Source organism: Brachycentrus maculatus, unplaced genomic scaffold, assembly GCF_059751285.1.
Source record: "Brachycentrus maculatus isolate JH-2025_06_01 unplaced genomic scaffold, ASM5975128v1 h1tg001096l, whole genome shotgun sequence".
NCBI lineage: Eukaryota > Metazoa > Arthropoda > Insecta > Trichoptera > Brachycentridae > Brachycentrus > Brachycentrus maculatus.
Genome location: NW_028281801.1, coordinates 5,834 through 77,545, shown reverse-complemented (window position 1 = coordinate 77,545; position 71,712 = coordinate 5,834). Strand labels below are relative to the sequence as shown.

Sequence of the window (71,712 nt, the reverse complement as noted above, 5' to 3'; positions counted from 1 at the left end):
TCCCAACCCCAACCCCAACCCCAACCCCAACCCCAACCCCAACCCCAACCCCAACCCCAACCCCAACCCCTCGAGAATTTTTACTATCGTAAATTCCATGATTAGAAAATATATACTATGCTATTTTATGCGGATATATCTCTTTATTCTCCCAATTAGTATCATTGTATATTTATTAATCTATTAATCAATACATTTCTACATCTTTATATTCACGAATATGCGCATGATAGATTGGCCTTTGAATCAACGGTTTCCCTTTGCTACTTTTTCGATTTCTTCTTTCTTTCTCAGGGCAAAGCAAACTTGTGCGTTTCCTTTTTCGCAGTTGATGATCTCGTCGGCTAAACATTCAGCGATGGTCTTCTGTGTCCTGAATGATTTGTCACGGGTTCCGCAGGCGAGCAAATAAATGGCTTGGTTGACTCTCCTGAGTGGCGAGACATCGACGGCTTGCTTTCGGACAGCTCCTCCTCCTCCGATCCTGGTCGAATCTTCTCTGGGCCCAGCAATTTGAAGCGCGTTGATTAGGACTTCGAGTGGGTTTCTCCCTGTGAGCAGGTTGATAATTTCGAAGGCATGCCTGACAATTCGGATAGCTTTAACTTTCTTGCCTGTGTTTCTGCCGTGGAATTGCATGGAGCCTACAAGTCTTTCAACAATGGGACATAGGGCTTTCCTGAATTTCTTGACTTGGTATCGGCCGCCAGTATGGGGGACATAGACTTGAGAGCGAGATGATTTGCAGGCAATGTAATCAATGAAGCACGGGTCTTCAATTTTAATATCATCATAGGACCATTTCGAGAACAATTTTGGGGCATTCTATAATGCAATTTGTGTTGCGCCATCCTCGATCAGCTAGACTTTCTTCGACATGATTCGATGGTATATAATATTTGATTATTTCAGATTATTATTAAATGCGATTGTACTCCCTCAATTCCCATTTCATTCTACTCTCCTCTACTTTATTGGGTTTTGCATTGTAAGTCTGTTCCAATCTAGTTGGCATTAGTTTAATAGGCACTGATAGAGATGGCATTGATAGTCATTGATAGGTAAAGATTTGATAGAGATTGATTAGAGACAGACCATCGCAGTTTCTCTTCGCAATACATACATTTATGCAGGAATCTACCATAATTTCGCAATATCCAACCACTTTCTTTACAGAATGAATAACACAATAAATAAATGCGAAGGCAATGAATACAAAAAAATATTACAATTCTTAATCTCATTAATTATATTATTATTAATGTCTGTGGCGCGATGATTACATAAGTAATAATTGCCCTATAATCTTCAGAATTATTCAAGATTATTCACGTAATCTCAGAATTAAAAGACCATAAATACAAATTCCATGAAAATCTGAGAGGGCAGCATTCCACCCAAAGCCTATATTATAGGTTGAATACTGCAAGTAAGTTGGTTGGGAGAACTGGAGAAGAGTTTTGTTTGAGTTAAATTTAATTTTGATAATTAATTTCTGCTAGCTTATTAAGATGGTAATAAATAATGATTGATCGAATAGTGCTATAATGTAATCAATAAGTCAGCAATGAATTACTGCTACCAGCTTCATGAGGGTACGTACAGGATGCAGGCCGGCTTCAGAAGTTCGACTGCCCTTATCAACTGCCCCTACATTTCACATAAAATTGAAGTAAATGATGCTCATAATCTGAAAGTGCTGGACGGAGCACAAGTTTATTGGAATGAAGTGCGGCGATTCAATGTGAATCGGAAGTCTTCTCAGAAGCAGGAGACTATTATCCAGGCTGTTGTTATTGGAATCAAATATTGCCCATATATCTGCTCCGGCATTAATGTTTTATGCTCAATATTTCATGAGGAGGGGGAGGGTTCTAACCCCAGATTATATGCTAAGCCCATCGACCCCAAGCTCCCCCTCCTTTAAATCAAGGCAAAAGCATCTTCTACAACCGAGGTTGAACTCACCAGTTTCTATGACACATCATTTTATTATTGGGCACAGATTATTAATTGGAATTTGGAAGAAAAATATCCTACAGCAGCTTTAATTGGCTTATTTAAAAAAGCCAAAACCGGGGAATCAGAGGCTGAGGCTATTCTTTACTCGCTTGAACTCAACCAAAATAAAAGTTACATGAAAGTCAACTCAATTCAAGCTTTACCCTTCAATGGCCATATTCCTTTCAATGAGACGATTTTCTCGATCGACCCCAAATAATGCGATGACATGGAAGATGCGTTGTCTGTGAAAGTGATTTCTAAAGAAAAGAGCCTCTACGAGATCGGCGTGCATATTGCGGATGTGAGCTCATACATGCAATACATTGACAGGCAAGAAATCTGTAAAAGGGGATGCACTTTTTATCTCCCTCATAAAAAAATAGGACTATTTCCTGACAAAATTTCTGAAATGTGCAGTTTCCAGGCCAAAACTTAGAGGCTTGCTTTCAGTGTCTTCATGCAAATGAATGGCAAAGGAGAAATTCTCAAAACTCGGTTCCAGAAAAGTGTTGTAAAGAATGCGGCTACTCTCAACTATCAATAGGCTCAAGATATCCTCAACAAAGAAGAGTCCTCTTGTTCGTTACTCATGGCAGACCACGGTTTAAGTAAGGAAGAGGCTGAGAAAATCATCGGCAATTTAGCAATTTTGCAAGAAATAGCTCAAAGTCGAAGGATGATTCGCAAAAAAGAGCAAATCCTAGATCGAAATTAAATAACCTTTTAATTGAATTAGAATAAAATGCCCATCGAAATCGGGATCCGCAAACGTTTCGAAAGCGAAAGAATTGTTGAAGAATTCATGATTGCATGCAATGGGTAAGTTGCTCGAAAACTAGTCCGAGATTATGGTCAGAATGCATTGGTCATATCGCATCCAAGGCCTTCTCAATACAGCATAGACAATTTTAATTCTTTTCTTTCTGATCTAGGCATTAAATTCGACTCCCAAAGTATCGGGAGCCTTGAGAGTGAAATGAAAAAGCTATTTGAAAAGTAAGGGATAAAGGATGAGTTTAAATAGGTACTACTGATGAGAGCAATTCAAATCCAATAGCTTGCAACCTACACGAAGCACATGAATTCCTAGAAAGGCCATTATGGTTTGAACATGGACTACTATACTCATTTCACATCGCCATTAAGAAGATTCGCGGATGTGATTGTTCATGAGCAGTTAAGCCAATGTCTTGGCCTAGAGACTCCTTAGAAATCGATAAGCTTTCGCACATTGAGCGAGTAAATTGAAACCTTGAACAAAATCCGTAAAAAAAGTAAAAAGCTAAAGCATTGTATCGTTGAGTGCTTTCTCAACTTGTTCCTCTATGAGAGAAAGTAGAATATTTGTGGTAAGGCTCTTATTATGTCGCTGGGCCAAAAATCCGCGACTGTGTATGTTCCACTTTATAACATAATTAAGGAGGTGGCGTGGAATACGACAGTTCAAGCTGATAGCCGTGAGTCTATAAATGTATTATACGAATAGAGCGATGGAAAATGCAAATGGAAGACCCTTCATAAGAATGACTCGCTAGATATAGAGATCGAGGCTGCTGCCCACCAGGAAGTGAGTATCAAGATGTTCATTCGGAATGAGAAATTAGACCTTTTTCGGGTTTGAGCCAGCCTCCTTCATAATTTATTTTTTGTGTTTTTACTATAATAAATAATGTCATCTGCACTTAGTAACCATACACATAAATACATGTATATGTATCAAGGCTTATAATAGGGTGATCATTGGTAGTTGTTCCAATCCATCAATGTCAAATATCACGCAGTTAACCGTATCTTCATTCATCTTACAAATATACAGAAACATCTCCCAGAAATGCCAATCAGAACTTCAGAGCAGTCTGATTATCATGAATAAAATGCGAAACTATCTCAAATATATCAAAAATCTCTCAGTTTATGGGGCACACTCAACAAAAATGCGAGCATTAGTCATCGTGCTTTTATTGACACTCTGGTACAAATACGCTTATATTTCTGCAAATAACAAAAGCAAAGGAGACAAGAATACAAAAAGTATCCACAGTCACAATAAAAGTGTACAGTAATTCAGTAAAAAGAAGAATAGTTTTACTCTCAAGAATAGTGCGAACAAAAATAAAAATACAAGTTTCAGTAAAGCAAGTTTGAAGAGCTATAAATCACATTCTGATTCGTAGGAGTCACAGTAGGAGTTCATGGGCAACAGGATGCCCGTTCATATCAAGAAAGTATAGGCAGAATACTTTACTGACATCTAAGACGAGGGAAGGTTGAATCTTAACAGCCACAGCGATGATTAAAATGAGGTCATCGAACAGAAAAGAGATCGATTCTTCTTCAACACCTTAACATACTTCAAAAAGAATAAAAGGGATATGAACAAATTATAGCATTACCCCAATAAACAGAAATAGAGCACACCCTTATAATCATAACCCGATTTCTCCTCAGGAAACTAACAAACCAAAATAAGAACATCATGCAAAATAATCACACTCGAAAACTCCAGAAAGAAAAACCTAAGTCTAAATGCAATTAACTCGTCCAGACACAACGCCAAATAATGAGTATTCTCGACCAGTCTAACAATACAAATCGAACATTGATTATAGTTATCCATTTACATCTTATTTACATCTTATTTACATCTTATTCTAACAGATACAATTATTATAATGATGCAATCGTCACAAATGCAATCGATCGAGATTACAATTATAAATGGTGACTAATAAAATTAAGCGTGAACAGTTCAAGACAGAACCCAATGTTTCCGATCATTTCTTTGATTATTATCCATCTGAGCAATCGAAGAAAATGAGTAGTCTTGTGGATACAATCGGCCGCTTAAGGACTCAATACAAATAATAAAAGACTAGGTAAATATATTCCACGCGAAGAGTCATGAAGCTGCTCAACATTAAACACAATTTCAAAGATATTCAGCTCAAGGATGCAATTCCTACAGACGGAGTGCCAAGGACATTTTCAACTGCGAAACCAATTGCTGCAAATTAGCCATTTCTGCATGAAAAGGAAAGAGCGAAGGCGATCTACTCCAATCGAGTCTTTCTCAGGAAGCCAAATAGTAAATAGTTATTAAGTTCAGTTGTGACAGGAATTTATAAAAAGAATTCTCCAATGGAATCATTTGAGCATTCAAAGCAGCAGATTTGTAATAAATTTGAACATTATGACAGTGTGCTGAGCCAGCAAATTGGCTCTATGAGAGTGCTGCTCCATCAGAAGGAGTTGTTAGAGAGTAATCTGACAACAAAAAGGTCAATTTGCACGGATCGCAAAGGTAGTTTGTTTTCAGTCTATGAAGCAAACAGGAACGATTTCTATGAAAAGAGTCCCGATCCGTCTAAGATTCTCAACTTACTATAAAGATCAAGGAGAATGACAATGAGCGAACAGTCACTTTAACAATCAGGGCAGTTTAGACATCCGAAGCCAGCCCAAAGCCACAAACAAAAGAGACTGCAAATAGCGATACGAGTACCATCGAATCAGTCATTATTAAAAGCTATGCCGCCAAAACTGCAATAGAAAACCCATCCAATAAAGTGAAATTAAATTACCTCTTAAACTTGGTATTCATGATCAATATGCTGATTATGATTGTTTACTGTAAATTAGTTATTGGTTATGGGCAATAGTTAGATGATACTAAATTATATATAACATCTATTGCTTGTTAAGGAGATATCAAATATTATTTACGATAGGCCTCTTTCCAAGAGTATCCTAATTTGGGTGATCGCTCAGATTAGGCTTCCTTTGCAGCCGAATAGTGCACTCGCACTTTTCATCAGTTTTCGTGTTCACACGGACAACGTACGCCTTGCATTTATCCAGCACTTTCCTCGATATCACTCTTCGTACATATTCCTCAAGCAATTCATACTTACACTCAACCTCATATAAAGTGATAACAAACAAAGTTTCATCTTCGTGTTTTTAGCTTGGTACTTAGAGACACTAATCTGGTATTTCAATGCAATGCTTCTCGAGTCGTAGCTGCCCTGATACTCGATTGTAGAAAATGCTTGTGATCGATAAGGGGTGCAGCCATTCGATAGATGCATGCTCTGAGTGGATGCATAAACCTGTGAATGTCTTAATAAGTTTGGTATAAACTAAAGAGTTTTCTGAGGAGTTGATCCGATACGCAGATTGTTGTGGATTGAAAGGCCATAGAGTGACTTATAAGAATGCATCCAGTTAATAATGTGACATATGTTTATGCCTGTTGCGGATGTATTTAGCATGAACTATCGGATTCCAGTCAGCTTTATATTTATATTTCTGAGCATCGAATAAGATGTTTTCATATTTGAGCAAGGCGATGAGCTTAGTTTACGCGAATTGCTTTAGGAGTATCGACTATGATTATAGGCTATGTGGATGTTAAGGTGGGCATGATTATGAGTGATTGGCGATGTAATTTGCTAGTTCGCTGCATGTAATTGGGATATAGCCAAACTATTTGAGGAGTGTCTAAGAGTTCTATTTGAATGCGATGGTGGCTGAGAAGTGTATCATGTGCGATTATGAGGATGATTAGCATGTTGGCTCACTATCATGTTACTCTTACTCGCATGTATGTTTATATGCATCGTGCTGATTGTTGGTGAATGTATTCAGATAGAAAGCACCACTATAATGGTTGTTACTACTATTGCTTTACTTGAATCTTGATCGATACATCTGATAGTTCATGGATCCAATCATCCACTCACTACTTTATTTATTAGGTATGATGCTGGTATGTTGCCGAAGAGAGAGGAGTCTGTGGAATTATTGTGTTACACTTAACACAACTGTTTAATATGCATGTGCCAATGTGGTCATCATAGATTTGAGGTGGCTTATTTCAGGTGAGACAGTAAATGTTCGGGGATCTGATATGAATAATGGGCTTGAAGAAGAAGACTATAATGCATCTGCCTTTAGGAATTCCATCTTCTGTGAATGTTGTTGTTGCTGTATTTGTTGTAGTTGTAGTTGTTGCTGTTGTTGCTGTATTCGTAGTAGTTGTTGTTGCTGTATTTGTAGTTGTTGCTGTTATAACTCTGCTTTCCTGAACAATTCTTATTTTTTTAAAGCTTATAAAGGATAATGGTGTTGCTAATACAGCTGCTTTTGTAAGTACTACTGTGGCGACTGCTGTAGGGGATACTGTTTCTGTGGTGAATGTTGTTGTGGTAGTTGTCGTGGTGGTTGTTGTGGATATTGCAATGAGTATTTTTGCGGTGACTGTTGTTGTGAGTACTGCTGTTGTTGTGAGTACTGCTGTTGTTGTGAGTACTGTTGCTGCTTCTGGAATTGAAGTGGTGGTGGTGAATACTTCCGCTATAATTAAATGTGTGTGTGTCCATGATGCACAGACTGATACTGATGTTAATTTTGATTGAATGTTTGTGCCAAAAGGACATTCCTCGCCTTCTCATTTTCGGCATTAAAAATAGGGTTTTTCATAGCAACGCTATTAATTTATTGGCCAATGCTTGATGCACCTCCCATTTGCATACTGGTATTAATCTGATATGTGGCTTTGGGTTCAGGCGAAGATGCTATATTTATCACAAAATGAGAAGGCGATAGTGCAGATTGGCGTGGCGAACGAGACACAACAGACGAACTGATACCTGAAGATAGATGAGCATTAGTATTTGAGAGTTATGGCTTAGGCTGACTATGGATGAAGGCAGGATAATCTGTAGGCTTAGGTCGATGCGATGCATTGGCATTGAGCAATGCATTCAATACAGTCCGACTATTCTTCTTGTTATCATAGTATTACTTCTTATACCTCCTCATCTAATTATGTTGGCATGTTCCTATATAATGGTAAACTTATTTGCAACCAATAATTAGAATACCACTCTATATCTATCTAAATATATATTCATCTATTGATACTTCATTGTCATTGTCATTGTCATTGTCATTGAACGAACAAACGAACAAACTCAGCACTAATCCATAATCAATAACTCACGAAACAAAACTCTGCGCCAATTAATGGTCATTAATTTATATATGTATAATAAATCTAATCTGAACTTGAAGACATTACGGAATTTATGAATTTATAGCAACAACATGAGCGTATAATTATGTTGTATGTATGATATTATGCAGATTTGATGTATTGTAATATCTCCATTCGATAATTGTACTGTATTCAAGTTTAGTGCTTATGAATGGACTACAGATAACAGGCATGAAAATCAATTCCCCTGCTCCAGTCAAGAAGACTGCAACCGTAAATACAGCCAAGACTCAGACTCCCTTAGTCAACAAACCCAAGAAAGTAACCACTAATGTCACTTAAAAGCGAAGCCCAAAAAAAGTGGAATAAAAATAAAAAAAGTAACAGAAAACAGAAGAGCAAATAAAGGTAAAGTTAAAAGAATGTGAGCCAATGGTTTAGACAAAGACAAAGGAATAATAAAAATAGGCGATAGTAACCGAAGAAGTGCAAGAAGTAAAAAAAGAGTAAGAGATCAAGCCATTTGAAGTCATGGTAAAGTACAACCACTACAAAGATAAATTCACAACCCAAAATGGAATCCTGCATTTTTCTATCGTGAATGAAAAGTATTGTTTTCCTCTTGTTTTCAAGGGTAACTACCAACCGATTCTCAAAGTATTCAAGAGTCGGGAACAAGTTATCCCTGAAACCTCTGGCATGACCAACTAGTTCACTTGGAAGGTCACTGAGGCCGAAATCTATAGTGTTGAGATATTGGAAGATGAGTAAGAGTAAAGCAAATATGAAAGGAAAGTCTATCGAGCTCCTGAGCCTGAAAAAAAATGTCCTATGAAGAAGAATGGTCGAGTTGGCGAGTTAACTGAATAAATGAAGAAGCTTGGAATCACTGAGTTGGGTAGTTAAAAGCATAGGGAGCTGCTCTAGCAAAGAGATCTTGAAGATATTCTATTTTCATGAGACCAACATCATTATTATTTCCATTCATTTTATGCATTCACTTCATTCATATGCATATTATATACGAATTAGGATAAACACTATTAGTTATGACATTGGGGTTGGGGTTGGGGTTGGGGTTGGGGTTGGGGTTGGGGTTGGGGTTGGGGTTGGGGTTGGGAGGCTGTACTGTACTATCATCGGAACACTGACCTGCACTACGGTTACTGCCTCATACTGGCAGACCAATCGCTATCTGCAATCCAAATAAAGGTGGAGAGTAGTTGCAAGAGAGCTAAGCAACGAGGACCCATCAGATTTATCGACACTTTCCGAAAAATAGCTGCATAGCCTAAAGTATGTTAAGATCAATGGCAAACTGCAAGATAATTACTTATTAATAAACAGAACTAAGTAGAGTCAATTGGGATACCTCGTTGTAAGTCCCATTCAGTATGGGCTATAAACCACGAAGTATGTTTTAGCAGTGGTTGGATGGATCCCTGAAGGGTTCAACTATCAGAACCGCTCTCTGAATACAACAACATTCAAGGGAATTCTGCGATAGAAGTAAAAATCCGATTATTTGCATCACAAGATGAAACAGTCGGATATATAGAAGTTTAACATAAACACCTTTATTGATATGGAGAAATCAGCAGAAACCCTCAAAGTGCCAATCGAACAGTTGAATACAAACTATTATTTTTAAATACTAAAGGATCTAACCCATGATACTCTCAATACGTCATAGAATTAAAATAGCTACTATCCTTATCAGTATCGAGTTGATAACTTCCAATTGCCTTACTTGACACCTGACAAGCATCGTGCTTACGCTCTGTTTTGGGGGATGACTTCTTTTGTCGGAATTGGAGCCATATTGAAAGTGTTGAAAATGAAATGAATCTGTGATATGTGATATGATATTCTCCTCAGATAAATTAATAATTAATTAACGAACTAACACTTGTTTGCTATTTCTAAGATACTTAGTCGATTCTCAAAGGATAAACGCGAGATTTTGATATTTAATTAAAATTAATTAATTAATATAATGCATATGGAATTGAACAAAATGAGGCAAAACATTTATATCATTGTTTTTTGTGTTGATCTCCGTTTATCTTTTGGTTTGATTCCCTCAGGACTTCGCTTTTGATATTTGGGATCATGGCTAATTTGCAAAACTTCGAGATACAAGTTTCGAGGTTGACTTTTTGTGTTTTTTAGTGATCGAAAAGCATAAATATCTCTTAGATTTGCTCTTATTTTAATTTCGGGTTAATTTCTAAGATCATATTGCTGAAATGCTTAAAGTCCAAGGCCTGTTCCTTATTTACATCATTTTTTATGAACAAGGCCTTTATATCAATATTCTGCTGTTCAAGAGTAAGCGCTAACTATTAGAAGGTCGCATCAATTTAATTTTAAGCGGTCGATTTCATTTTGGTTATATTGGAGAATTTCATGCCATTTAATTTAATTCCATGTTGTTTGAAGTGATTTAGCAAATCCCTTCGTATTATTATTTGTTTGCCTTTGCTTATAGATTTAAAAATGCAGATTGCTTCCTGTTGTTGGATTGAGGGATCGAGCACTTTCAAAGCGATTTCGAAATTGGAATAGTCTATATCTTCGGGGAATTTATCAAATATGCTTCTAATGTTGAGGTTTTGAGCATGTACAGACATTCTCAGCCTGGTCAGAGCAAAGGCCTCCTCGATTGAGAGCTAGTTATCCAGCTGCTTGGGGCATTCAATTTTGTTGTTAAAAACAGGATGCAAGAATATTTGTGTCCAATCATACCTCTTCTTTTACTCGATCTGCAGGCACCCAGAGATTAAGTCTTTCAGGTGGTGGCTCACCGGGACATCTTCAGGATAAACTATGCCATTCTTAGCCATTTCTTCAACCTATTCACTGAGCTCTTTGAGGTTATTCGACTTGATCTGCCATGGAATCTCGCCGAAAATCATTTAATAGCACAAAATGCCGAATGACCATATATCGCACTTGTAGGAGTAGTTTTCGTATTTTTCTCGATTTAAAACTTGAGGAGACATATAAGCCGGACTCCCCACAATGCTATTCATGAAACTCATGTTCTCGGAGTATCTCGCGAATCCGAAATCAGCTAATTTTAAAATGCTCCCCTGAAGGAGGATATTGGCTGGCTTCACGTCTCTGCAGATAAATGCAAAACTACCGGTGGATAATTCCGTGTTTGGCGAGCTACCCAAACCCGAGAACAAGCTGAGTAATGAAATCAATAGCCTTTTGTTCGGATAAGCGGCCCTTTTCCTGGATGAGATTTTTGAGAGTGCCTGAGCCAGCCAACTCCTGGAAGATATAGATGCAGTTTTTGGTTTCGTGAACCTCCAGAAAGCTGATGATATAGGGAGATTTTAGGTTTTTCATCACTTAAATTTCCCTCAGCAGAGCGTTTTTTGTGTACTAATCTTCGTTAACTTCATAAGAATAAAGCTACTTTTTTATTTGTCAATAATTTTAACAGCGACCTTGTTCTTTGTAGCGATCTCCTCCGCCAAGTACACTTTCCCATACTGCCCCACCCCTAAAATCTCTTCTTTTTCGTATGTGTATGAGCCAACCTTCTTTCTGGGCATATATATTGAACAAATTATAATATCTAAATCATTGCTGTTATCTTTCACTACAATAGATACAAAACAAAGTGTTTAATCGGTGTTGCACTTCAATTTCCTGTATTTTATTATTTTTTAGCTCTTAGCAAGAAAGAATTAAATCTAGTTTAATTTGTATGTTTAATTTGGAAATTTCTGGCTTTGAATAAACGTCTTTTTATTGTTGCTAATTGCTCTCCAGAGTTATTATTTTATGAGAAAGGTTGTACAAATTATAAATTGTATTTGTCATTCAGTTTTTGCTCATTGTGCAAACATAAATATATACATAAACCACGCGCAATCAAATCAAATCTCAAGGATAACATATATATAATATATAATATATATATTATATATTATATATATGATATATATAATATATATCATATCAGCACATGTATTTAGTTTCAATGCTCAAACATTTCCTCTCAGATATTTGGTTTGTGATTGCAGTTCGCCTGGCAATTAGCTTCGAGTATCTCCTGCTTTTTATTTTACTCTCGAAATTTGGTTAAACTGCGAAATTTCGAAGGGACTGGTTTTGGCGAAATCAGTTGTCTTGGAAAGTAAGGCTTTCGATTTCTGGTGCGGCTACTTGCGAAAAGACTGATTTTGGGATTCAACATTTTTCACCTAAAGGCCTCGAGATCGAAATGACTCATAATGCCTTTCCATTGAGCTGGCTACTGATCTGACGTGAATCGGCCTACGAGGAGAGTTTAACTCGCATTACTATGTGGAAAGCCGAAAAATAGAATTTATTGAAATTTTTGGCCTTTCTGACATATTTACAATCTTCGGCGAACAGTAATTCAGTTTAGTGTGGTCATTACTATTTTTGAATTGCCTCACGTCCGTCAACAATTTATTTATCTTCTTGTTAGAGGCTTTTTTAGTTTATGGCGTGCACAGTTCTCTTGTTATTTCTATTTCCTGCAAGTATTGCTGTTTTTCCTGAATTTCTCGCTTGAGAAGTAAGTTCTATTAGTTAGCATTTCGAAGTTGGTCGAATAGCTTGGAACTTGATTGCATGATTGTTAACTTCTATTGGAGAAGCACCATATTGATTTTGTTCAGGTTATTGTTTTCTTTTTAGAGCGAAGAAGCCCTCGCAGTTTCTTTTTATAATTACTCTGATAATTTGCGAGCGCGCTATGATAGTGCCTGAAAAGGTCCTAGAAGTTTATAAAACTATTATTTCTGTCGCAAGATCTCAATATGAAAATTCTGATGGGATTGCAGTAATATTTTTTTAATTTCAAATAAACAATGTTGGAAATTGGTTATCTAAAATTTGAAGTTTGTAGCTAAACTTTTCATGGTCTGGAGGGAAGGGCATTGCATGGACTCTATATGCTAGTTTTATAGTGTTTGGGGATGTGTTTCAAATTATTTGAGGATTCCATAGTTTGCAGCCTAAATATCCGGTGCATCCATATAAAACTCTTTTCCCAACAAGTTTAGTTCAGTTTTGAGTGGGCATTACTCTCCGAAGCTTATGCTGGCAATCGAATCGGATCTTTGAGGCCCCTCAGGCTTATTTTCATTTTTTAAAGGGTTTATGTGCTTCAACATTTGATTTTTTTCATGATTTGGGTTAAAAGTCTTCAGTTTTTGTAATCCCCCTTTGATGTCATTTTGTTAATTTTTTGACTCTTCATGACCAATTTTTTTCCACAATCTGACCTGATTCAGCGGCTTACTCATTTATATGAATATATAATTTATAATATGATTCTAATTCGAAAAACAATCCCTAATTTCCGAATCCTCCTTTTCATCAATACGAGCCTACTAGATCAATGCTAGTCTCAGTTATGAAATAATCAAAGTTGAGATTTGCATCTATTATTAATATTTTGTGTATAAATATAGTGTCTTTATATTTAATGGGAAAAACCATTGCGACATGCTGTCATGAGGAAGTTTAAGTGGATAAACGTATAACAAGAGTATCCAAGTACATTGTTGACACTCTGCCTTCTAACGGGTTTGGCTCTAAGAATTTTACCTTCAGCAATTTCCTTGGGTACAAATATTTAGGGAAGGGCACTTACGGATGCACGATAGCTGTGCTTTCCAAAGAAAACAAATGCTAGAAACTGGTCCAGAAAATAGTAAGAACAGACAAATTAGTTGAGGAGTATGCCTTTATGCATACATAAATCATAAAAACACTGAGGCCTCCAAATTTCGTCGATATAAAAGTATGGGTCATTCGGAATGAAAAACTGTACATCTTCATGGAAAAAATGTAAATCGGAGACCTTTTCTACTTCTTGAAAAGGCATGAGAAGGCTCTAGATGAAAATAATATCCGATAAATTTGCAGATATTCTGTCCAAATGCTCGAATAACTTCACGCCAAAGGACTCATCTGCCGGAATCTACGCCCGGAGAATATCCTCATAGCAACCAAAGAGGGTTCGTTGGCATTCTCAGAGGCTCTGTTTTGTGTGCGTGGCGAGAGATTGTATAGCTACTATGGATGCACTACTTATACTCCTCCAGAAGTCTATCAGTTCCTTCACGATTCCGGCTATGATAAGTCAATTGATATTTGGATGTTTGGAGTCATGTTGTATGAAATACTTTGTAGAGTTACTCCCTTCGAAGGGGCGTCAATGGAGTAAACTCGAAAAAAAGTGTTGAGTTTTTAGCCTTAAAAACTGGAGTTTATCGGGAAGTAAGTCTCGGCAGAATTGAAAACTCTCATCAAACAAATGCTCAGCCCAGATCCCCAATAAAGGCCGAGTTTATCATAAATAAAAAACCATTAATTCATGAAAATGCAGATTAGCGAAAGAAGTGAAGTATCGCTCTTATCCTTAAAGAGCAAAATGTAGAGATAAGAATATTAGACTCCAAAAAGAACAGTTTATTATGACTTCGCAAAGAGTAGACCCCTTGATCGAGATTTCGGCTCGTATTTCTATGAAGACTATTGCTGATAGATAAGGTACTGACTTTGAGTGTTAATAGACTTAGAATGATGATGTTCATGGTTATGTTAATCATCGCCGTATAATAAATCATAATTCTGCTAATTAGTGTTTAATTTAGCTTAAATTTTTATGTCTTTTCTCGGGCTGATCGAAACACTAAGCTAATTTACACAGAATCCTTTTTCTGGCGTCGTCTTTATTTTAGTATCCTTAAAAATAGACTTGGTTCACATTTTGCTGCATGTTCGGTTTTTGTAGGGATCGTTGAGGGTTAGAGCTTATATAATTGGGGTTGATCATTTTCTGGCGCTGGTTCTCCGCAAAGGCAAGCTACCTGTCAGGAGTCACAGTTTTCACATTCTTTTTATCATTCTTCAAAAATATAAGCGGGCCTTCAACTTTTGGATAGGCCTGAGGCCTGAAAGTACTCTATTATTTCATTGGGATTGAGGTTAGCTTCCTTTCAGCCATCTCTACTCTTTCAATTCTATTTTTATGTTGGAGAGGGAACACATACTCATCGAGCATCTGCAGAAACTCGAAGACAAACTCATCGTAAGATAGCATTTTATCGATGTTAAACTTAACAACAAAAACTTTGAGCACAGACCTCAAATTGTTTTTAAAGTAATTCATTTTGTTTTCATGGGTTGAATATTCTGAACCCTAATGAAATTTGGGGTCGTTTTCCATGATCCAACAAAACCAATTAGAGTCGTCTTGCGATTATTTTTGAATCAGATCAACCAAATGAGTGACAATGTTGTTTGCTTGCTCTTCATTCATCTGTCGGTTTATCATATTCTACACAATTTAATATTATTTGGCATTTTGAGTATTATCATTTATACAATCATATTATTATACAATCATATTATTATACAATCATATTATTATACAATCACACCATTATACAATCAGATCCTTATACAATCAGATCACTCATCAGAATCATCGATTTTCATTTCCATCATCATTGCTCTTCGAGGCTTAGCTTAATCTTTAATCGGTTCCTCCTTCATTTTACTGCTTAATTGGCTTTGGTCTGCGTCGCTCCTTCCACTTCCAAGTCCTGAAATCCCTTAAAAGACCTGATTGCTAAAATCGGGATTGGATGGCAAGTTGCAGATTTTTTCAAAAATATACCTTTAACTGCTGGCTTCGAAGATTAACCTTGGATCATGCGTTTTTTATTAAATTTGAGTAATTATTTATTAGTTGTTCTCCATGAGGTTCACACTTAGTGATTTCGTTTCGCTTTGGCCTTGGATGAGGTGATCTGTTGTGATATCGGCCTTACTTTAGCCTTTGTTCTCATACACCTCCAGGTATTTCTTAAGAACTTTAGTCAACCCAAAGTACACTTTTATTTATCGTGCAATAGAATATATGAAATGTCTTTATGGCTTATTTACTTATATATGGCGGCATAGTTTCTCAAAGTAAAATATCAGCTCTGTATTTTTTGGTTGATATTTTGGGATGAGCAGATTGAGCACCTTTAAAGTCTGTATTCGATTGACATTGTAGCAATAGGCCACTTTGTTGTCACTCACTTTTTTCAAATGTGTTAAAGTGTAAAGATTCATTGTAGCAATCGATTCGTATAGGCTGATACATTTGAAGACTGGCAATTTGCTAAAGTAATGAGTCGGAATTGGGTTTAGCTTTTTAATTTCTTATTACTTCTTCGATTATTGTATGATATTTTGGAGGAGTAAGTTTGCCAAATCGATGAGCACTTATTTTTTATACTAAATTCCCAATCCGATCACATGGCCACTGATATAGAGATTCTTCTCTAAGTGCTCAGTTGCAAACAATTACTTGATTTCCTTGCGGGCGTCAATGTAAAGCCTGAGGTATATGACCATTAAGCCTTGTAGGAGGGAATGAGCAAAGATCATGGTCGCTGGGGACCGACACAGCACATTTTCTTTCATTCGAAAGGAGTAATAGAGCATATCCCTCACAATTTAAATCCAGGACTATTTATCGATGGCGCTAATACTTTAAAAGATGTTGATAATGTCGCCTTCGCTAGTTGCATAAAACTTGGCTGTTTCATTGACATCATTGCGGTCCTTGATGGAATCGCACAACAACCTCATCCTGTCATCGAGGAAGATGATGACAAAATCCGTAATTAAAGAAGTGAGCTCCCATTCAGTCCGTTGAATCAGAATCATTGCTTTTCTCGAACGCATTTCGTCCAGCTTCTTCATCAACTCGGTTAAGATGGCTGTAATTTTAGCATGGAAGTGTTTGCTATGGTAAATTTGCACGATGGATAAGCAGATGACCAACTCAGTTTTATTTTGTTCTAACTCCTTGGGGACATAGCTGTAAGGCAACTTTTCACGAACATGATTAAAGAAGATCGACACAGGTGTTCGAAGCTAATTTAATTTAGGTTATCCAGTGGAGGAGAAGAGCTCATCTATCATTTCCTTCAGGCTGGTTCCAGGGTTCACTTCATCCAAACGATTGCCCATAATCTAATCAAATTATGTTTCTGATAAAATATCGATATTTTTATACGACTAATTCCATCACCATACACCTTAGTTATACCATATTTCACATATCAAAAAAAATGAGGGAAAACAAATCACAACCTCATTGTTGTTGATATATATTTTTGAGCACTGCATCATTGTTTTCTAATTCATATGAACATCATCATAAATATCAATACAAAATCTATTTCGAATAGAGGGTGTTCCCATTGGCTTCATAAACGAAGCTTGAATATTGGGAGGCCTCGCCAATATGGAAAATAGATCTCTTATTGACCTTAGTTTTGTTATGAGCAATCTCCTTGGCGCTTGCACTCGAAGATGCAGATGAAATGTTTGTCTCTATACAATAAATATCATTGTCGTTCACCATCACGAAGATGAGATAATCTTGCGAGCATGTGCTACTTTGGAGAGCTCTTTTGAAGATAGTGCTGAGTGTAATTTATTTTTTGGGTTCGACCGAATCTAATGCGATTGTCCATATCTTATGCACCTATATCGATTTCTTATTGAGTTCAGGGTTATTTGTTGCGTCGATTGTGACGAGACAAGCTTCCATTTTATACGAAATTACTATCATAAACTATTTATGGGATTTGAAGGAGGTGCTTTGAGGGAGGAGTTGAATTTGAAGCAGAGGGTATGTGAACAGCTTCTCGCAATGCACTTACTGGAAGATTCTGCTTTGAATGTGCGGCATTCTATATGTTTAGAGAATGAGGAGATGGCCGCTAAAATTGCCTAAGTACAGATACTTGCATGCATGATCAATTTCGTATGAGCTGATTGCAGTATACTTTATACAATGGAGTTCGATCTTCGCCCTCCGGAGGGAGTACACTTGCAGGAATGAGTTGTTGCCAAAAAATATGTAATCCCCACTCCTACTAAACTTGATTGCTCGGCAGTCAGCCGAAATGCCAATAATTGTCTGTATTTTATCAACTTTGTTGTACTACACCGAGTAAGCAATGCAGTGGCTATCAGAGTAACAAACCAGCAAGTACTTTTAGTTGGGGCTCAAACTCATATTTCGAGGGGTTGCTATTCTTTTTATGTGATTCAAAAGTATACAGGTCGCAGCATCGGTCTGATACATCAGTATCTCTGAAAGAGTCATCAGAAACAGAATGCCTGTGGATGGAGATGAAATTGCCGCCCGAACATAGATTTAATTTCCAAATTCGAGAACACGCTCTTCTTTCATCTCAGAACATTGATTAATGTTCATGGGTTTGCAGAATAAAGTGGTTTATTTTAATTTGCATCAACGCAATAACAGTATGCATACACAGTGCAGTTTATACAATTCAACACAGATGAAGTATGTGGTAATCTAACCTAATAAAAATATTAATTACATTATATTATTGAAAGATAGGATGAAAATCAACTATTTTGTGTTGCTGTTGCTGCTTCTTCACGAAGCTGCATCTTGGTGCCTCAAGACTATTTTTGCAGGGACAAGCAAAATCAATTCCATCGATTTTTCCCCTCGTGGTGATTTCATTGTCACTGGTGAGCAAAATGGCAATGTGCTATTGTGGAACTCTAAGACCCTTTAGATACTCAGAACATACAAATATCCCGTGGCTGTTTATGAAGCTACGTTTTCGAAAGACCAATCAAAAATCGGTGTGTGTGGGCCGAGTAACAATGTGCACATCCTGGACGGTTCGACTTTGACGCTCTCCAAAAATCTTGATGTCGATCAAGACAATGTTGTGCATGACCTCGATTTCAGCTACAATAGCAAAGTGCTGATGACATGCGGTGATGATAAAAAAGCAAAGTTCTGGAGTACCAGCGATTGGGACCCGTATCCGCCACAGTTTTGGACTAATGGGAGTCCAGGCTTTATGACTTACGGTTCATCAACATAAAGAACCCTTCACCATGAAGTTCTTACCTGCTAGTACGGAGATAATCTAGCATATATCGGAGGTGGAAGACACTTTTCGTAAGGCCATGATTGGTGGAATACTCAAATTCATGAGATACACGATGATGGTATTTATGATTAGTTTCACTCAGCTCGAATACGACCTGGCTCTGAATATGCGGTATTGACAGACACTAACAATAAGTTTATCGAGGCCAAGATGGATGGTGGGTCCGTAGTCACTTTTACTCATGCCAGTGGTGCTCTTTACGCTTGTGGATATACAAGAGATAGCACATACTTCTTTTCAGCAGGAGCGGAGGGCAAAGTCTACATGTATAACGGCACAAATCGGGCAAACACACTAGAATCGATTTTCGAAACTGGATCCCCCTCTTCTCTTGTGAGTGGTCAGTTCTCGTACGATAGCAATTATTTTGCAGTCGGAAACTAGAATGGCACAGTCTATCTATACCAGAGATTCTGTCAAGGCTGCCCAGTTGGCAAGTATAAAGATAAAACCAAATGCACTCACTGTACTTCAGCGATGACTGGTTGTGCTGTCTGCAAAAACAGCTCATTCTGCCTTGGGTGCTATGGAGGCTATTATGTTAAATCAGATAACAAATAATGCGTATCCTGCGCCACCATGAGCGGATGCGCTGTTTGTAATAGCTCTTCGAACTGCACCCAATGCCTTCCTGGTTATTTCCATAATGGCTTAACATGCGGTTCATGCATCAATAGCCATGCTGGTTGCTTACAATGCACGAGTGCCCTCGTGTGCCTTGAGTGCAACTTCAATTATTACCTCGATGTAGACACGTGCGTCTTATGCTCTGCACCTCATTGCTACTACTGCAATTCCACCGATTACTGCTTTGAATGCATTGTCGGGTACTACGAAGTGGCTGGCATATGCACAGAATGCCCGGCGGATTGTAGAATCTGTCAGAGTGATGCAAACTGCACTGAATGTATCGGGGGACTATACTCGAATAATGGGCTATGTGTGGAATGTACTTCAAACTAATGTCTTTTCTGTAATAACACTGACTACTGCTTTGATTGTGGAGAGGGATACTATGTTGATGGCACTGGAAGTTGTGTCCCCTGTGTATTCAACTGTTCAACTTGTAATTCAAGCACATATTGCTTATCCTGCATTATAGGTTTTTATTACTCAGCTGCTGGAGTATGCACAAACTGTCCGGCTGCATGCCTCTCCTGCAATTCAACTGTATATTGTCACTCTTGTGATATTGGATATTATTTGGACACTTCTTTAAACAAATGCTTTCATTGCGAAGATCTTGATCCGAAATGTAGGGAGTGCAACTCCACATTATGCTTGGATTGTGAACCTCAATTCTATTATGACTCGGTCAATTCCATATGTGCTTAATGTTCCGTTGATATAGTGAACTGTCAACTCTGCTCAAACAATTCCGAATGCGAGTTTTGCTTGCAAGGATTCTATCTGGAGAGTGATGGAAGTTGTGCTTTATGTGAAGAAGGGTGCCAAAACTGTAAAAGTCTCACTTAATGCTCCGTGTGTTCGCCTGGTTACTACTATGACAATTAGGACTGCTTTCTATGTTAGAATTAGTGCGTGACTTGCAAAACTGCACTTCTCTGCTTGTCATGCCATGAAGGATTGTATGAATCAGGAGGATCTTGCTTGACTTGCACATCTGCTGTGCCTAATTGTTTGGTTTGTCATTCTAATTTGCTCTGTATTGAATGTCGACTTGGATACTATCTCGCCTCAGGTGCATCTTGTGCATTATGCTCTCTCCCATGCGCGACGTGTAAGACTCTGGCTACAAGTTGCTTGAGTTGTTAACTTGGCTTCTATCTTTCAGGGATTAGCTGTCTAAGGTGTTCCCCATACTGCACATAATGCACAGACTCTGCAACTAACTGTCAGTCTTGTATATCCGGATATTTCTTGGATATCCCGAATGATGCGTGTTTGACCTGCACTGTGCCAAACTGTTAAACGTGCACGGATTCGAGTGAATGTATCGTCTGCTAAAATGGTTTCTACGAAGATTCTGGTGATTGCTTAGCATGTCATGGCTTAATCACAAACTGCCTCAATTGCTAGATAGTAATCTCGGTCAATAAATGCTCAAGTTGTGAGTATGGCTATGCATTAGCATTGACAAACACTGTCTGTCAGCTTTGTTTAATTACTCTGCCCAAATGCGAACAATGCTCGACAATCAATGACTGCTAAACCTGCATTATGGGATACTTTGCTGATGCGAATGGAGACTGCCAGCCATGTCCTACTGGCTGCTCTTTGTGCTTGAGTGCTGCCATTTGCGAGAGATGTGCCGATACATATGTATCAGATGGCTCTGGTGGGTGTCTTCTTTGCGAAGGCGAAATTATGGGCTGCGGTTTATGCTCGACTCCAGCAATATGCACGAAATGCGTGAATGGATATTTCTTAGATACCCAGACTTGCTCCTTATGCCGCAGTGAGATGTAAGGTTGCGAATCATGCTCAGCAGATAATGTATGTACTCAATGTTCTCTCTTCTATGGAATACAGCCTGATTTTTCATGTTAGCTGTGTTCAGAACTGTACCCAGGCTGCCAAATATGCGATGATGGATCCGACTACAATTTAGTCGATGGATGCCAATAGTGTCAAGAGGGCTACTATCAAGATGGCAATGCAATCGGAGGTTGTATCCAATGTGTAGTCAATGATCCAGGATGCATTAAATGCACAAATGCCCTAGCTTGCAACGAATGCACAAGTGGATTTCACTTACCAGTGCAAACATGCGTTAAATGCGACGTTACATATCCGAACTGCATATACTGCAATAATGCAAACTGTATTCAATGCTAATCTGGATTTTATATATTAGGGGGAGTTTGTACGGCCTGTCCAGGTTTAAGCTCAGGATGCGAAATATGTCTCCCTGATTCGCCTTCGAATTGTCTCACATGCAATTCTCAGTACTATCTCGATGGATCTCAATGTATTTTATGTGAAACTGCAATTCCTTATTGCATGTAGTGCTCTATTGATACGATATGCACTGAATGTAGTTCAGGGTATTACATCGACTCCAATAATTAATGCACTCTTTGCTCTGACACGTTCCCTGCTTGCTCACTTTGCACAGCTTCGGGCTGCGATGATTGCATGGGCAATTTTTTCGTGAATGCCACGATGGCTATTCCATAATGTGAGCCTTGCTTTGAATATTTGGTTGGATGTTCATTTTGCGTGAGTGAAAGCGTCTGCTTATCTTGCCAGAATGGATACTACATTTCATTGCAGGTCTGCATTTCTTGCACGCAAATCAGCGGATGCCTCCATTGCGAAAATAGCACAAAATGCATTCATTGCCAATAGGGATATTTTCTATAGGATGGGAAATGCTATCTTTGTCGAGATAACATCGAAAATTGCTATGCATGCAGCAATAGGCTCAACTGCACTTCTTGTTTTGGGCATTACGAGTTGGTGGACTCCCTATGTTAGGAAATTAAGGGCGAAGTGGTGAAAAAGCATACTGAAATATAACTTATTTCTGAATACATTGACGACGATAACTTAAGACACACTCTCTTTTCCAGAAAAAATAAGTTTGAGCCCATCGAACAAGATTGGAACAACTCAGTCGAACTCACGATTATTGATAAAAAATACTAAAAGATAGTCTTGATCATTAAATCGGTGCAGTGGAGCAAAGATTTATTTTCACTCATCTTCAACACGAACAACCCTATCGGCAGTTAAATTTAGAGCACCTTCAAAGACATGCCGTTCCTAAAAACGACAATCGCCAAGAGACTCTTGACTGAGTCATCCATGGGGGGTGATTTCTCATACCAGTTCAAACTGTACATGGAAGAGTCAGTCATTCACGATATCCTACCAACTCTGGACCAACTGGGTGATCTCTATGCTGAACGCCCGCTTTCTAATCCCGACTTCTACAAGACTTACATCGAATCCAAAACCTATTATTACTATATCTTCGGATTAGTTATTACTTGCATTCTGGCGTTGGCCTACATCGTCAAGATTATATTTTTGGTACCAAACACTGTCAATCGAGGCGAGATTATCCCACATGTAATGGCAATGAAAATAGGGGCATTGGCCTTGTATCCCACTTTCCCTGAGTATGTCAACTTTTGTTATGGCTTTATGACAGCAGACTTCCCTTGGCTGAACAATATCTTCGCTGGCTTATTATCAAAGCATTCGGATGTGTCTCCTGAACCCTTCAAAATGTATTACATCAGTCTGTCATTGTCTTCTACATACCTGCTCGCGCTTATCGTGCTGATTACTCTGTGGTTAATTGTCTCTGCTTTTGGCTATGCATTTGAAAATCGCTCGCAAACTACCAAAAAAATAATTTCAGGCTTGAAATCATTCCTGTACAACTTCTTTATATTTGGAGCAACAGTTGCAGGATGCCTTTCGTTGCAAGGCGCAATTCTGAACCCTATCAGTATATTTTCGATTTAAAGCCTCTTTTATATCTTCGGCATTATTCTGTATATCGGCATCCTTGTTGAGATCCTGTATTCAATATTCTCAGGCGAGAGCAAATTAGTGAAACAAGGAAAGGATGAACCAGATCAGACCTTGCATTTCTTTTATGAGGAAACAGATAACTAAATAAAGCCAATAGGATAATTAGGCGAATAGAAAGCGAAAAAATCAGAATGGGGGCCATCCATTGCAAAAGTATACAAGCTAAGAATATTCGTAAAAGCCACCCTCCTCAGTTTGCTCCATTTGAATCCCATTTACTTCTTCTTTGCTGTGTTTTGCGCATAGATAAGTGGCATCATACTAGAATATTCTTTGAGAAAGATTTACCGAACCTCTCCAAAATTAGAAAGTCTTTCCCATGTGATGATCGATCTTGCTCTTGCAGGCACCATTTTTGTACCAGATGCTTTGATTGGGTTGCTCATTAGTGGAGTGTTAGCAATATCCGCAATTTCCATTGATCTATTCTGCATGTACAAATAATACTCGGAGTATTAGTCGATGAATATCGTAAAAGATTAAGATGAATCGATGAAATTGTCGGCTGCCCCAAAAAGCCAGAGCAAACCTAGAAATAGCTCGGATAAGCTCGCATCGAGTGCCGTGTCCCCAGATATGCAAAAGGGCACATTGCGAAAGCATCAAAGTAAATAAAAAAGCAAGAAGATTAGAAATTTACTCAACATCGAAAAAACTGTGCGTACAGAGTAATAACGTAATCAGCTCGATACTTTTGTGTTTGCGGAACTTTGATCAAATTATCTCTCTCAACAATCATTGCATAAAATTATAGCATTGTTCCTGTTTTAGTTTATTTTGCAGGTTCCTTCGAAGTAACTGCTTAATTATCAATAATAATAATGCCTTCTTCCTTCTCTAAAGCCCTTCTGCGAATATTATGCCAAGCATTAATTAGATATTGCACTTTAAAACTATTATGATTTCTTATTGCATCTCGGCAAATACTTGTGTTATGTCTGATATTCACAATATTAGAATAATAAAGCAAGAAATTGAAACTCGTGTTTAAGTATTGTGAAACGAATATAAATTAATCGAATTTCATTTTCGAAATATGAACGATACGAATCATCTCTTAGCTTCAGTTATGGCATTGTTCTTCATTGTCTTTCATGTCAACAGTAACTATATTATAAACGGTAGCTTTTCATCTCCATCTGTTAGTACATGCGCTTTTTCTATTTGTTATTATGGAAATAACTGGACTCATCAATGGATCAACCTCATCGGAGTAAACGCTGGACACGGGAATTTAGGGTTTGGGCAGTTTATAGATCTTACACATCTGTGGAATCAAAATGGCTTTATTTCGCAGGTTGTCAATTTGCCGAGTACTGGAACATATGAGTTTACATATTACTGCAAAGCCCCTAATACAAACTACGCAAGTTTTGTAGTACAAATTTGGTGGAACAACGAACTAATTGCAACTAAGAAACCCAATACCACGGTTCGTGTGTTTGAAATGTTATACTTTAATGGCATCGCAGGTAATAACACTCTTAAAATAAAATAAGTTGGATTGGATTCTGATTATTATGGACTATTTCTTGATGCACTTAGTCTCAAACATTATGTAAACTTAACAATATCAACAAACACCACAAACACTACAAACACTACAAACACTACAAACACAACAAACTCAATAAACACGACAAACTCAACTGATTCAATAAATTAAACAGACTCAATAAATTAAACAGACTCAATAAATTAAACAGACTCAATAAACTAAACAGACTTAACAAACTCAACAAACGTGACAGACACAACAAACGCGACAGACACAACAAATTTAACAAACTCAACAAACACAACAAATACAACAAACACCACAAACACCACAAACACCACAAACACCACAAACACCACAAACACCACAAACACCACAAACACCACAAACACCACAAACACCACAAACACCACAAACACCACAAACACCACAAACACCACAAACACCACAAACACCACAAACACCACAAACACCACAAACACCACAAACGCCACAAACACCACAAACACCACAAACACCACAAACACCACAAACACCACAAACACCACAAACACCACAAACACCACAAATGCAACAAATACAACAATTGCCGCAGAATTCCCGAACATCACCGATTGGACGATTTTGATGACACCCTCTGCCGAAGAGTTAAAAGGGTTCATACTTTTAGAAAGCGACGCGTAGTACTCTGAGGAATTGAAAATGTATTTATCAGAGCATCTGACAGTGCATTTGGAGCAATAATCCCAAAACAATTTTCATTTTATAAACACTGAAGGCAATCGTTTAGCGATTGAGATTTACACCTAAAAAACCCATCGCTTAAGCGGAATTCATTTGGCTCTGAAATAAAATGCCTCCTTTTACATGGAAAACACGACGATTGTGTTTGAAGTAAAACCAAGCGATTTAAACTTCATCGGTCTAAACGAGAACGAAAAATACACGCTTGACAATATTGAATGGATCGGTATATAATTAGCAGGCGCCACTTCCACACTGAAGACGTACATTGGATCTTCAATTGGCTCATTTTTTATTCTGAGTTTGCTCAGCTTTTGGAACTTAAGTTTGATGTACTATTTTCTGTCCATGACTTTGATGCCATCCTTCTCGAGAAACATTTACAAAATTCTGATGGTAATCATTTATTAGGAAGCCAGCATTATTCCGTGGATTGAAAGGTGGTTTGACTTTACTTTCGAAGTCGACGCCGAGAGCAGAGTTCCGGAGACAATGCTTTCATCAAAGTAAGGCCATTAATGGTTTGGCGAATTCAGCATGTCAGCCAAGCCGATTCTGAACAACTACGAAAGCGCGATGCTGATTGGGCTGTTAGTGGTCAAACTGCTGCTGGTGAAAGGGTTCATCGCTCTGAACCCGCTCCGCATTGTCCAAATACTGCGGATCAGAGTAAACTTCATCCTCGTCTTTTTGGCCGAAATCATCGCGTGCAGCCCATTCATCATAATCTCTGCTGTCACTGCCATTCTGCAAAGCTGCGTTGACGGCCTGCAAAAGCAATTGGCCCAAATTCAGGTTATTCTCCTCTTCCTATCGATTGTCATAATTCCCATATATTTTTTGTTCATTCCGAAGAAGAAACTGAGACAGGCGAAAATTGACTCAATCAACGAGGACCCTGTTTTGATACGTCGAACCCGAAATTACAAAATTGAAAAAAATGAGCATTAATGCTCTCTCAACGAAGTGCTTCTGAACATTTCCATCCCTCTTTTGGTGGTCCTCGAGCAACCGTATATCTTTTTGGTCTGCAACTCAGTGGTCATTGGCTTCCGATTCGGGTTCGTCGTTTCCAGGCGAAGTTCAATGAGTAAATTCGACTTCATTTTGAGGACCATTATGAACTTAGTTTGGATAGCGCACCATTGCATATTTTGCCTGATGGCTGTATACGAATACTTAGTAAGCGTTGATTCTGTGTAAATGGAAACCGCCCTTATTGTATCAAAATACTGCGGAATGGCTGCATTGATGACAGTGTTGGTCGGAGCCATATTCGAGCTCATTAAGTTCGGCTTCGATGTACTCGCTTTCTGCGCTCTGATATTTAAAAACGCTAGAGCTTTCGGCCAGCGTAATGCTGTTGCACCTTAGACAGAAAATATAAAAAATGGAAAATAAAAATAAAAATAAAAATAAAAATAAAAGTCAGATAATGCAGTTGAAAAATAAAACAAGATGAACAAATTAAGGCATACAAACAACTAAGTTAGACAAAATGTTATTCCATAAAACCCCGCAAAAGCAATCGAAATCCAATAAATATGGTAAGTATATTAAGACAAATCTTGCGATGAATTCCATTTTTACATTAAACCAGTTCCATTGTTCACGAATTAACCAAAGCAGGGAAATAATTTAAAAAATAAGATACAATGATTATAAAAAGTATTTGATAGATCTTGAATTGTTTCTCTTCTTGATTATTAATATTGAAGTGCTCATTCTTTTTTTCATGTGAAAATTTGTTAATAGGTTATCTCTGCAAAACTGCGCATACAAGAATCATAATTCATCACTTTCATTTTATGTAACTATGAAATTCGAAAATGATGGAGATAGTGGTCTTTACCTTTGACTCTCGCTTTAGGAGCTCTTTTTATAATTGTTTATTTTTAATTTAATATGCTAAACTCTATTTAATATGCTAAACTCTATCTAATATGCATGTGTTTGATATGCATGTGTTTGATCTGCATTGATATTATTTAAAAATAATTTAAATGAGTGAGCCAGCATCATTGAAAATATTTTACCTGAGCCAGATCCAGAAAAAGGAAGCCGAGATCAACGAAAAAATCCAAAACATCAAGAGGCTAGAGGCTCAAAGATTTGAGCTGAACTCCAATGGTGCTTTATTTATTAATATAGTCTCTCGTCTCAAGGAGGAACTACATGCACTTCAATAAGTTTATTCTTTTGTCGGGGAAGTGGTGAAGATCATGGGAAAGAACAGAGTGTTGGTTAAATTATCCCACGAAGGCAAGTACGTTGTTAATCTTGATAAATCGATTAAGGCATCGGAAATTAGGCCAAACTTGAGAGTTGCAGTCCGATCTGATACTTATCTGCTTCATAAAGTCTTACCCACGAAGGTTGATCCTTTAGTATCACTCATGAAGGTTGAAAAGGTTCCTGATTCAACTTATGACATGATTGGTGGTCTCGACCAGCAGGTCAAAGAAGTTAAATAAGTCATCTAACTTCCAATTAAGCACCCTGAAATATTTGAATCTCTAGGAATTGCCCAACCGAAAGGAGTGCTCATGTATGGTCCTCCAGGTACTGGCAAGACTCTTTTAGCCAGAGCTATCGCCCATCACACTGACTGCACTTTTATTAGAATTAGCGGGTCAGAATTGGTTCAGAAATATATCGGAGAAGGCGCAAGAATGGTCCGAGAACTTTTCGTGATGGCCAGACAGCATTCCCCTTGTATTATCTTCATTGATGAGGTCGACTCTATCGGCGGATCAAGAATGTAAGGACAAAGAGGAGACTCATAAGTTCAAAGAACTATGCTCTAGCTTCTGAATCAGCTAGATGGGTTTGAGAGCAGCCAGACAATCAAGATAATCATGGCTACGAATAGAATCGATATTCTTGATCCCGCCCTTTTACGTCCAGGCCGAATCGATAGAAAAATTGAATTCCCACATCCAAAGGTTTAATCTCGAGCAGAAATTCTCAAAATTCACTCCCGCAAAATGAACTTGATGAGGGGAATTAATCTCATGAAAATTGCTGAGCAAATGGTTGGCGCTTCAGGTGCCGAGACTAAAGCTGTCTGCACAGAAGCAGGAATGTTTGCTCTAAGAGAGAGAAGGATTCATGTCACCCAATAAGATTTCGAAATGGCAGTTGCAAAAGTCATGAAGAAAGATATTGAAAGCAACTTAGCCATCAGGAGAGCATGGAAATGATCACACAATAATCAATAATCCTCAAATTTATATAACATTTGAATTGCATGGAGATATTCATTTAAATCATCATTGTTAATCGCCGATATAACTGTAAAGTAAATCTAAAATGCTTTTGTCGTTTGTCTTCTTTTTCATTATTTTGTCAATATACAGCTTTGAAGAATGATTTAGCGATGGCTTGAAAGAACATTATGCTAGTTACTTCTATTACTTGCGAGCTCTTTCTTGTTCTAAACGATGTTATTTATTTTTTATTTCCTTGATTCCTCCTTCATACAAACTTTGAACACTTCTCACCCCGCTTAACTCTTTGGATTTTTTGTTGATCTTCGGTCGAAAATTCTACTCTTTTTATTTTTAGTGTTTCCATTTTTCAGAAATAAAGATGCCCTTGGTGCATGGATCTGTGTCCCCCATCAATGCTAATGCAGCTTTCTTGAACTAGTGAAAATTTAAAGTAGCACCGATTTGATCCATCTAAAGTAGGATAGGCTTTAAAAAATTGAGGGCGCCCTTTGATATATTTTAAATTCCAATTTAATCGGGGGAAATTAGTCCATCACGATTAGTATCTAATGCCTAAAAAATGCTTCTTATCCTTTAATCGACTAGATTCTCGTAAATATAGCTTGAGTTTGTGGACTACATTGACACTTTGCTGGCTCCAGTCGTACAAATATGTCCTTTGTCTTTTTTATAAGTGTGAAGTTCCTCCCAGACATTTTATTTGTCACGAGCATTACGAGGAGGTCTTCCAACTCTTGGCTGAAATGAGCATTAAGAGTCTTCCTGAAATGAATTTTTTCTATATAACATTGAATATTACTGAAATTGACTCCTTTTTTATATAGCTAATTCCAATCTTTTTTCGAATGGCAATGTAACTTTTTCTATGCTTTTAGGATTAATTTGTGGTTTAAATGAGTATCTGTCCTATTAGCATTTAATTATTTTCTTTTTCGCTTAATTTGAATGTGAAAATTGAGCATTGTGCAGGTTTCTTTCTTATTTTAAATTAGATAGATTTTGAACAATTCTTTCGCTTCTTGAATTATGATAAAAAATTACACTTTATTAATTTTAGGCTTAAATGTACATTCTTACATTGACTAAGATAAATTCTTTTGTGGAGAATGCTTCTTTTGTAGTTTGTTTGGACTTTTCGATGAGCGTAAAAAATCAATAATCTTTCCACTTACATTATTGATTTTAGGTTTAAAGGTTAATTATTCTCCTTATTTTCTTTCCATTTCAAATCTGATCTTCGCTCTTTACTATTCAAGCAGTCTGTTTTTGAGGATTCCTCGCATGTAGATATTATTATACATCTATTTATCTTTGCTTTGCATTTTCTGTTTTTTATTCGGAGTTACAGAGTTGCTTTGATTCTTTCCTCCTTTTTTCGCTTAGCTTTTGTTTTGGTTTTGATTCGAAATGCCTTGATTTTTCCGCATTTTAGTTTATTAATATTTCTTCGCTTCGATGATTTTATTCTTGACTAAATTGATTGCAAGTTTATTTAAACGATGCTTCTTGCAGAAATGCTATGCCAAAACTTATGGGTCATCTTTGTCTCTAAATCTATAATGATGTACTGAACTTAGAGAATGTGCTTTTAATTTTTGCCGAGCTCGATCTCCAAAAATGTAGTATATCTCGGCTCTGATTGGAAACTTACTTCTTAATTATAGTTCTGCTTGCTCACAATGAGGCCGATTTGCGAAAAAATATCGTTAGAGCTTATTATCATCGTATTATTATATCAGAATTATTATTATAACAATTGAACATTCAGGCCAGCTCTCATGTTAGATATGATGAGTCGTTGAAAAGTATTTGAGAATCATGTTCGATGGAGAGGCAGAGCAATATTAAATCAATTGAACTAATTTTAACTATCGAGAAGGACATTGTTTAGTCACTGATGAATTTTATAAAGTAACGAAAGTTCGCCTGATAATATTGATGCACTGTGCCAGCCATAAAATAACACAAGAAACTTCAAAAGTGAAATCTGATCCTTTATTGATGCCGATCTTCTTTAATAAGGCAGTATTATGTGATTTAATTGCTGAAAACTTTCAAAAAAGGATCAAGTGTCGTATGTAAAATATGCTAGCTTTCTCAATTATTTCTGCGCTAATTGGCTCTTTCGTATTTTGCTTGTTTCGTGTTTCTTTCTAATTTTCTCGTGGCTCAACTGTGTTTTATTATTTAGCGGTTTCAATTTTTTAATCTTTCTTTTTTTCTCGATTTTTGAATTTTGTAGGAATTTGGATAACAGTGTTTTTTAAATCTTGGATCAAAGACTCTCTGTAAGCAGATTATGTCAATTATACAGTTTCAACTGCCTCTTCCTATATGAAGATTTTAACATTTTCAGTTTTATTTGGTAGAACTAAAGAAGGTATCATGATATTGTTTCGTCCTCTTTGATGTTACTTTTCTTCAATCTTTTCATCTTACTTTAGCTGTAATTCGTTCTTGTCTTCGTTAGGCTGATTTTTTTTAGGCATAAATATCTAAAAATCAAATGTCGGAGTCTATTGGTCATAGCCAGCTAATTTAGTCAGATATTTTTCATGAATTTGTGTTAATTTTTACTCAATGTTTTAATTTGATTCTTTAATAAAGCCCTTTTTTCTCTTCTAAACTTCAAATATCAGTGCCAACAAATAGCAAATACTCGTTTCGGAATTAGTTTTTATCGAAGATTCAAAGTGAGTATTATCGCCAAAACTTCGTTTGGATAATTATGAGATAATAATCCCTTTTGCAATTTATTAGAGTTACTCTGCGTTACTTCTCTTGACAATTATGCTCAGCAGTTGATAAAAATAGTTTTTGATAATGCCTTTATTCGTTTCCGTGATGTATAAATTCTAAATTACATTTATTTTACTGAAATTTGAGAAAATAACGTTGCGTTGTTGAGATCTCCATTTTGGCTGCTTTGACTTTTTAGCAAGTTAATAAGAAAAGAAAGATAGCTCACTCTCGCTAGCGATTTCTACATTATAAAAATAATTACAAACTAAACAGATTTCTGCAATAAATTCATAAGCGATTCTTGTTCTTGAAATAAAAAGCCGTGTTCGAATTTCATAGAAGGTTCTGAGTTTTCATGGCTCCTATAGTAATCGTTATCTTCGACTTCATTATTGATTCTCCGAATGACAAGTTATAAATAAGATACTGCATTTTTAAATTAATTTTAAGACCCGTTGACAAGACAGTCATAAAACTTCCTGAGGGTAGGCTCAGACACAAGAATATTGGCACATCTTTTGAAATCTTCAAAGTATTAGTAATAAGATTGCTTTGTGGAGTGAAATATTTCCTCGCAAGCTGCAATAAACCCCGAGAATTTAGTAGAATCCGCTATATGGCACATTGCGTAGTCTAATAGTTTTTAAAACACTAATGCTTTCATTGTTTAGTATTCATAAAGCCCTGTTTTATCTTCTGAAGTTAGAACCAAAGCGATGATATTACTGATTGAAGGATAGCAAAGATTGTCAAAGAACAAATCTAAATACTCTTGATGAGAATTGAGAAACTGCATAAATTATTTTCCCTATCTTCTCAAAATCGATGAATAGATTTTATGCAGATGTCCGAAGCAAGTTTAATTTTTCTCAGTTTGCTTTAAATGTTCTAAGCTGAGCTTTATAATCTCATACTTCTAAAAAACTTCTTTCTAATTTTCCCAAACAAATCCTGCGGCCTTTGGCGAATTATCTCCAAACAGCCTTTCTGCTTAATTTTAAATATTGTTCGTTTATTCTTCCTCGATCTTTTCCGATACTTGAGATCCGTTCATTTAGGGTGTGGCCTTAACAAATAAAAAATTAATTAAAGCCTCTTCATCACTGGATAATGCCTCAATAGTAACTTGAGCCACTTTCTTGTTTTGTTCATCTGTTAACTAAGAGTATTGACAGTTGAAACATAAGTTGAGCATGCGAGTGGTAAATTCACGCTTCCTTAAGCAGAATGCAAAAAAATTTTATATGTTCTGTCGTAAATCCCCATTTATATTTTGCACATAAAAAAGTTCCTCAGGAGTGATGTCTTCTTTGTCGAGTAACTCAAATAGCTGCCCACTAATCGAATGAACTGTGCCACCAAACCTAAATTATTGAATGCTGTACATATGCTGCACTTGAATAAAGTTGAAAGAATAATATTTATAACTATCGAAAGCATTGAATAAAAAATAGCTGAGTCCTTTAAATGACGATTTATACATATTAATTAAAAAATTAATTACAAAATTCAAATAAGGAAATAATAATAGGATTATTAGACGAAGTTGACTTTATTCTATGCTCCATTAATTTTCGTATGAAATGAAAGTTGGTTACAAAATAAGCAATTTACAAACAAGCATAATGCAGGAGTTCATGAAAACTATATAAAGTCATTATATTTCGTTAAGATTATTTACTATCTATCGACTTCATGAAATAATTTAAATGCGAAACAGTTTAAACTTTAGTAAAGGCTTTAAGTAAAAGTAAATAAATCCCAATAGACTAAAATAGAGTGAACATTCAAATACTATCAGCTGCTAATGCCATCAATTTTTGCTGGTTTATTTATAATCTTTTCGTTATATTTTGCATGGAACTGATCCTATATTTACAAAGCAACTATCGAGCTATTTTATTTATGCTACTTACCATAAAGATTATATTTCGATTGCTTGTATTAGTTCTCTCAGACGAGCATTTTATCCGACTTATTTATTTTTCTGAGTCAGCTTTTTCATTTTTTGAATTGAATTATCTTTATTTATGTTTATATTGCATATTTATATTTATATTTATTTCGTATTTTTTATTTATTTTGTATTTTTTATTTATTTTGGGTTTTATTTTGGGATTTATTTTGGGATTTATTTTGGATTTTATTTTTATTGAGATTTAGTATGTTTTTATTTCCCTTTTTCTATATTTTCTATAAAAGGTGTGACAGTATTACGCTTTAAAAAAGCCTTGCTATTTTTTAATATCAGAGCGCAGAGAGCGAGTACATCGAAGCCGAACTTAATAAGCTCGAATATGGCTCCTGCCAACACTGTCATCAATGCGGCCATTCCGCAGTATTTTGATACAATAAGGGCGGTTTCCATTTACACAGAATCAACGCTTACTAAGTATTCGTAGACAGCCATCAGGCAAAATGTGCAATGGTGCGCTATCCAAACTAAGTTCATAATGGTCCTCAAAATGAAGTCGAATTTACTCATTGAACTTCGCCTGGAAACGACGAACCCGAATCGGAAGCCAATGACCACTGAGTTGCAGACCAAAAAGATATACGGTTGCTCGAGGACCACCAAAAGAGGGATGGAAATGTTCAGAAGCACTTCGTTGAGAGAGCATTAATGCTCATTTTTTTCAATTTTGTAATTTCGGGTTCGACGTATCAAAACAGGGTCCTCGTTGATTGAGTCAATTTTCGCCTGTCTCAGTTTCTTCTTCGGAATGAACAAAAAATATATGGGAATTATGACAATCGATAGGAAGAGGAGAATAACCTGAATTTGGGCCAATTGCTTTTGCAGGCCGTCAACGCAGCTTTGCAGAATGGCAGTGACAGCAGAGATTATGATGAATGGGCTGCACGCGATGATTTCGGCCAAAAAGACGAGGATGAAGTTTACTCTGATCCGCAGTATTTGGACAATGCGGAGCGGGTTCAGAGCGATGAACCCTTTCACCAGCAGCAGTTTGACCACTAACAGCCCAATCAGCATCGCGCTTTCGTAGTTGTTCAGAATCGGCTTGGCTGACATGCTGAACTCGCCAAACCATTAATGGCCTTACTTTGATGAAAGCATCGCTTCCGGAACTCTGCTCTCGGCGTCGACTTTGAAAGTAAAGTCAAACCACCTTTCAATCCACGGAATAATGCTGGCTTCCTAATAAATGATTACTATCAGAATTTTGTAAATGTTTCTCGAAAAGGACGGCATCAAAGCCATGGACAGAAAATAGTACATCAAACTTAAGTTCCAAAAGCTCAGCAAACTCAAAAGAAAAAATGAGCAGATCGAAGAGCCAATGTACATCTTCATTGTGGAAGTGGCGCCTGCTAATTATATACCGATCAACTCAATATTGTCGAGCGTTTATTTTTCGTTTTCATTTAGGCCGATAAAGTTTAAGTCGTTTGGCCTCACTATGAACGCAATTTTGGTGTTTTACCTGTAAAAGGAAGCATTTTATTTCAGAGCCAAATGAATTCCGCTTAAACGATGGGTTTTTTAGGTGTAAATCTCAATCGCTAAGCGGTTGCCTTCAGTGCTTAGATAATGAAAATTTTCCTGGGATTATTGCTCCAAATGCACTATCAGATGCTCTGCTAAATACATTGTCAGTTCCTCAGAGTACTATGCGTCGCTTTCTAAAAGTATGAAACCTTTCAACTCTTCAACAAAGGCTGTCATCAAAATTGTCCAATCAATGATATTCGATAATTCTGTTGCGTTTGTTAAATCTGTTGAGTTTGTGTTTGTTGAGTTTGTGTTATTTGAGTTTGTTGAGTTTGTAGTATTTGTGGTGCTTGTTGAGTTTGTTGTGTTTGTGTTTGTTGAGTTTGTTGAGTTTGTTGAGTTTGTTTGGTTTTCATAATTATTGAGAGTCAGTTCGTCAATAAATAAACCAAAATGATCATTATTATCTAACCCCACTTCTGAAATTTTCAAAGTATTGTTTCCTGCGATACCATTCAATTAAAGTCTTTCCTGAACAATGTTCGTGGTATTGGGTCTTTTTGTTTCAACAAGGTTACTGTTCCACCAAATTTATATGGCATAACTTGCAAAGTTTACACTTCTAAAAGCTCTACAATAATATGTAAATTCATATATTCCATTACTCGGCAAATCGACAACTTGCTAAATCCAGCCATTTTGTGAATAGTTGTCGCCTGAAAGATCCAGAAACTGTCCAGAGGGTCCGATTCCGAAGGTTTAATTTGCGCGATATACGTTGATCCGATAAAAGTTCCAGTCTGATATACTCACACAAGGAGGAGTAACGCACTGAGGCTATTCGAAATTACCGTTTCTGATATAATTGCTTTTGGATTAAAATATAATGAAGAACAAGGCCAAGACTGTGATCATGAGCTGGGTGTCGTCGTAGTTCAAAAAGAAAGATTATAATACATTTGGAAATTTGGAAAACGTTTTTCCATAGGTAATTTGTAATTTACAAATATGTTCGATTTTCATTAATCAAATATTAATTTCTATCGGCGTCAAAAGCAGAATAATAGGATTTTATTCATATTACATAGAAAATAAGACAAATAATACAAATAATATAAATAATATATACAGCATAAACATTATAATTACTTATAGCTATTCATCTCAGCAGGATGGATGAAAGATATCTTACTTTTGGAGAATAAAAGAAATACAAATTTATCTTAGTGGGAGATAGCAATGTTGGGAAAACTGCGCTCTTCTGGAGATTTATCGAAGACTAGTTTTCAGGATAAAAAAATACATTGGTTACAACTGTTGATTTCAAAATGCGGAACCTCGTTGTTCAAAACAAACCAGTCAAACTCTATATTTGGGACACCGCGGGACAGGAAAAATATCGATCTATTGTCTCAACGTACTTCAAAGGATGCCATGGGGTTTTCTTGGTCTTCGATCTCAGCAAGTAAATCTATGATAACCTAGGCCTGAAACCTTTGAACATGCGACTCAGCAATGGCACGAGATCTGCAAGACCAAAGCGGAGGGTGCTGTTATTTTCCTTGTGGGTAGTAAAATGGATATGCATCAGGAGATTTCCGAGGAAGTGATCTAAAAGTGCATAAAATAAAAGAAGATCAAATTCATGAAGACTTCCTCGAAGACTGGCCAAAATGTGGAAAATTTGTTCAAAGAAATGACGAAAGCAGTCATGGAAAAAGAGTAGCAGCCTTAAAAAACGAAAAGCTTTGCATTGGGCTCACAAATGCATAAAAAGAGTGCGCCTGATAAATAATGCTGTTGAGCCTGATATTGTATTTATTCTTAATTAACCAGCCATAACTAAAAGATTCTCAATCATTTGTTGAGCATTTGGAATATCTGTTATCGTACTTGAGGCAATGCAACGTCGAAGGCAGTCAATCCACGCTTTGCATAATACCAAAAATACTGTATTTTATGTGTTGAATTTATCTCCTTTTTTCAGCAAATATTAAATGACTCTTAAATGGCCTCGATAAGCGGCGTAATGTCCTAAAGTATCTCCAACCTACGACAATTGATGAGTCTACTTGATTTATCGGTGCATTTATTTCGAGTTTTTAACTCTAAAAGTGTTAGATTACATCTTTTTCTTTCCCGAGCAATATTTTTGTTGTCAGACTTTCGTTTCTTAGCACAGACCTATCGTCATTTTCAAACTATTTATTTCCCATTGTGCCCAACTTATATTTTAGCAAAGAAATACTTTTGCGAATCCCCAAATTATAATATTTTGTGATGATCTTCCATTATTTTTGAAATATGCTATATAATTTGAAAATGCAGAGCAGATTTAATATAAGTTATGAATAAATGATATTAGTATATTTCACGTTATATCATTTGTTTTTCGTCAGTTGCTTTTCTACGCTTTCCTCGCACAAAGATTAGCTCTGATAGTCTTGAGATTCTGCTTACTGGGCTTCTTTCAGAAAATCCTTTATATTTTTGGGGACAATGAGATTATTTTCTTAGCATTAGTATCCCTTCCTTACAGCCTTATCGATTAGCTCCTAAATATCCCCAGGCTTAAAATCTGTTATTGATGGCTCCTTGGTTTATTGTTTTCTCGACTGATTCCCATTGCTGCTTTCCTGTTTCTTTCGGTCGGTCACACTGCCACACTTTTGTTTCCGCTGAAATGTGGAGAAATCTTCCCCTGTGCCTATATAATTTGAACCATAGAGCATCATCATTGTGTTGCTGATATTCTAAACCTCCTCCCTAATCTAATTGTTTATGCTCGTCAATGTTAAATGCGATTTACTTTAGATTTCTAGTATGTTTTGTGAGATTTTTGCTATTTTTTTCTCAATACTCTCTAACTATAAGCTCCGTGCGAGACTTTTGTACTGTCGGTCATGGTCGATGCGCCGATCGTATTTGCAGTTCAGCATGCCAACATTTTATTTAGATTATCTTTGGTAACATTCAAGTTTAGCTTCGAAAAGATGCTTCTCTGCCTGAAACTATGCCAACTGCAGAGTTTGCTTTTTGATGTCAATCAATGCCTATAATATGTTAGCAATACAAACTACTTCTTCGAATGAGGCTTACAGGCGCTTTTTCTCCCTCTTGACTGTCTTGACAATCAATTAGAATTGAAGCAAATATTTGGAAACCTTGAATATGATATGAATTACATGTTTGCTAATCCCTTCCAGGATTTGTCGACTGCATAAGTATGGGTCTTCCATGGTTTTAAGTTTAAAGAGAGGAGGCAGTTCGATGAGCATGGAGTTGCAGCGATGCTCAAACTAAGAAAATGTTCGTAAAATCCTTTCGAGCCAAAGCTAGTTGGTAGAGATTTCTTGTAGGTACACAGGAACGAAGCAACTGTAAAATTAGAAATCCCATTTCTCTTAGGGGTTCGAAACGCTCATTTTATTTGATATACTTTAATATGTACTCCAATATTTAGAACTTAAATGCAACATATTAATCACTGGTATCCGCAGAGTCTTCGAGTAGCTTCATATAAAGTGTGTACATGGCTATACTTCATATCAAACCAATAGTTCATAGCCACTACATACGGACTCGACCTGCGGCACTGCGCTACTTGGTGATACCAAAGAGCAGGCAAGTACAGCATTTCCCCAGCTTCTACGATCACGTGTAAATTGTACTACTGCAGGTTTTACAAATAAGGCATTTATTGTATATCTCTTGGCAAATCAGGGTTGCAGCTAATCCAATTAGTCTGGACCCCTTAATTAACTTAGATTTAAAGTGCGCCATCCACGCACTTCCACTTTGAGCTTGTGTACGAGCATTCGGGTAAGTAGGCAATGGAAACTGGAGGCAAAAGACTGAAATGTTTCTCGCCGACCAAGACCGAGTAGAAGTTTTCGTATGGATCCTTGTGCATTGATGAGACGGACTGGTCATACCCCATCCAGAAATTCTGCGCGTCAGGCTGTTAGTTCTTAAAGAATGCCTTGGAGAGAAAATCTCTAGACTGATGATTGATGGCCTGATACAAAGGATTGAGTTCTTCGGTAAGATTGCTGTTCTGGTGCTGGATATAGGGAACCCATTATTATTTTATTTAGCTTTCCTACTTTTCGCCCCACTTCACAACATTTGCAAAGCTGGTCCTCATTTCCTCAGGCTCAACAAAATATTTGTTCTTGATCGAATCCGCATATCCATCAGGAGTCACTGAAGTTTATACCTTATCAATATTGAGTTTCGACATAGACTCAAGGAAATCCTTCGGATTCTTCCAATTTTCGATCACTTGCATTTCATTTAAAGCATCGGTAATCACGCAGGGTTTATTGGACCCAATATACTCCTGATAAAACCATAAGGGATTATCACAGATTTAATTATAGCTTATCCTGGTGATAGAGGTTGGCAGATATATTGAGCTTAATTCAAGTAATTACTCTTTTAGTTGGCGATTGGTTTAGTTGAGATGTTTTACATGAGGACATTCACGAGTTGAGCGGAGTTGCTTGTTATTGACAAGAATGAGTTATTCGTGTTCATGTTGATACAGATTTTTGGATGCGCAATAGCAATTCATTAATCCAATGTTATCTCTTTAATATAGCAGTGTGAATATAAACAATATGAGCATATAAATAAATAATATTGAAGGAGAGAACTAAAGATGCATAATAAAGGCTAAGAAAAATCAAATGCCGTCCGTGTTAAATACTCCAATCCTCCAAAAGTTATCATCAAATGTGTACAAATATTTTGATTTTACTCTCAGAGCAGTGATTTATTTGTCATGCTTCTCAAACAGGCATAATAGTTTTTCAGTCCAATCCTGCATCGCTTAGTTCTTGTTGAAATACAGAAAATTCCTTTATTAAATACTCTGACCCCTCATCTTCTCACGAAACTGTCTCTCGTAATGAGGCGAGGTCACTTCTTAGTTTGAACTTTCGTCATCTGATTCGATTTATGGGTCTTTTGTGGCATTTTGATTTGGTTCTGATTCGCTGGGTCGTATGAGTAGCTAATTTGCTGATTTGATGGAATTTTGAGTCACAACAATGGAATGAGACTAATTGCTTTCCTTGGGGCTCTTTCTTTTCCAAGCAATCTTGCTTTATTTGATCTTATCAAACTCACCATAATTCCCATAAATTTTGTGAAGTTCTTCCCTCAGACGAACCTTTTCACGAGATTGAGCCATTTGCAATGAGTAATTACCATTTTTTTTCCTTTTGCTTCGACTGTTGCCATTTATTCCCATATTCTTATTGATACTTGGCAGTTTCACAGATTGTCCGCTAGGCATAGAATATTAGATGAGGGAATTTTGATATCCTGTGTCTTTGGATATTTTGACTCTTTCAGATAAAGCTTCCTGCGCTGATGAGTTGCGAGATGACAATGAGTAGTTGATTGTTTGGCTTCTTTGTTTGAATTGTGGCTAATTCAGAAATTAATTAGATTGATATTTGCACAGCAATGCCTAAATTGAGGATTGTTGCTTCTAAAGCATCTCATAAATGCTGTGGATTTGATCTTTATTCTAAACTGGCTTTGTGTTGTTTATGGTCTGAAATTTATGTGCTTTGTTCATTAACCCGACAATAAATAAAGTTATATATATTAGTAAGAGCAGAATTATTAGCAGACTAACAAGACTTATAGCAGACTAATAATACTTATACAGACTAATAAGATTTATAGCAGACTAATACTTGATAGCAGATTGGTACACTTAAACTTCTCTATATATACTTAACGCTATCAAGATCAGTGCTACATAACAGAATTCCTGTCAGCTTTTTAGTTTTAATTTGATTATGTTTTGGTTTTGGTTGCAAATCTCCCTCGAACCCTCAATCGTTTCTGCGCTACACTCTGCCTACATGCGTAGCTTATCTTCTTTTTCCATACCCTTTTCCCTTTTTTATTGCGATATCTTGCAAGTTTGTCCTGACGCGATTAACTGCAATAGCTTTTATTAGGAGGGCATTCTATGTGGGGAGTCGTCAACTGAAGGCAATTATACATTTTATCTTCTCCATTTTAGGCGTATGCTCCTTCATAATCGATTTGGTTCAGCAATTACTTAGGAGGTTAATATTTGCGGGATGAGAACAATTCGGACGACTCTTCCGGCTGATCCACTTGGAAATATATTTGATTGCTGACGACATTCAGACTCAGGAGATGCTCTCTGTCAGGCTCCAGGAAATTACCAAATTTTAGTGACTTTATTGAGCAGATATCGAAATTGGATGGCGAATTTGACCGCATAGTTCTTTCTCTGGAAATATATTATAAATCTTACATAACCACAACACATTTATAAACACATTTATAACACATTTGCATATACCCAAATGCAGGCAGATCAACGCCCCATGCCAGCCAGACAAACTGATACCTTCGATTAAACCTTTCTTTTCACAACAAACAAAGAAGACAATTATTAAGCAAATAGACAACGTTAATTCGCAAAACTCAAACAAATCAAATTCAATCCTGACAATCAATCCAACAACATCCGAATCCTCCCCGAAAGATACAATGACGAACTCTACCCATAAATCTTCGATAAACTAATTGCATAGCTATCTATTTTTCTACCCTCTGACAGCATACTCAAATAACTCTGCATTTAGTTCACTTAATTACGTCAAAATAATAATCTCAACTTAGAGCACCAATTAAATAATTAATAGCTTCAAAAATAAATCCGCAACTCAATATAAACGATGATCAAATAAATAGATTCGTTGAATTAAAAGGCAATGAAGTTGTAGCAATAGATCAGTGCGGATTTCGGGGAGATAAGCAAAATTGACGCAGCTAATGATTATAATCATAAATAATACTTATAGTATGCAGAAATCAAACGGGAACACTCGCAAATGCTGAATTAGAGGGAAGAATGGGAGAAATCAATGAAAAAATAGGAAAAAGAAACGGCTGCTATTGTGAAGTAGAACTACTAATATTATCAAGGAGTCTATTAATAAATCCATCGTGATGCGTAAACTCTTAAAAAAAAGTAAAAAGGCATCGAAGAGTAGAAATAGAAGGAAATAACCTTAAAAGACAAGAATAATGGGCTAATTAAAAATATAACTAAACTCCAAAAATAAATCGAAAGATGTAAGCTAAAGAGCGAACGATACGATAATATCCTCAATTTCGAAATGAGTGCCATCACTACCTATTCCTCAGTTTCGGCAACTGAAGATGATAATAATATTCGAAGAAGCTCGGAAGAAACCAATTCGGAGGGCTAAAGTATCACGATGCTGCAGATTAAGGAAACAGTGGCTGAAAGTGATATTGCTTTCAATACGACTAAGCTTTATAACTACGAGCCACCCATTAAAAGCATCTACTGTGATGTGATATTCTATATTTGGGGGGGCGTGCTACTCATGAGCCTATGGATGAAGTATATACAGTGATTTCAGCAACTCAAATACATAAAATTAGTATGAATACATAAATTATTACGAACACATAAATTAGTATGAATTGCACATCAATGCACAGTATTGCTTATGATATCATACCTTCAATATAGAATAGCATAAGATAGTTTAAACAAAGTGCAAAGATTATCAGTTAAGGCGGGTATGTATCAACTGATCATCGATTCAGTGAGTTTGCGAATCCGCTAAGGAGTCAGTATCGTATGCTCGTCATATTCTTCAATTCGAATAGGAGAGGATTGTGGCTAGTTTGTTGTTCTTGACTGGTGTCTGAATTTATGTTCAGGGCTGCTATAGCTGGCTTTGGTTTTATCGGGCACACTTTAAGGGTTGCTCAAGTTTAATGTGTCGTTTGGCTGTTCGTAGATGTTATGGAACACGGGGTAGTATATTATTTATTATATTATTAGGGGTCTCTTCCTTGTGCTGTGAGAATTTGGCTGGTTATTCATCTGAGGAGTATGGAAAGTGTAGGGATTTGTGGGGGTGGGAGGAGCGCGAGAATAAGCGGGAGGAGTGTGGAGATGAGTGTGAGGAGTGGGGATAGGGCTTTTGGGGAGTGAATAAACTCTTGTATTGGTTTCAGGCAGAGGATGGAAGTTCGCATTTCCGAACATTTTGGGATTTTCACATATTTTGCACGCTGGGATAATTACTGAGTTATTGTGATGGACCGATGGATCAGCTGACCTATTGAAATGATCGCTTTTTTTGTATGGACATACGAGTCTGAGTCTTGAACAGATTTCGCATTGATGCACAGAGCCCTTTAAATTGCCACATGGACAGTTAATAGTTGAGGCATTCTTATCAATTAAGCTCGAGTAGTGCAACGAGTTCAAAGCTGTCTAATTTATGGACTATTTCGCATGTTTCAATTAGTTCTAAACATTTCTGAATGTCTGTGGGCCCTCATTCAAACTCTATTTTTGCATTGTTCCAAATTTAATTTTATTAAAACAATATTCAATCATCTACGTATGAGCAATAATTAATAGATTATTTATTCATCGAACTGATTCTGGCCATAGTACGAACAATAGTGGATATACATTTACAATCACAAGCTCTATAATTCAAGTATGTTGGTCATGGTCATGAGCACTTCCTATTATTGCTCGATAGGAACTTCTTCATCAAATGAAGTATTGACATCCATCATAGGCTTTAAATTCTGCAGAATGAATGCCTCTCCAAGCACATCTTTTTTCCCTGATTATTTCATAGGAGAAAGTGTACAATTATTGATGTTAACATTTAAGTTTTTACAGTTCTAGTCCTTTCGGACTTGCTTCTTGATTGGGGACTCGCATGCATTTTATTTGTTGATGTTTCTGGTTTTGGTGGGTGAACTCATTGACATTTTATTGCCTATTTCTGCTAATTATTATTAAATATATTTATAACGGTTAACTGATAAATTGATAGTGTAGATATAGATATTATAAACATGCTTTTGTTCTAATAATTCGAGTTAGTTTTGCATCGATCAATCATATCGCATTTATTATATATAAATCTTTCTTTTATAAACATGAACAACAACACCGGAACAATCAGACAATGCATTTTAATTGGAGAATCCCTCGAATCGGATTACAGTTCAGCCAGCGTATGCAGCTTAATTAATATGTAGAGTTTTCACAAAATTGGATTAGTTTCCGTCATCGATCATACATTTGCATGGCTCCTTGAACATAATTTCAACTAAATCTTTGTTTTCTACTCGAAGAGTAAGGAATAAATAGAAGAGTACAACAATAAGATCTGGAGTAAAATGCATATCAAGATACACTTGATCTACATGAAGCCAGAATAAATGAAAAAGTAACAAATTGTTATTATCATGTAGTATGGGCGATGTAATGCGTGAAGTTCAATTTCGCAATATTATCTCACATGATTTCCTTGTCATGCATGCGGATACTATTTCTAACTTTAATTTAACCAAGGCGATCAATGAACATTTTCGCATGAAAGCAGTATTCAGAGAAACAGGCATGAATCTCACAACAATTATGCAACAATCCCTTGTCAAAAATAAACTACACATTATTAAAGCAGATACCCGTGAATTGTTACAGATGTAGCCAGCCAAATAAGATTTTGTGCTTAATGAGGAAAAGGTCAAATTGTCGAAGGTTAATGCCGAATTCAGAAGGGATCTAACGCATTGCGATGTATACTTGTGTGCGGTGGATGTGCTCAAACGCTTTAAATAAACATTCGAATATTCTGTAAGTTTTTCATTAATTTGTAGACAATGCTCGATTATATTTCTGGAATGCTGCCATCGGAGATCTATACATAGAAGATTTTGGCCTACACTTTATAAAACCATGAGCTTTCCATCAGGATAAATTCAGCCTATCGGTACTATGAGGCCTATACACATTTTATTTCTAATCATTTCCATCCTTACACAATGATCAGTAAGTCCCATGGTCTCAACAATAAAGACAATAAGCCTTTCTGCGCCAAGAACTTCCATAAGATCATATTTAACACAGCTCAAATAGCAAAATCAGCCAAAATATCCAACATTTGTTTGGTTTAGGAAAAATCGATAATCGAGGAAGCAGCTGTGATCTTAAACTGCATCATTGGTAGCAACTGCACCATAAGCAAAGGAGTCACACTCAAGAACTGCATCATCTTAGATGGAGTAACAATTGGGAACAGCCTTGAGAATTGCCTAGTTGAGATGGTCGGGGATAGCCAACAAGTAACAAACTTCCCTAAGATTTCAAATTAAGTGGCTCTGATCGATAAGCCGTTGTTTGAGGAGACTCCAAACAATGAGCAATAGAAAGAGCAAACATTTGAGGAATAACTAAATAATTTGATCGAGGAAGATCCCGATGTGAAGATCATGACAGAGCTGGTTTCAGTGCGTAAACACTTTAATAAATCTCTGCAGTAGTTCACAAAGTAAATCATCCGAATGAAGGAGCCAAAGGGCGTGAAAGGAGTCGAATAGTTTGTGAAAAAGTGGGGAGAAGTGCTCTTGAGGCTCAATTAAACTGAAAGTAGCCTCATTGACTCAATATTTTACTCCTGCGAAACATTGCCTATTTACAACAAAGCTTTCCATGTATTTCTGCAATATTTCTACGGGCTCAAGTTTGTCAACGGTTATGCGATCCTCTGGTGGTACGAGCAAGCAACCAAAAACCACTCATAATCACAATGCTTAAGCAAAGTAATTATTTAAGATATATAGTGTTTGCCCTTTATCTAAATACTGAAAGGCGAAGAATAAAGCAATAACTCAAAGGAAAGCTCCGACAACGAAGACAAAGGCTCCAACAACTAAGAATAAGGCTCCGAAACTGAAAAGGATGATGATAAGAATTGAGTGAAGGGATTAGCATATTTATAATTATAAGTATCGGGGTATATCTTCATTTGTGTATGAGCTCTGGAATAGCTCATTATTAAAATAATATGGTAATAATGCTCTGCAAGGACTGTTATGCTTGATGCAATTGCCTGACTCATAAATATGCACTCATAATCTGATAGGACAATCAAGCCTTATCATCGTCATAGCTCCAAAGAAAAGCTTTCGGCCCTCTTCCGGCTGCTCTTTTCACGAACTCCGCATCATTAAGTGGCTTGATTTTCTTAGGAGCACTACTCAGCATCGATAACACAGATAGCACAATCGAGTTGACAGTTAGTGCAGGAGACCATTCTGAGTTAACAAATGGTTACCATCATAGAGAATCGATAAGCAAATAAACCCATTCGAGTAGATATGCTCATGCGTAGGGATATGGCCTATGAATAGCACTTATGGCGATTAGATTGGCTGGAATATTCATGAAGCAAGTACATATTCGTTACTGAATCGTAACTGCAATTTGAAATTCTATCCTTCATACAATGTTCCTTTCGCGCCTTCAAAATCGACATTCCACAGTTTGAGGTCGTTAGTTGGAAGTACTGCCTTTGCTTAGCCTTGCTTCTGAATAGATTCAAACTATTTTTGAAGTCTTTTTGTCATGCGGTTCGCCATTGCTGATGAATATTTATAAGCTATTATATTATATTCACGCTTTATTGTTAATACTTAATTATAGTATAGTTTACTATTGTCCATTATAATAGCAACAGCTGCCTCGTTGATGCGAAATTAGATTAATAAAATTGTCAATATTGAAGTCTTTATGACATTTCATGCTTATAGTTTGAATTAATAAAATGATTATTGTTCGGGATGTAAATATAATATATATATATGTTGAAGCGATGTATCAATCTATTAATCACATTACAAAATGATAAATATCTCTGAACAAACTGAAAATACGACCTACCTAGTATAATTAACAGTGACTAGTATTTTACGGCATAACCAATCAATTGTTTATTCCTCTTCTCGGACTGTTCTAGTACTATTGTAATCTAACTTGGGAACTGCTCTAATGTTATTCCATGACATGACATGATATTGCATTAGATTATATTATATTATAATACATTCCGATTCTAGCAACCCAATATCTTAACACTGCTCTATCATGGGCTAGTTTGGAAGATCAATTTGTTTGACGATATTCTAAAACTACAAGAAGATGTTTTCACACCAAATCAATATAAGCGAGAGGATGATGATAATGAATGAGAGCTGTCCGCATAATTTTCTATTTAAACGTGAAAATCAATGAACAAAAGTGATACAACTCCGCATAGTTGTTGGCTATAATTATATATATTATATATAAAAATACGGATTAAATATAAAAGCGAACTAAATAGAAGCACGCATTGATTTTAAACTGGCTGTAATGTTTGGGTTGGGGTTGGGGTTGGGGTTGGGGTTGGGGTTGGGGTTGGGAGGGTTGGGGTTGGGGTTGGGGTTGGGGTTGGGATTATGAGCACTGTATGAATTAATTAGAAAAGTCCTCAACATTTGAATCTAACAATTTCAATATCAAATTGCATTAATTCTCCCGATTAACCATTCAAATTCGTTTAACCAAATGAGCTGCCGTTTCCCCTGCCCATCATAAAAACCTTAGTTATTTCAAACAAACTACAATTTCCCATAGATCCGTGCATTGCCCATAATTAGAATTATATATATTGCAATTCAACAAGCGAAGAACATCGCCATGCAATAAGAAGTAAAGCATACTTGCATCATCGCTATTGGGATGTCAGGCACAGGCAAGACAACATTTGTTCACGTACTAAAACACTAATTCCTAGAAAATGACTCAAACATATAAAAATGTATTCACAATCAATCTCGATCCTGCTGTCAAGGTTATTCCCTACCAGCCATTCATTGACATTAGGAAGACTCATGACTATAAGAAGGTATCAGAGTTACCAATCTTTAGGTTATGAACGAGTATAAGCTTGGGCCCAATGGCGCCATTCTTACCGCATTGAATTTATACGCATCCCAGCCCGAAAATATAATTAATCAAATCTAAACCAAAATTAAATAACTGAAATAAAACTCGATATTCATTATCGATATCCCTGGGCAGATCGAGGTGTTCACTTGGTCAGCATCTTCTCTAATTCTCACATAATCTATATCTCTGTTGATGCCTGTCAAGATATTCTACATTGTTGATGGGATTCGCTGCTCCAATCCCAACACCTTTCTCAGCAACTTGCTCTTCGCTTGTACTTCCTGGCTTATACAGAATCGATCCATTACCGGCTCCAAAAGTTCAGTTTTGTTGTTCTATTGAATAAGTCGGATGGAGGGCACTCCGATAAGCTCGTCGAAATGATGAAAGACTATAATGTATTTCTGGACGAGCTGAGCTCATCGTCAAACTACTTGGCAACCCTGAGCAAATCTGTTGTCATTCACTTATCTGATCTTTTCTAAAAGATTGAGACTGTAAAAGTATCAGCAAAGACTGGACATGGGTTTCAATAAATACAGAAATATCTGAATGGCCCTGTCGAGATGCAATGAATTCATTTTTTGATATCGATATCAGCATTTCCTGTTTAGCTCGTTTATTGTAGATATGATCTAAATATGATTATATGGCCGATTTGGAAAAGTTGTAATAAAACTCTCTATAATATTTTACAAAGTATTTTTCAAAATGCGTAATTAAACTTTGTTGAACCTTTTTAGGATCTTCTGTATCTTCATAAATTGTCAATAAATCGAGCATTGTTCGATATGATGCCGTCTAACTTATTATAGGCTCTTGTTATGTTAATCAAACTGCAAAGGCCAAGCAAGTTCAATTTAAAGGTGGTCAGTGCCCAATGAAATTAGACATTACAATAAATATTGATAGCAATTTAAATGGGGCAAAATGCAACATTTTTGCATCCAGTCCTCCTCCAAGAATGGAAGCAGGACTCCCAAATGCCATAAATCTACACTAATATTAAGACTCATGACCAGGTGGAACACTACGTGACTTATCTACGAAACCAAGATGTACCGATTCTCAAAATGAGAATCCAGTAACGCCATAACTTCATCACTAAAATTGTGTACTATCACTCAGAAAAAAGCCAACTGTCGCAAGATAGTCTGTATCATCTTTATGTATAGCGCATGATGCCCATCACAAACAATAAATGGATTCCTTCCATCACTCCCCTATCCATCCTCAAGGGATTCAGACGCTTAGCTACGACATTTGGACTGATGCGAGTCACTCCCAAGATGGTCTGCATGAACTAGAAGCATCAAATAAAGGTATGGATCAATTAGAATCCAGTAATCAATCAGCCGACTTACTATGCATACACTGAGGGTGAAATGCTGTCGGATATTTTGCAAATCATTGCCAGGCATGACCCCGAAACCAGCGACACTATTTCAAATTGCCAGACTGTGAACGAAGCAATCAACAGCATTTTAGTGAAAATGGCCGAACCCAAGCATTCCGCCAACTCGAGCATCAAGACCCAAAGAAACGAAAATGTCAAAATCAGCAAGCTATTAAAAGTGGGTGAGCACTCGGGCAAGCAACTCAACCCCTTCAGATAAACCAAGGAAACATAGAATAATTTCTCAAACTCCTACGGCCGCAAAAGCAAACAGAACAATAACACTAATACACTCGCTTACAGCAACTTCATGACCAACGATGTGAACCGGGAGCACCAATATCTGCTCAATGTCCATCGGCCCAAGGTCCCGAAATATATAACGCTCACCGAATCTAACGAGAGGTAGAACAAGGCAGATAAAACCAAAAAGTAGATCAGGCCAGTACCGAAGTATGCCGACAACTGTGAGTCGGCAACCAGTTATCACTATCAGAATTCCCGCCACCGAAACACGCAGAAGTGCCCAGAGTCTACCATCAACAAAAGCTCAGAAGAGTTGAACAGGAGAAACACGGGCATGTCGATAATCCAGCGAAGCAGCAATAATCTAAACCTGAATGCAGTCAGTAAGTCGAAGTATCTGCCCAACTCTAACTGCCAGAAATTTTATTCCAACAAAAGTCTTTATCTCAACTATGTTGATTCGCATAAGACCAGCAGTGCCGAAAGCGATAAGAATGCCAACACTCATAAAAAGGACAAAAACACCAATCGGAAAGCAAAAAGCCCTTACCAAAATGCGAACAGCAATAATAACAGTTATTGCAACAATGACTCTCTCAATAACAATAACAGCAGCCATTGTGGCATTGGGGTCAGTGAAGTTCATCAGGCTAATCTAAAGAAATACGAATCGACCTCTGCCTTATACTTATAGAAAAGAAAAAGCAACCTCGACCTATAAAAACTGGCAGCATAGGATTCAATCTTATCCCACAACTTGCTAACAGTTTAAGAAGCAAATAGCATCCCGAAAATGCCACTTCTCCATCGAGATATTCCTTCCGATCGAGATATGCTATAAAATAAACCATTTTACTATCAAACATAAAAGAAACTGATAAGTAGCAAGAATAAGTTCGATATTGATGTTTCTCTCACGAAAGATTTCAGGACGCGGACTCAGTAGTTCAATTAAAATTATAATTAATAGCCCCATTCATGGAATTCTTATGGCTCGTCGCCTATCGAAAACAAATTCAAATGCAAAAGCCATCTCGAAAATAGGGAGAAAGAGAAGTAGAAAGATAAAGATAAATAAAAAGAGAAATAGATATAGAAATATCTATAGAAATAAAAATAGTTTTAGGCAGAGAAATATAAATAGAAAAATAAGAATAGATAGGAAGAGAAATTTCAATAGAAATTAAACTATATTTAAATGGAAAAACAAAGGTAAATGAAGAACAAGTATATATAAATAAATTTCAATAAAATCAAAAGCAATCAGATCACTCGAAGCATCCATGATGCAGCCAACGATAAACTCACAATTAAAGTTGTGAACGAGAACTACTAAAAAGCCAACGAGTATAAGCTAATTAGCTCAGCTAAACAGCAATCCCAAAGCAAAAGCGAAAGCAGCAAATATACTGCTTAGGAAAGACTCCGGAGAATAAAATTAACCCCAAGCACAGACCAAAAAGTACTCGAGAAGAATTCAATGTAATGCGATAATTCCTACAGCGTCTCTTTATTTAGCAATATCGAAAAAGAAGACATGAATCGCAGGATAAAAAAGAAATAACTGTCCAATCTAATTCGAGCCTAATTCACTGACTTACTCGAATTGTCAAAATCGAACAGCAAACGCAGAGATAAGAGTAGCAAAGATACCAAAATACGGGAAAAAATATAAAATAAAAAGGCTAAATATGCAGATTTAAAAACCGAAACATTGAAGATCTTGCGGGCCGACTGACATCATGAACAGCATTAATGATATATATGTAATATTTAAATATTTAGCCTTTAAGTAATGTACGATCGGAGCAATTCCAATGCTCGCTTCAAAATGACATTAATTAGAGATAAGATAGCGAACAGTATTGAGATAATTACTGGCTACTGAGCATTCTAAATATTGGTTATAGTAGATTAAAAAATGGAGGAAAGCGGAGTAATAAATCACTCAGTGACACTCGATATTAAGGTACTGTTCACTTCCTTCTTGCAAAACTTCGAAGAGGAGCAGTATGGCCAAGGCAGAGACCTCAAGTATATGAGACTCATGCACTCGATGCTTGAAAATGATCGCCATATTTTAGTGGTCGATCACCAAGATCTCATTTCATTCAATAGTGAGCTCGCTAATACAATCTTCGATGAATTCTACAAATGTTAGCCAGCCCTAAATTCGACTTTGACTCAGCTCGCCCAGGAGCATGAGAGGAACATTATTGGCCAAGGCGAACATAATCGAAGATAGGATGAGAAGGATGATTTATATCAAGTTACTTTCGATTCATCTATCAACTCAAATTAGGAATCAAGTGTCCGGGATTTACGGTGCGATAAGCTTGGTAAACTGATTTGCTTCCGAGGGACCATTACTCGCACGAGTGAAGTGAGGCCAGAGCTCGTTACGGGAATATTTAAGTGTAGAAACTGTGGATTATTGAGCAAGCCGACTCCTCAGCAATTCAAGTACACCGAGCCTAAAAAATGCTTTGGTAACAACTGCGAAAGATCGAATTGGGAGCTGAGTGTTGCTCGATCCCAATTTTCTGACTTTCAGAAATTAAGAGTCCAGTAAGATCCTACAAAAATTCCCCCTGGAGCTATGCCTCGCTCAATGGACCTTGTGATTAGAAATGAATTGACATAAAGAGCTCAGCCAGGGGACCGCTGCAAATTTATAGGCTACTTATGCGTGCTTCCAGAAATCTCAAGCATGCTGAAGCCCGGTGAAAAAACAACAATAAGCTTTCGAAATGCTGAATCTCGTGGACCTCTGATGTAGTTAGAAGGCGTGACAGGGCTCAAAGGAATCAAATAATTAAACTATAAGCTATTATTCATCGCCAATAATGTGGTCGTGTAGAATAATCAGTTCAGGGAGGAGGTGGAGTACGACGTCGATGAAACTCACATGAAAGAATCAGAGATAGAGAAGTAGTTGTTTAATGAAGAGGTTGTCATTGGAAAGATATTCAGCAAGCTCACATAAAAAGAAATCTTCATGATCAAAAACATTAAGGAGAATCCCAACATCTATGAAGATATGGCAAACTCGTTATTCCCCTCTATTTTCGGACATATAGAAATTAAGAAGGCTTTGCTTTTGCAGTTACTCGGGGGAATCCATAAAGTCACCAACAACAAAATAAACATTCGAGGCGACATTAACATCTTAATTGTAGGGGATCCATCCACTGCCAAATCCCAATTTTTGAAGGTTGTCAACAAATTTGTGCCAAGGAGTGTCTACACGAATGGTAAAACCACATCTGCCGCAGGTCTCACAGCTTCAGTTACAAGAGATGAAAGTGGAAATGTGGGAATTTAAGCAGGAGCTTTGATGTTGGCCGATAATGGAATTTGCTGCATTGACTAATTCGATAAAATGGATGTGAAAGACCAAACAGCAATACACGAGGCAATGGAACAGCAAACAATATCAATTGCAAAGGCAGGAGTCTACGCAACTCTCAATGCAAGGACTTCGATTTTAGCAGCAGCCAACCCCCAATTCGGCAGATACGATAAATCAAAGTCATTGAAGCATAATCTAAATATCTCTGCGCCCATTATGTCTCGGTTTGATTTGTTTTTCGTTGTCTGCGATGAAGCTAATGAGAATTCGGATGCTCATTTGGGCTAATTCTTAATAGAAATGCATCGAGGAAAGGATACTCTTCTCAGCCAGAAGTATGACAACAAAAGTATCAAACTGTACATCGCAACGGCTAAGAAGTTAAAGCCAATGATGACTCTAAAGGCTGCGGAATTGCTCAGGATGTATTACAAGCAGCTTCGAGCCAAAGACAAAAATACTGATAATAACTCATATCGAGTGACAGTGAGGCAGCTGGAGTCGATGATCAGAATTTCTGAAGGGTTGGCAAGATTAAACTTAAATACAGAAGTCCTGAGTTAGTACGTCAAAGAAGCTTACAGTTTGATTTCATCCTCCATAATAAAATTGGAAAAATCTCCGATCAGTCTGATGTACGATTAATTGGAAGGATAGGATGGCTTTAATTAAAATGCCCTAAAAACCTCGCTTGCAATGGTAAACTTTTATTTAATTTCAGCAAAAATAGTTAGAGCACAAAAAATAATAAAAAAAAAGCAAGCTCATATCGATATCACATGAACTCTACCAGGAAGTGCTGAAAAATGTCATTGAGCTCTTTAAACAGCAGCAGACAGTCTAACGATTGGACAAGGAAGAAAGTAAACATTCCCATATATATAGTCTTGATATCTCAAGAACAACTCGTAGTTTATTTGTTGGGTATCAATTTCGAAGCGGGAATGGTCTCATCTGAAGAAGAAAGCGTTCAGATGAAAAAGATTATCATCGCAATCATTAAGAAGCTCATCAAAGAAGAAAGAGTGCTCATGGTCGTCGAGGATAACGAGGATATTAGCAAAAGAGTGCTCAGAATACACCCGAACTATGATATTTAATGACCAATTTATTCGTCGCACTCAATCTATCATTGCTAGTTCTAACTCATAAGCGGAAAAGTTTGAAATAAAGAATAGCAGGAATAAGACGATTCAATTAATGTTTAAATTTTATGTTGTTGCAATAAGTTGGGTCATAAACTCGATCACAACGTACTATAGCGAAAGAATTATCAAAAAACAAAATCAATTTCGGCTTAGTTTGGCTTAGGAGACCAAGGCCGACAGAATTAAATCTTCTTCGGGCTCGATTTCACAGTTCTTCGATAAGCTATCTTATTTTTGGCTTTTAGGAATTATGTGTCGAGTTAGACTGCGGGCTCGGATTGTTTTTTGTTGTTTTTTTACTATCTGATCGGCTTTATGATTCTATTGGCTGTTAATATCTATCGACTGAGTTCCTTGGGCTGGGCATTGGTTGCCTTGCTTTGTTTTTTATTCTTTTGATAGTGCTACTTCCGAAACTCTAACAAATTTCGAGCCATACTTTTACGATTTTTCCTGGAATGAATTAAATTGAGACGATGGGGTTCGAAATTCGACTACAGTAAAGCAGGGTCTTTATTTAAAATCACCTCATTGAAGTCCATGCAATACACTTTTTAACTCCTGTATATTTTGTTCAAATTATCCAACAGCTATGATTTCTTGTTTGCAACTGCTTCCCTTTGGACCTTTATTTACTTATTCTAATGATTTTCGTTGAAGTTTTACGTGTACGACATTTTGCGTGGACTATGACGAGTGAAACTTTTGGCTTGCATTTTACTATTTTTTATGGCTTTTTCCTCGTTGTTATAAAGCAGTATACTTTTGGAAAAGAGATGCCGTTGAGGTGCACTTCTGAGGCGAGATTTTCCCTTTGATAAATCTGTAAAAGATGTGCATTTCTGGTTGAGACATAAGAATTGAGGTAGTAATACTTTCATCGAGATAATATATTTATTTAATTATTAGTTAAGAACAATATAGTTTTATAATACTATTCTTTATTAGTTAATATTCGTTGATATATTTAAGAGTCCTGTAATTAATGACTATTTGGGGTTGGGGTTGGGGTTGGGGTTGGGGTTGGGGTTGGGGTTGGGGTTGGGGTTGGGGTTGGGAAATCGTGATGGACGAAGATGAGTAATTATGTGTTTATATCAGCTACTCGGATTGTTATGAGGATTAATACCAAGATGAGACGGCTTACAAAAATTACGATTATAATCAGGATTATGATTATGATGAGCAATATGACATTGACTCCAATGAATAAGATATGGGCTATCATGACCCGGAAGAGCGACATGATGAACAAGATGAACAGGACCAGTTTTATAGTTGTGAGTCAGACTTTGATCAAGAGGAGACAATTTATGAAGACTACGAATATTCTTAGGATTATGCCGAGCCTGAGGACATCGATTTCGATGAATAAGATATGAATTTCAATTACCAGGAAGAGGAACATGAACATGACCATGACCTGTTTGATAGTGGGTAAGACTATGATGGCGAGGACTACTATTCTCGCCCTCAAACTATTTTCAGACCATCGAAGCTTAGAATCAATAACAGCATCGACCCTGAATACAGCAAATAGATTAGAATCAACGGAATACAATATGGAATGTATCATCGAGAGAACTTATATAAATTATTTCCCGATAAAGCGAAGGGCTATTAATTCCCAAGTGGGGGGATAATTAAATTTAGGAAGTAGTTTGAAACCAGCAGCACCATCGAAATCAGCGATGACAAATTCTACAAAATTTAAATCAAGATAGCACAAATTTAAAAGATCTTCAACTTTAAAAGCCTCCAAATTTTATGCATTTGCTACAACTTTCCCCACAGTACTATGTTAACTTCCAGAAGGACTTTTAGCATTACCTTCGAAAACAAGGTAGCCAAACCCAAGCATTGCTGAGCGATTATTAGTAATTTATCAGATTGAGAATGTTAAAAAAGCCACATTGGAGGCCGTTTTGGAAAAGAATACTCAATATTCCTGTGCAAAACATATATGAAAATTGCCCAAACTAAACCTTTCTGGCGCATCTCCTGATAAAAAATGGAGCTATTTATGTCAAAATGAACGATTATCATCGCTCGATGGAAATCTTCAAAAAATAAATCTAAGGCTTCAGTGAAATAGAATAAGTCATTGGAGAAAAGTAGCTGCTTGCACAAACTATCAAACCTTCTCACAAGGAAATCCTCCAACAATTTTCCATGGATATCTTCCTGAAATATTTCTCATTTTCAACTCCTACAAAAAGATAAAAGATTGAAAAATACTAAATAATGTTCAGTTTGATCTCTTTTCTTTATACTTGCCGATTGCAGGTTAGAATCGAAGATGTTTTCGAAATGGCTGCGCTTGTCAACGAACAAATATCAAAGGGTGAAAACATCTATCATTTATGGAAGACCATTAAATTTATCACACCAAATGAGGTTTAGGTTCACGCTCTTTCGAAAGATCTGATTGAAACATTGAAGCTGAAAATAGCAATTACAAAGTCTAAAGGGGTTAAGCATTTTCAAGAATAGACTATAAGTTAGGACACTATTATAGTCCCCTTGCTGAAAATAACTCCTTCAGGCTTACTACCGTCGGGTTGGTCGCCTGATCTGAGAAATCGATTGGTTAGACACTATAAGTAGTATGACTATCAGTTTATGAAAGTGTCAATTTCGGATGACGATGGGGCGGCTGGCTCATTCTGCATGTTTGATGACATATTTCGAGGATAAATTAACCGAAGAATGAAAAAGGTTAGCTTTTTAAATCGATCGTACATTTCTTTAGGGTGGACTCAATCTCAATTAAAAACTGCTTCGATGTGGTTCGTTATAGAAAAAGCTGACATTGATTTCTTGGATAGAGATCATCTTATTTAATTCTTAGGGGACTTTTCAAAAATAGATAACCCAGCGCTAAAAGGAGCTCGCATCGGCCAAAATCTCTCGACAGGATTTTCGGTAGATGTCAGAGATGCGTGTGTTAGAATGGAAAAAGATGACAAATCAGGCAAATACATGTACACGGATGGGATCGGTAAAGCTTCATCGGATGTTATTGAGAAAATACAATCAAAATTATCAAAAAGTTCAACAGTATATCAAGTCAGATTTCAAGGCTCCAAAGGGCTTTTAGTCCTGAATCACCACCTCGAACCCAAAACAATCGTCCTCCGAGAAAGCATGCAAAAATTTAAATGTTCAATAAAAGAAGCAAACTATTATTTAGATATTTTGGACTGCAATTATTTCAAGTGTGGATATCTGAATCGACAAATTATTCTTCTCCTTTAGCATAACGGCATTGAAATTTCAAATTTTATCGAAGTTCAAAGAGAGTACATACAAAAAATAATAAATCTGGAATAAGGAATTAGCGAGGAAAGCCCCAAAAACTTCGCGAAAGAAATAGGCTAAACTATTTGCGGAGAGAACAGAAAAGAAAGTGAATTCCAAGTGGAAAATATTTGCGACGTTATTGGAAGGATCAAGAGAGAAAAAGTAATTGACTTTAAGAAAGAGCCCGTTCTTTATAAAGTATTATGTGAAAAGTACTCGGGAATGTTTTAAAGGCTTGTCAAAAAGAGTCGTATCAAGGTTTAAAAATCGGCCAGGATCCTAGGCATTATCGATTAATATGGCATTCTCGCCGAAAATTAAGTATACTACACCATCGTCAAGGACTAAGATCTTCCAGGATTTAACATCGCAGGGAAGGTGATGCTCACTCGCAATCCATGCATGCATCCCTCTGATATTCGAGTAGTGACATGTGTTGGGAGATAAGAAGCCATGCGAAGATTCCTTGAACGTCATGAGCCGAAAAATTTATTTGAAAGCCAGCCAAATTGCGTTATTTTCCCGAAGGCTGGAAAAATTCCCTTGACCTCTCAAATAAGTGGATCTGATTTAGATGGCGATACTTTTTTCATTTGCTGGGATTAAAGGCTTGTGCCAAAAACAATGAAGCCTCCATATATTGCGGACGATATAAAGCAGCAAGAAAGGGAATGGGGAGGGTCTGGAGATCCACAGAGGATACAATTTTTCACTTAGTTCATCTCCAATGACAATTTAGGACGAATTGGGAACAGTCATCTGGCCAAGTCCGATAAAGAGGGCCCTCTTTCCAGTGACTGTCTCAGACTATGTGAGGCATATAACAAGGCAGTCGATTACCCGAAAAAAGGATACAAGTTTTAGTTTGAAGAAAAATTTAAACCAAAGTAGTATCCCCATTTCATGGAAAAGCATGACAAGGTACTGATATTGAATAAAATAGAAAACATACATTAGCAAAACAGCACTTGGGAGAGTTTACGATAATGCCAAGGCTATGTATAATCAGTTTGTGCATTCAATACGCAGCAAAAACGTCAAAATTCCCTTCCTAAAGAAAATTCTGACAAAAAAATTCCCTCCACAAGAAATTAAGTACGCCATAAATTGCATTTTGGAATTCAATTCAGAAATTAAGAAAGTCCTAAATATCGATCAATTTTCTCGTTAGTTTTAAATTTACGCCATCTCCAGGAGCAAATAAAATAAAGATAAGACTGCTTTTTTGTCAGTTCTTCAATTAAAGTATTTTAAGAAATTTTTCCATCATCTGCCACTGAATGAAGATCCGTATTAATATTACAAATCCGTCCGAGAGTTTTCAGAGTACTCCAAAACGAAATCAATAGAACTGAAGAAATGTGTGGACGATCGATTAGTGCTCTGGTATCATATCCTCTACTACAATAACTTTAAGGAATACAAAAGCAACATTTGGAGTACAAGCCTAGCCGAAGTATAAAAATAGATGCAAGTGGATCTGTCTAAAAGGCTCGAATATGTTGGACTCTTGTGGTTTGCTGTGCCATGTTTAACTTACACTTTCTTGAAAAACAACATTGCTCAAACAAAAACTGATTGAATTTGTTCAGTTTATTGCATCAATTCTGACAAGCTAATTAATAATATGTCAATATGTCCCAATTATAGAATAACTGTCGTAGATTTATTTTTAAAATTAATACGATCTATTGTGAAAATGCTGGGCTACTAATTAACTTAGGAAATGTCCGACAGTTAACTTTTACTTCGTGTTTAGTATGTATGTTCTAATTGCTCGAATCCCATATTCTAACAAGCTAGAATCAACATAATGATAACATAATAAAAGAAGTGAGAGGTTGTTTCTAATTTGTTTAATTTGTTTGGACTGTTGTAATTATAGCTTAATGTAATTCCTGTGCTTAATGTATACACAGATTTTAATAAATAATATCGATGTCCTTGTAGTCAGTTGATTTGATTCATTTCTTCCTCAATCAGATAAATGAAGCACGGACAAACCCCCAATCTGTAATAGAACATCTCAAGCTCAGACAGTTTGTCAACAACAATGAGTTTAAGCATTCGATAATGAGCAACATTCGATTCAAAACAGAAGAGGGACAATAGGGAGTGCAAAAGGCACTTCATTATCTGCAATAAATAGCGCCTAATCGAAAGAACAGTGGGGATCGAAGATTGGAGCTATCTCACGCTTTATGTGAATGTGCATATCAGATCGGTTTAAAAATGCAGAAGACCTCAAATGAAGACGCATCAGCTTATCACCAAGAAATCAAAGACTAATTAGCCAAACTGGATATTACTAAATTCGGGGATATAACAATTATTGTAGAGTATGGGTTTCGGAAGGACCCCGAGGTTGTCCCATCGATAATTGTGGATGACGGTGAGTAGCTGAGGCCACATCGATCAGCTTTAATGAGCGATCGAATAAATTACTGTGGCATAGCTGTCCATGAGCATAGTTAATACGATTATCTTGTCCTAATCTTACTGACAAGCTTCATTGAAGAGCCTGAGACGAATCCAAAATGCAAATGTGCGATATTTTGATACAAATGCAGACAGTTACTATATTTCAATTTATATCATATCATCAAAGTGGGAGATATATGCTCTCATACTCTCGTTGGCCCTTTAACAATAGTAACAATTCTGATACATAAATTTTATTATTATTATGATATGAAAATGATAGCTATTTTGTGTAACTGCTGATCATATCGATATTTGATCATGAAACTGATTACTAATTTCGTGATTAATCAGCAATGTCGCTGTTTGGAGTCGAATTGAATGCCCAGGCAAACAGACTTTTACTCGAGATCAGGTTAAAACTCTCACAGAATAAATTTAACCCAAACTTTAGAACCATTTACCGATCATTCATTAAGTTTGATCCGGAATGCTCAGGGATTCTCACTCTCCACCACTTCGAAAAAGTATAATTCTTTTCATTTGTAGGCTCTCAACGAAAATGGGCTCTTCTTTAAAAAATACGAAATTCAAGTCTTTGAGAAAGCTTACAATGTTGAGGGAGGAAACTATATTAATTGGTTTGCATTCATGAACCATCTGAGAGAGCCAATGGCGCCATTAAGAAGAAAACTAATAGAACAAATATTCGATGGAATCGATACTGAAGGAAGCGGTCGACTCCACCCTGAAAAATTATGTACATATCATATAAATATAGTCTCTCATTTCCAGCCGAATGAAATATAATCATTCAAGAAAGGGCACAGATCTTCAGAGTCCTTACAATAATAGCTTTATGGTTTGTTGTCCGCACCATAAGGATTGGTGACACGATAGGAATTCATTGCATACTATGACGATTTAAGCATAAATTTCCCACACGATGACGTTTTCATTCGATTTGCCAGTGCAATGTGGAACCATACACCTGAAAAAATAGAAGTTGCCCAGGAAGAGTAGGTTAGAGCAGCTCTGAAGGCATTGCGATTCAAGCTTATTCAGAAAAGTCAAGGGACTAAGGATGAATTCTTGCTTCGAAAGCTATTTGAGGAGTTTGACCAGAACAACAATTCTTCAATTGGATCCTATGAACTCGATTTGATGATGAAGAAACTCGAGATTCCAATTGCAGCAAGAATCGTTGACCCTGTCCTTCAGAAGTTGGATAAGAACCAGTCGGGATACATTGAATATGAGTAATTCAAGAAGTTTCTATTCTTTGATCCATGGCCAGTTTGATTCATCTGTCAATTGATTCCCCATCACAACATTAATTGCATACATAATAAGCTTATCAATAATAAAGTCATATTAGTATCAGTACTCTCCTTAGTCCTCACTTTCGAACATCTCTTCATCGGATGCTGGGCCCCAGGGTATATACTCACTCAATAAATCATTACAATTCGATTCAGCTTCAGTAAATTACATTTAATCCATCCCTCTATTCGAGTACAAATGTAAAAAAGCACTCTTCCTGAATTGGGCAGCGAACATCTGAGTTAGTTTCTAAATAGGCTTCACTGCATGGGAGCTGTTAACTAGAACCCAAGAACTCAACCCTCTTCTTCTATCTATTTGTGAACAAATTGATACTCCGAACTTGTTTGGTATCCATTATACGATAGTTCCATGTGAGCTTAGTTGCTTCCGAGTCTGATGATAAATTTATGATTCAAAAGCAAGAGGATTTCTGACGCTGATATAGGATGAAAATATTCTATCCTGTTTCTGTGTTTCTGTAAATCTATTCCTTAACTATATCGAGGACTGTATGTAATCGAGTTCATCGGGCTGATTCAAACCTGGAACAACAGCTTTAATTCTGGGAAATAGTACGATATTTGTGCACCGTTTCCTCTGACTCGTATTTAATGGACCACTAAAACGATAAGGTGCTGTATGTTCCATTAAACCTAAAGCCATGTATTCATTGATCTGTTTGAAGTCTGTCCTTTTATTTCCGTTTCTGGCCACGATGCTTGCTACTTGTTTGTTTTAAATTAGTATATTGAGAGCTGTGTGGTCGATCAGACTCTGGTAGGCCAGAATAGAATTGTAGATTTAGAGAGGATTGGATGCCTATTTCGCGTTATAGTTCGGCCAAAGCGAGTAAGTTTCCACGCTTTTTGTACGATATAGGTCTGAAAGATGGCTTAGACATTGTGCACTCATTCCACTCCCATTGCCACCTCCTAAAGAATGGATCATAATGAAGCCACTCAAACAATCACAGCTTTCTGCTTATTTTCTAACACTGTCTTCGAACAAGCACATGATGTCAGACCCTGAACGATACTTGGCCTATGGGAACAAATTATGCGAGGATTATTTGCCACAGACAATCGAGGAGTGATCGAGTTCAATTTTATCAGCATAAAGCATTTCCATTAACCTGGGATCTGTGTCAATAAAGATAGTCCTGGGCACCCATCGTTATTTGTCATTGACTTATCGATTGAATATATGATTGTTGGAGTGAGTCTGGTCAGCATTGGTCAATAGTTATTTCTCAGCGTTGAGCTGCTTCAAGAACTATACGCCAATTCTTGAGCCATACCCGCCTACATTAATAGTGATGATCTCACTCATTGATAATGATTATTTGACTCATCCTATTCATATCAATTCTAGTGACTGTTGATTATACTATACGTAAGTAGATCGAAGGATGTCCGAAATTATCAACCACACTCATCATGCCAATACTGGACAACAATGAAGATGATCAAAAATCAAAAAATAACCGATCATAAAGGGCATTCTAAATATCTTGCCGGACAACAACCTATTAGTGAGCCGAAGTTTGTTGTGCGAGTATTTATGCTATCCTTGAAATGTATGCCATTCTTTGAGTTTCTTTCTCCTATTTTAGCTGGGCTTCTCGCTACGTGAGGAAATGCTTACAAATAGATAATTGTAAATACCTCACTTTTTCGTGATAAGCTTGTCGACTCCTCAGTGGACTCTCGTGGAGATCTAACAAATATATTGTTTCAGTCTATTTCTCTTACTAATTGCTCGAACCTTCGTTCGAAGATGAACAGCTCATCGATTCTTCCTTCCATGCATCTTGCTCCAACAGTTGGTCATAATCATCAGGTTGATTGTGTTCGGACCCTAATTAATAGGCCGACTTTTCCTGGCAAGTTTTATTTATTTATTTGCGATCATTGATCCAATATTGCGAATAGCCCATCTAATTGCGAACCTATTTAAAACTATTGCAAATTCTTTTTATCTATTTGTCATTTGGGCAGTTCTTATGGTTAAACAAACGCGTCAACTATTTTATCGAAGGCAAAAACTACAATAGTGGAAATCCTTTGTGAGTGACCCATAAAATTAATGATTCTTTTCCATTTGCAATCCGGATTATATTACCAATATCTTTGCATTATTCGAACAGCTCCCTCATAAATGCGGATTCGGACTCCAGATGCACAAATATATTCGAAAAACTGTTAATTTTATTAGTTACTGCATTCTTCGCAAAGAACTATGCTAATCGATTCTATTGCAGTTATAGCAGCTGACCAATGCTAATTTTGCCCGCCCTTTACTTCAATATAAAATATTCAGCTGAATTTGGAATACTGTTTCGATTTATCCATTGCGACCCGAAGGAATCAGACTACCAATCACTTTGTTCCTATCCATAGATATGGCCATTATGATAGCCCTATTTAATTTTGTTTGTCGTTAGTAATTATCGCCAAAGATCGCTTTTCCTCAAAGAGGACTCCCCACAAGACTCCAATAGCTGCAGATTGTGAGCCATATAATCAATCATTGCGTAGGTACAAACTGATAAGTGAATATGACTATGAAATATTTCACAGATAGCCAAATACTTTTCCATGCCTGCGAGTATATCCCTCATTTTATTGTGATTTATAGAAAGTGACTGCTTCGAGAGAGATTGCTCTTGTGTCGATTGTGAGTAGATCGATCGTTTTTATAAGAATGTCATTGATTTTTCAGGATGCTTTTAATTATTTTAAGGGTTGCTGTCGAATAGTTGATTGGTTTTATTGATTTTAGCTAAATAAGTTAGTTTGGCTATTGGGAATAGTATGCCTTTGATATACTTATTGCTTAGACTGTCATTGCAATTGACTCTGCGATGTCCGTTTCCGAAAATGTTATCGATTTTATGTCCGTTTGTTAGGAAGATCACAGAGTTTTATACTGACTCAAACAATTTCTTCACCCATTTATCTTAATTTTATGCACTTCGACAAATAGATAGACGATGAACATGATGTATTAAAATTAATGCGAATTAATGCTTACATTTGCCCTTCTTGGTTGTGGTTTGAGCCATTCCTGACACATCCAACTAATTCAAGCCAAAATGCTAGAGATCTTAAAGTTGAATGCCTAACACGATTTACACACCGAGATCATTGCCGAACAGCTTCGATTTCACTGGCATCTGCGAGTACTCCTCGATGACGATTGACATTACTTTGTAGAGATTATAGTGTTCTGGACAATACTCAGGCATTTATTCATTTATTGGGTATTTTGGAGATGAAAGATAAATAATGCATTCAGTCACAAACAGTCAATTATCTTTGGAGATCATAATAATTTATTATTAATCAGAGTAATATATCATGAATACACAAATTATGCTTTTTGTCTGCTTTTATTTTCTTATCCCTGGATTATATTCGATAGTTTAGTTGTCATACTTTTGGGGAGCATTTATTAAATTAATTCATACATGCATTTTAAAATATATATCTCCATATTCAATACCATAAATCGAGATATTCTTCAGATGCGACCCCAATGAAAATATCGGCCAATTGCGTCATCTAAATCCCATGAATAAACATTACCATGATTTATTTAAGTAGGCTATCCATTTCGGCTATATATTTGTATAATGATTTCCATCGGATGAATATATTTTATTATATCGACACAAATGAGATAAAACATCAGCTATCCCAAGATCAGCCAAATTAATCAATCTGAAATGAAACTATCCAGTTTCGATTACGATAAGAATGTCCGATAAATCATGAAGGTCAAATATCCTGTGCACGCTTTCGACAAAGCGATGCCAGTCCAGGAAAAACTTAACTCTTTCAAAATTAAAATGTCAGGAAGTAGATGAAAAAATATCTCGAGGAACTTTAGCTCAACTCTTATAGGAGGGTGCGAGGGGATGGTAACTGCTTTTTCAGGACTGTTGCCTTCGAATCTTTAGCGCATGCACTCAAGCCAACAGTTCGCGCATGCTTCCCCTTCCTGGAAGAGGTGTGTTTGACATGCTGCTATCCTGAATCCATCCCAAAGGAGTTTAAAAAGTTTTACGACGGTAAGTTTCTCGAAAGGATTTTATAGTAAAAATGGGAAAGAACCTTAAAATCATAGTTTGCAAATGGAAATAAAATTGAGAGAAAAGCTCTGCTAAAAATATTCGATGCTCATCCGTATTTAGATTTTATTGTGATCCTATACTTTCGAGCCATCTGCCTGAAATCCCTTGAGCTTCACCATAACTCTGAAATCAAAGACTACTTGTGCGGGACCGAATAAAAGACCATCAGAACCTATAGCTAAGAAAGTTAAGGAATAATCTTGCATCTTTGTAGTAAAATTCTATAAATTAAAATCGTGGTGTATGAAATCAGAAAGAGTGAAGTCAACACATACAAGTACACTTGTGACAGATAGCCTATTTCTGTCCTGTACTTGCTCTTCCAGGATAGCCACTATGACATATTCTAAAAAAACTCGTCGATCTAATCTGAAAAGAGTGTCCTCAAAAGCCAAGAGTATTATGGCGAAGTCAATTAAAAGCTTGTCGAAGGAACTTGCATCGAGTGTGGTCGACGGGACACTGTCTATGAAGAAAGTGGCCTATGTCTCAAGTGCTACTAGGGAAGTCTGAACAATTTGGCAGATTTATCATCCAAAAAGGACTCTTATCGGAAAGGTAAGTGTTCGCAGTGTTTCTATATACGGAACTAAGTTTCCGATATCTATGGCTTATGCAAAGGTTGTATATAGATGCAAAAAGACAATATTAATTTCCCTTAAAGTTCTGGCAAAAAAAAATAAACCTCCAGACAATCATAGGAGAGAACATACGGTCGCTGCTCTTTATGCAATTACTCGGACTATTTAAACGGCTAAACTCTAATTTGTAAAGATTGCTAACAAAAACAAAAGAGAATAACACTTGAATACGAAAACGTGAGGACTGCTGAGCTTAAAAAGACTGAATAAAAATTGAAAAAACAGAAAATATATCGAAAAGAGGGGAAATGCCTTAAATGTAAGTATACTGAAAAGATTAACGAAGAGACGGGCAAGTGTGAAAGCTGCGATTCCAAGACTTAATCCTAAATAGTAGTTCGATGCCTAAAAATGCCGAATTGCCCTCACCTATTAGAATCTGTTAGGACAGAGTTCTTAGAATTATTGCAAAAATGCCAAGATCAGAATAATTAATACGCTAAGCGTACATGCAAGGCTTGTGGTCGATTACGCGTCAAAGGAGTTGAAGAGAACGGATGCTGCAAATAATGCAATGATAAGATTCTAAAATGATATCAAAGCCTAATAACGATATAATCCGAAGTATAATCCCATTCAGGCTGATGGCTCCCTATTTCTACTTCCCATCCCTGAATGGCCACACTATCTTGGCGCTTTGGTTTTCTTTTCATAGTTGGTGAGTAGCTCTAGCTTTTTCTTTTTTCATAATCTAATGAGAGCGTTTATTTTAATTTATAATTGCTGAATGTCCGCCTTGTTGGGTTAGAACTCATTGTAGCTCTACTTGAAACAATTTATAATTTATTAATCATTTTATTTGCACGTTTTTTCATATTAAACGAAGAGTGATGTATCTTCGCGTGGGATCGAACCCCATTTAGTTCATATATTTTAGGCTACTTTTACTTTGAGGATGTTTAATGTCTTTATTTCTGGAATCTTAGAGTGAACTCATTCCTGCAGAGTGTTGAATGCTGCCGTAATTAATCGAACTGTGTTTATTATTGGAGAGCATGCTGAAGGATTGATTTTTACTCGATGCCTTATTAACTCTTGTGTTATAACTGCAATTTAGGAGCTGTGATGGGGCATACGAAACTTTTAGGTTTCCCATTTTTAAAGGTTGTTTATTTTTTAGAGAAAATTCTCCCTAAGATATTGTCTGTGATTTAATTGCTTTTTTCTTGATGTTTAACTCACTTTTTTTCATAGGTCTGTTTACCCATTTATTATCTTCCTGTTGGTATCTTTAACTCTTTTTTGGTTACTCCTACTTTGACAATGATAGAATTCGATTTGATTATCTGCCTCATTTAATAAATAGTTTTAAATCAATTTCATCGAATTTAGATTATTTTTGTTCAATGCATTCTTCATCTCGTTAAACTGGTCAGTCTTATGTATGTTTTTATTGATCTTTGTACTTTTTTTACGATGATGAATGCTATGCAAAACTGTGTGCATTTTGGGTGTTATAATTTATTATTAGACTTGGCAATTGCTTAGAAGTTTTGTATTATTTGTTTATTTTTGAGTACGTTATTCATGGCTTTGTTTGTAGAGTTGCAAAAATGCGTGATTTAACTTATTGGACATGCACTTACCCTTCTATTTAGCAAGGTATATATTATATATATATATATATATTAATCATAATACTGTAATGCATGTGATGAAAGTAGTACAGAGATCTAACAATGCAATGAAAAAGTGCAATTATAGTAGTGTAGACAATAATGCAATAATAAAAATTATCGCAATTTACTCTTATTAGATAGAAATTCCTTGTTTATTAAATTAATGATATTATAAAATGAGAAAAGCCCTTAGTTCTTTAGATCGAATTGTGATTCTATGCCGAAATGTTGAAAGTACGGCAGCCATTTACTCGGAATGTTTAGGCCTGAAAGTAACAATGCAATCGTAAAAATTTGTGTAGTTGAGAGATGCAAACAATACTAAAATATACTTGAAAGCAGCTATCAAACCATACCAAACAACTAAGGGCTACAGTCCTATTATCTCATTCAGAGTCGAACATTTTGATCAAGCTTACGATAAACTCAGTAAATGTGAGACTCTGTTGGAAGATGGAGAAATTATTGAAACTGGGAATGGCAAAATTGCGAATTTTATGGGGCCATAGGGATAGCATATTTCAATCAACAACCTGACCAGCGAAGAAGATGAAGCCATATAAAGTGCGCCAATCGAATCAGGCATGTAGGAAAGAGCAAGGCCTAAATTCGGAACCTATTAAGCAAATTGAAACTATGATTCCGTTCGATGATGCATTATTCGCTATTTACTTTGCATAGATAGTTGTCACCTTGATTAAATTCACTGAATAATATTAAATGTCGAATCCAATACTGCGAGCATTCACAAGAATTCTCGAAGTGCCCGTACGGGCTTGATCACTTGCGAGACGTATGCACTTTACATGAATACAGGACTGATCATATCCATAAGTTCTTAGCCCAACGCAGACTGTTTCCGATTGAGCTCGTCACGGTCCCCATCAGTTCCCAGGGTGGCTCGCTTACTCAAACCAAAAACATAATCGACATCCTCCGCAGTTTCGCATAAAAAAACAAGTACTTCAAGAATTATAATAGCGTGCCCATTTATACATTTGCATAAGATAATTGTTTCGGAGCTGCCAATTTATTGCTGGCTTCAGGCACCAAGGCCTTTGCAAGTACTTTCAATTTATAGCCTCAGGCGATATGTCTTCATTGGGGTGCTATGAATTTATTTGGAATAGCGTGAATTTCAACAAACTGGCGAACAAATATCAGATCCAAAATGAAAAAGTTTTAGGGTCACCCAACAATGCACAATACAACAATTTCGAGGAAATGACAGATTAAAGCATTTAGTTTACAAAGGGCTTAGTGAAAGTGCTACAAGATGACCTTATTCACAGCATCTACTCAAAGAGAGCATCCCACATCGAGAAAAAGCAAGTAAGTCACATTTATTATAGTTTTAGCTAAATTAAGAGAAGTTCACCAACCACATTTTACAAAAGTCTTTAATGCTCGAAAGGAAGCGTTGCAGTATGGACTGATCGATGATTTGGACACTTGCGAAGAGTTGTAATACTTTTTTTATGAATAGTAAAGATCGAAAGTACCAAGGCTATAAAACTGTTTCCCCGAAAATCACCAAAAATAAGTTGGCCCGTTTTTAAAGGGTTCGCAAACCGCGAGCATTAAAGACGCAATAAAAGAAGTAAAAGCATCAATGCAGTTATGATTAAGTCAATAACAAACAGGCTGCCTTGCTATAATATGCCTACATGCCTATCTGCTTATATGCCTATATACTATTTATTATCAGTTATGCTATTTATAGGTTCAGCTCATTAATTAGTTTGCAGTTTAAACAGCCGAGAAATGGGTTGCAAACCATCGAAACCAAAAAGAGCGTACCCCTCTTAAACTCGCACCCAACCCACCGTATTCTGCCTAATGTATCAATTATGGACATGAACTCACCCCCTCCTTTATTTCAAATAAAATAGAAGCCTAAAATTGCCACATATGAGTAGCTTTTGAAGCTCGATATTAAAAACATCAACACGGAGAACAAGATGCAAGTTCTTGTGTAAGAATCGATTTTGTAAACAAAAGAGCAATGCCACCGATCTGACAGCATCACACAATTAGGTAGTGAATGATGTATATTAAATTGTTGTTAAATTATGGACTATTCTGAGAATTTATAGGGTTCAAGCTAACTTATAAAAATTTATCATGCATTATGCCTATTCCTGATATTACTCATTTACTACTATATTTTGTATATTACTTTCCTCCTCCACTTTATCTGTTCTGTCAAAATCTTTATCTTGTTCACTTCAATAAATTTATCGTGGTTCGGATATCTGATGACTGAAATTTAATTTTAATGGTAACTGTTTTCAGGATTATTGCGTTCATTACTTTCATCAATGTTATATGTACCGGATTGCTTCTTGCTATGGATACTTAATGAAGATTGAAGACATTTGCAGATATTTTGATCTTCAGGGTTGATAGCCTGATTGGATCTAAAATTTGTATAGAAAAAAGCATCGTGATCGTCACTAACTTAAGTATTTGAATTCTGTTTAGTTGTTTGAGTATGATTGATGTGATTGATACTGTATTTATCCCCGTATCGTTTTTTGACTCTTTCTTTATTAGTTTCATGAATTTTGACTCCTCTTGTTGCCATTTTCTATTCTACTTCATCATTGCCTATAATTGGGTCATATGTGCAAACTTTTATTCTTTTTGTTGGCAATCGCAGCACTGCTTTGGGATTGATTTCATCCTAGGTGCAAGTTTAGGCTATGAATTTATATAATGTGCTTCGCTATGGGGTGTGTGCACGAAGGGCTGTCTGGCATAGGAGCGATACTTTCTCTTTAAGTATTTTTTCAAGAGGAATTGACTGCTGTTTTATTACTCTGTCTCATCATCTGTGCTCGCATGGGTACTAACTGGCTTTCCCAAAGATTTCGATTTGGCCTTGCATCTTTCAATTTCGAGATTCAACTTCTTTTTATTGATGGTTTGAATATGGTTAGGGACAATGCACCCCCAAAATTATGGAATTTTCTCAATCATATCTAAGGAATAGTTCAACCCTTAAAACCGAGAATTTGGTGATCCACTTGTTTTGAAACTACGCTGTAAAGTGCTACGAAGCTTTTGCTGAGATGCACGGGTGGCTGGATATTCAAAATGACATTATATGCCTTTGCCGTTTACTTTATGAAAGTCGCGTGGGGATTTTACTAATTTTTTTGTAGCTTTTTTGATGTGTTTGAAGCTGCTGTGTTGCTTTTGATGGGTTAATGGTATTATTGCAGTGGGGTCGAGCATTGATATTAAAATTATTCATGAGCAAACATATAATATGGGGATATGAGAAGATGGGCATAAAATTATGAAAAGAATATGAGGATATCGCTATCTTTGGCATATCAATGATAGGTACATATTCATGGACACTGTTAGCAATCAAATCACAGAGTTTCCACAGTTTTATCTGTATAAATTATATCGATAGTATACTAATATCGTCATAAATGCTAATACAATCCATTGTGCACACTGACATTGAGCATCATTTTTTTGTTGCTAGCTGCTTCCTGAGTCGTTATTGAGCAAAGAAACCCTTGGGATCAGTTTTACAGTTAAGTGTTTCCTCCTTTTAGTTGCATTATCTTCATTTCTGTTGATAGATTCCACCTGTTAATTTCCTTTATTTCTTATGCTTTCTATTTTTAGGTCTCTTTACCTTTTTTACTAACTTTCTTCATGATTCACCAGAGTCTAGCGAAATTAGCATCCAGAAGATGAATTAATCTCACAAAGCTGCTCATTGGGAATCGGCTGAATGTTTTCACAAGCTATTTGCTATGAATGCCTGTGCAATTTCACATTACTCTTCATCTTTTCGAACAGCTACTGAGATGAAGCCACAGGCTAATTATGATAAATTACTTATTTTTTATATTTTTCCTTTTATTTCTCTTCGAGCAAAAGATATTCTTCTTCTTCAAGGTGAGCATACTGGGCCTCAGAGATTAAAATGTCAGGCTTATATAAACTCTGCTACATTTCAAAATATCGGCGTTGGCTTTTTCTTCCTTGATTTGCTCCTGTTACTTCTTTTGATATTCCGAAATATCTAAGCCACTATTGCAAAGAATTAAGGCTTCTATTTTGTCGC

The 71,712-nt window shown here is 36.6% G+C and overlaps 1 protein-coding gene and 1 pseudogene across 1 annotated transcript; one reads left to right on the top strand and one right to left on the bottom strand.

The window, feature by feature from the left end:
- Positions 1–233: 233 nt before the first annotated feature.
- LOC148299545 (small ribosomal subunit protein uS7 pseudogene) lies at positions 234–864 on the bottom strand (annotated as a pseudogene).
- A 27,049-nt stretch (positions 865–27,913) lies between these two features.
- On the top strand, positions 27,914–28,961 carry LOC148299544 (uncharacterized). Its single transcript, XM_088275951.1, is given in 1 exon segment — positions 27,914–28,961. A coding segment is annotated over 1 exon segment (903 nt). The 5' UTR covers positions 27,914–27,984; the 3' UTR covers positions 28,888–28,961.
- Positions 28,962–71,712: the final 42,751 nt, after the last annotated feature.